Source organism: Nymphaea colorata, chromosome 1 (assembly GCF_008831285.2).
Source record: "Nymphaea colorata isolate Beijing-Zhang1983 chromosome 1, ASM883128v2, whole genome shotgun sequence".
In the NCBI taxonomy this organism is placed as follows: Eukaryota; Viridiplantae; Streptophyta; class Magnoliopsida; order Nymphaeales; family Nymphaeaceae; genus Nymphaea; species Nymphaea colorata.
The window spans coordinates 43,035,715-43,107,803 of record NC_045138.2 but is presented as its reverse complement, the minus strand read 5'-3'; the positions used below and the strand labels follow the sequence as shown (position 1 = coordinate 43,107,803).

Here is a 72,089-nt window from a genome sequence, read left to right as displayed (position 1 = left end):
AAAAAATGATCAATAGGTGATCTCACAAAGCCACACTGTGAGACTACCTCAAAGAACTTGTAAAACCAAGCACGAGGACTCTACTTGAGTCCATAAATAGTTTTCTTGAGTTTGCACACTTTTCCACACTCTCCCTGTCGTTCAAACCTTGGTGGTTGTTGCATATAGACAGTCTTATCGAGATCACCGTACAGAAAGACATTTTTGACATCAAGTTGATACATGTGTCAGTCATGGTGTACAACCACAAAGATGATAAGACGAATGGTTCCCAACCAAGCAGCAAGAGAGAAAGTCTCAAAGAAATCCACACTATGAGTTTGTATGTAGCCCTTAACAACCAACCAAACTTTGTATCGTTCCACAAAACCATCAGACTTATATTTCACTATGAATACCCACTTTGAGCCAACAATATCACAATTAGAGGAGGATCCGGGCACCTCGCTGAATTAATGCATCCATCTCATCTTGCATAGCTTGTCTCCACTGGGTATCTAATAAAGTCTATTGGTAGCATGCAGGAACTGCATGAGCAGTCAGAGCTTGAATAAATTACTGCATATTTTTACCAACACCATCAGTACAAACAAAATCAGATATAGGATGCAGGGTACATTGTCGCTTGCCTTTGCGAAGAGCAATAGGTAAGTTTTGACACATATCAGATGGAGTAGGTATACTTACTTCAAATGTACTTACCTCTTGAGAAGCGGTTGGAGAATCATGAGAAGGGTCCTGTCGACGTGTGTAGACTAGCGGAGGATCACAAAACTTGGACACTACAGCCGGAGAGTCTCTAGAAAGAGGCTCAAAAGGAAATGACTCCAAAGGAGTAGGAGGAATAGGTAGTGGACTAGGTGACGGTGGCATCTCAGTAGAGATAGGAGAAGAGCTATAATAAGGCAGAGACTCAAAGAATGTGACGTCTACACTAATATATTCTTTTTGGGTTAAGGGGTCAAAGCATTTGTAGCCTTTATGGTTTTTGGAGTAGCCAATAAAGATACACTTAATGGCTTGGGCACCCAATTTATCACGTGTATGTTCAAGTATGTGAATAAAGCATGTGCAACCGAATACTTTGGGAGCTACTGGAAACAAGGGTCATTATGGGTGCACAAGTTTAATGGGAACCTAGTTGGCGATGAGGATGAGGGTAAACGGTTGGTCAAGTAATAGGCAGTGAGGATGGCATCTCCCCAAAAGTATGTAAGTAAATTAGTATGAAGCATTAGGGAATGAGGAACATTTAAAAGTTGGCAATATTTTTATTCAGCAACTTCATTTTGTTGGGAGGTATGTGGACAAATAAACTGAGGAGAAATGCCATTATCAGAGTAAAACTTCATTAAGATAGATGTCTTAAACTCAAGAGCGTTATTAGTGTGAATGCTTTTGAGAGTACCTATGACTTCAAACCTTTCCTTCAAGAGCAAAACCCAAATGACTCAAGAAAAATCATCAACAATGACTAGGAAATAACAAAATCTTGACCTACTAGCAACTCTACTAGGACCTTACACATCAACATGAAGAAGATCAAATAGTCCACATCTAGAAGGACTAAGACTTGATGAACAACTACTATGGGTGTGCTTGCGAAGTTGACAGGCTTCACATTGGAATGACTCTGGTACTGAAAGATGAGGAAGAAGGTGACGGAGTTTGGAGACAGATAGGTGACCAAGTCTAAGATGCCACTGAAAGGAGGAGGACAATGAATGGTTGAGGAGGCTGCAATACCCACAGAATCCGACAGGAAGTAGATGCCCCTTTTTGTCATAGTCTCCACCAATCGTCTTTCCTGTTTGCAAGTCCTGAAATGAAACACAAACCAAAGTCAAATGTAACACGACAATGTAAATCATTAATCAATTGTCCAACCGATAAAAGATTAGTGGGAAACTTAGAAGCATATAACACATTAGGAATTGTCATAGATTAAGAAATCTTAATATCTTCATAGCCCATAATAGGAGACCATCTACCATCTGTAAGTCTCACATGACAAGTCTGAGGTAATTAGAGTAGCATGGTAAATCAATAATCCAAGTAATACTTATATCATGTAGGGCAGTATCAACGGACATAGCACTGTCTATCATAACTATAGAGGCTGACGGTTGGGTAGATCTGTGAGCTAAGAACTCCTCATACTATGATTTGTTGATATTCAGTCACAGTCTCAGGGTGAGAAGAAGATAAAGACTCCTCTTCTACTAATGAAGCTGCCTAGACAGATCCAATAAGAGAATGAAAAGAATTCTTGCCCTGCTTAGATGCAGCATTTCTTCCTATGGATGCAGTGGAAGGACGACCATGTTTATTCCAACATCGGTCTTCCAAATGCCCTATTTTCCCACAATATGTGCACTGAAATCTTTCCCAACCTCCTTCTAGCCCTCGACCTATGCCTCTCCCCTTGAAGAAACTGCGTTCATGACCTCTTGAAGCTGCCAAGGTAGAGGCATGAGTATCACAAGAAGGCAGAGAAAGGGTCACAGCAAGACAGCTAAGTCTATTGTAAACTTCATCTAGGTAAGGGATTTCCACTCCAGTCAACATTTGTGCCTTTGCTACTGTGTATTCAGGAAAGTGACCCTATAGAAACTTCGCAACCATAGATTGTTCACCATAAGTCTTATGGCATGTTGGACATGGGGGATGTAATGCTTTAAGTCATTCATAGATGGACTTAAGGGAAACGAAGTACTAAACAAGACTTTGGTCACAATGTTACAATTTAAGTAATTCCTCCTCTACCTATAATATCTTGCTAACATTCTTGTCATTTGAGTAAGTTTGTTTCCAAAAATCCCACATTTGTTTAGCAGACGTATAGTATGCAATAGTTGAAGTAATCTATGGTTGCACACTATTCATAATCCATGACGATATTCTTGTCTTCCTTCCATGAACCATATTTTCCATTCTTTTTTATGGGCTCATTTTCTTCTATAACATATTCCTTTCAATGTCCAAATCTCATAGTTAGATCTATCTAACTTTATAGTAGAGCCATAAGAGAATGGATTTCCTCCCATTTTAACCACATGAGAGGAATCAGGTTTGAGATTTTCAGCCATCGTAAATCTGTCCATAAGAGATCAGCCAACAACAACGAAGAATATATATATATATATATATATATATATATATATATATATATATATATATATATATATATATATATAATACCACACGACAGCGTTAGATGCGCACCACTTCTCCCAAACAAAAAATATAAACACCCAGACAATAGGAGTGAATAATAACATGAGGATGAAGCAGCACTTCCTTTAAAAAATTTTTGTCTACCTACTAACAACAACCTAATGACAAAAAAAAATCTGCTAACAGCAACCCAATGACAGAAAGAAAACTCTCCTAACAGCAACCCAACAACAGAATGATCTGCTAACAGCAACCCCATGACAACCCAACGATAGAAAAAATCTGCCACAGCAACCCAACAACAGAATGAACTTTTAACAGCAACCCCATGACAGCATCTAACGCTGTTGTATCAGCATATTATCTTCCACGACAAATCAAACATTCAACATAAACTGCCACAACATTCAAAGACAGCAGTCCTCCACTTGGCTGCTTTAATCATAGAACACGGCAGACCATAATATGTTATCCAACGCAGACTCCCACACAACTACAATAATATATATATATTTGTTGAAAACCACAGCTGGAGTCTATTCACACATGTCAGAGCACGAATAGACTCCTTCACATGGTTCCCTTGCTGAAAAACATCAACCAGAACAGAAGAAAGAGGAGAAGAAGGAGAAGACGATGGAAGAGATGTCGCCTGAGAAGAGAAGGAAGGTCGCTGGCAGTCTAATTCACATTGCCAAATTAATGGAAGTCGCCGATAGCCTACTTCAGGTCACCCATTTCATGTCACAGCTCTGATACCATGTTACAGCCATGAGACTTGGAGAGAGAAAGATTAATGCATTCATTAACCTAATCTCTTCTAATTCAACATATATATATATATATATATATATATATATATATATATATATATATATATATATATATATATATATATATATATATATATATATATATATATATATATATATTCTTTAATTTGAGAAAAGAAGTTGCATATAAAAAGTACGTAGAAATAAGAATAAGGTAGGAATCGTATGGAACAACAAAGGAGATGTTTGAATTTAAATGCATAAAATGTGTAGCAAAAAATGCATGTCTTTTTTCCCTAAATAAATATGTATTTTTTTTACATATAATTTTCAGAAATTTCTCATAGTACAAATTCAATATGTGTAGTAGTCAGGTACAAGCATATGCATACCTGTCTAAATCCAAATATAATAAACTCGATTCATTATACAGTTTCTTAACTTTTCTTATTCTCTCTCTTTTCTTTTGATTAAATCATTGGCAGTTGAATATGGATGGAGACTACACCAAAAGGACGTGAAGAATGTTTTTCTTCACGATAATTTGAGGGAGGAAGTATATATAAAACAACCTCTAGGATATACAAAAGGTGACTCTCATGCATGGGTTTGTAAACTAAGAAATATTTATGGACTCAAAGAGGTCTCATGCACATAGTTTGACAGTTTCTCATGCAAGATTCAATGATGTGGTTTTCAGAGATGTCCACTAGATCACTATCTTTTCATTTATTGAAAAGAAAACATATTTTCTTTACTTCTTATATATGTTGATGATATTGTTATCACATCTCACATTGACACAAAAAAAATACATGTTGGATCTACTGAAAAAGACAAGTATGTCAAATTGTAAGCTTGTTGGAACTTCCAATGTTCTAAATCAAAGAGTAAGTATTTAGGATGGGGAGTTATATGGAGATCCTATACAAATATCAAAGCATTGTCAGGACACTCCAATATCTTACGTTCATTAGACCAGATATTATATATGCTATAAATCAAGTATCTCAATTTATGCATGCACCTAGAGATAATCACATGGATGCTATCAAAAGAATATTAAGATATCTAAAAGAGACAGCAGGAGATGGCTTAGTTTATGGTAAGAATGGAAATATAATTGCTGGACATCAACTTATGACATTCATAGATGCATATTGGATTGGAGATCCTGATCAAAGAAAGTCTATTTCTGGTTTTTGTATTTTCAATGGACATAACCTTGTGTCTTGGAGATGCCAAAAGCAAAAGGTAGTGGCAAGATCTAGCACTTAAGCTGAATACAGATGTATGGCTGCAGGTACTACTAAAGTTGTATGGGTTAGACATTTGCTAGAGGACATTGGAGAAAAGATTAAAATATCAATGTTAATGTGTGATTATCAAAGCGCTATTAACATTGTTTTTAATCTCACACAACATGGTCGAACAAAGCACATTGAGACTCATCAATATTTTATTAAACAAAAGGTGGAAGACAAGGAGATTCAACCTATTTATGTTCGTATAGATGAACAAGTCGTAGACTTATTTACAAAAAAAGACTAACAAAGCAACGATTCTGATTTCTGAAAGACAAGTTGTACATGTTGCAAAACCATATACAACTTGAGGGATGATGATAAGATGTTGGATTTAATCTGATGTAGATCCAACACGTCTAACTATGTTTTATCACATTTATCTAGGTAGGGTCATGATTGTAAATTTTGTAATTATTTCATTCTAGACTATAGATTATTGTGTTTGCTTTACTCTAGATTCTAGATTATTGTGATTGCTTGATTCTAGATTCTTGTAAATTATGGAAAAATATCATTATATAAATGAGTTGCATGAGAATGTAAAACCTCACCCTCCCTTCCTCGTTTCTCTTTTCTTGTTCTCTTTCTTAACTTTTCTTGTACTGAGATACACACTATGGTTAGGTCACCCTACCATTTTTTGTCACAGGAATCAAAGGATAGACTGGATTTTGGAATGAGATTATGTAATGCAAATTTTGCCAAAAACCCATAACTACAATGTTCCATACAACCATGCCATAAATCTTGATTACTGACATCTGATTGGAGACAACTAGAGCTTGGAATTTGTGAAGGTGCATTGGAAGGAAAGTATGTTGATTGAGTTGGACTTGAAGAGGACTGCAAGAAATAAGGAAATAATATTCTTTTTTATATTTGGAGCAAAGGCAACATTTGACAAAGATAGTGGAAATGGTGATGTTGGAAGAGAAATTTGTGCATTCCCAACATGTGTGATAGGATGAAAACTTCCAGCACCTGTAACTATATTACTTTTCCTAAAATAAGGAAAAAAATCATGTAATTTACCAACATTTCCAGTTACATGAGTAGCAGCACCTGAATCCAAATACCACTCACCTTGATCATTTTGTTTCATTGTCACCTTGGAGAGAGCAGTAATTAATATCTATTGTTGTCTGCTGGTGGGAGTTTGATATTATGTTCAACTTCAGGTTTATTGCCTTATTTTGTGGGTTGAACGAGTAATTTGCTTTGACGTGAGCCTTTGTGCTACATTGAAAACACGTTGGCACTTTCTTTGTTGTATTGGTCTGAAATCTTCCTGTAACACTCGGTGTTGGCAGAATACCTCGGCCATTGTGCCCATGATTCATGCCTCCTTGATGAACCCCATTTCTTTTTCTATGACCTGCAGCAACTTCAATAACTAAAACATTGTGAGCATTATCTTTGTTTGTTCTTCCTATCAGTTGTTTCATGTTCATTTCATGTTGAGGCACCTTGCCCTGAAGTTCACTGGAGGTGGGGAAGATAGGCGAAACTTCAAGACCAGTAGTAGTGAAGGCAGAAAAATTTGGTCCAAGACCGCTAAGAGTCTGCTGGACTTTTTCTTTGTTAGAAACAAGGTATCTAGCAACTCCCAACTGATCAACTACCCCTTTAACACGTCCCAAATATTCCATAATCGACATTGACCCTTTGTTGAGATTTTGAAATTCCTTCTTCAAATATAGAATACGTCATTTTGAAATTTAAGAATAGGTTTCGGCAAGTTTGACTCATAATTATCCTGATGTACAGTCATTAGAAGAGAAATCAACACTTCTTCAAAGAGCATTGATGTGATATATGCAACAAGACTTTGATCTCGTTTAATCCACATTACAAATTCAGGATTACGAATTTCCTGAGTGGAAATTGTCTCCCCTCTCTCATTCTTAATGTCTTGTTGAATGAATTATGGTGAGATTGGAATGGAACCATCAAGATGCCCATACAGATCTTGACTCCTTATGAAAGGAGTGATCTGCCTTTTCCAAGTAAGGTAGTTGGAGTGGTTCAATTTTTTAGAAATAAGGTGTGGTAATAAGTTGGATGACATACTGGATTGAGAGAGAATATCCATGATAATTTATATATCTATCAATGTAGATGTATACTAAGTACTATCAGAAATATAAGAATGTTGGAATGGGTATAAGAGAAAACCAACCAGGAGATTTCAAGTATGTTCGGGCATTCTCTTTGGTAGAACCAGCCAAACCCTGCTTTGATACCATGATAGATTTTGGGTATTGAACTATAACCCACTATTAGTTTCATCAAAAGAAAAGAAAAGAGGGAGAACAAGAAAAGAGAAATGAGGAAGAGAGGGTGAGGTTTTACATTCTCACGCAACCCATTTATATAATGATCTTTCTACCCAATTTACAAGAATCTAGAATGAAGCAATCAGAATAATCAGTCTAGAGTGAAGCAAATTCAATAATCTAGAGTCTAGAATGAAACAATTACAAAAATTACAATCATGACCCTGTCAAGATAAATGTGATCAGACATAGTTAGATGTGTTGGATCTAGATAAGATTAGATCCAACATCTTAGAAATGCACACTATGATGACCTTGTTTTGGAAATTTTTCGTCTCATCCTTACCACAACAACTTTTCATCCTTGATACCCTAGTCCTTATTCATGACCTAGTTCTGGAAAAGCTTTTCAGCCTTGATGCTTTAGTAATTAATGATGACCTAATTCATACAACATAGATTTCGTTTGAATACTGTTGTAGCCAAATACCATTCCTTATTAGTGATATTAGGTAAAGCACGGAGTTTGACCTCATTTTGGAGTGGAGGTCTAAAGGCCGGTCCAAGTTACTTTAGTTTTAGGTGTAATGCTTCATTTTGAGTTCTAGGTCACTTGATTCATCCTTGCCCTCATATATTTGTAATCTTTTTCTTGCTTTTGATGACTTCGTATATATACTTATCAAAATAAGAACTTTCTTTTCCAGAAAATTGGTTCACAGTCCATTGAATTGAGACCCATGATAACAGCAGCAGATTTAAACCTGGATCTACAAATTAATAGGCAACTGGATCCAATTTATCTGAACCCAAATCGGATCTCAATTGAAAAATCAGCTTGAATCATATATACATTAAATATGAGCTTGGAATACATAATTGTAACAATTCAAATCCAAGAAATATCTAGATTTCAAAAATAGCCAATCGATTGGCAGCTCTGATCTGTTGGCCTATCCTATGCAGGTGGGAACATTAAATGCATCTCTCCTTGGAGAATAAACCCTCCATATAGAAATGCTCTCTCTCTCTCTCTCTCTCTCTCTCTCTCTCTCTCTATACCATCCTTGAAGGTAGGAAAAGGACAACTATTTTTTGTTGTAGCTTCTTCATGACAAATGTTGTAATCTCTCTCTCTCTCTCTTATGAGTGTGAAATGTTGGCAGTTAAAGGCATGCTAGTCTTGGTGCTACTTTATCTGTTGCATTTTTGTCGATGTTCCATGCAAAAAAGGCTGCCCTATGTACTTGCCTTAATATATGCAGTTATCTCCAACAACAAGCAAAGAAATATAAGTCATTTTCTCATGAGGTATGCAATATTTGATGTTGTAAACTTGCAATAATGTTTATGATGGCATGGCACATCTTGTGCCACTAAAGGTTCAACTTAAGCACCTCAAGAGTAAAAACTATTTTTACGATATCATTGCAAACAACATTTCACACTTTCATTGATTTTTGTGGCTCATTTCATATAGATAAAAAATGGTTGTTTTACATAATGAGTATCTGCATCATTTGATGTTTTTTGGTCCCTTTGCCCTTTCACTTTGATATTCTGAACTTCAATAAGCAAAACTTTTATTTTTCTTTTACCAGGTGGTTGCTATTTGGATCCTAGAGGCATTACTCTTTGCATGCGATCAGGGTCCTATCCCTGAAGTTCTACTGCCCTAGACTCAAACTGCGATCTGCATATTTTCGAGTTTTGGGTTTTCTCTACATTGCTGAAGGGGAAAATGTTTGAACTTTGGGTTTTCTCTACATTGCTGAAGGGAAACTGATTCTTAAATTCATGATATTCACAATACGCTTTCTTATTTGCCTCTTAATTTCTAAATTAATATGAGATAATCGACTGATGATCTCATTTCTTTCCAATTCAATAAAGTTTTTGAAAAAGGAAGCCAGTGACAAGAATCACTTTCCTTGTCTCTAGAAGGGTGCAGCACCCATAGTTGGAGGCAAGATGGCAGAGGATGTAAAGAATCACAAAAACCTGTTAATATTTTTTAATTCATGGAAGAGAATGTAAAAAACATTTTCTTTTCCTCTTGTAATACCTTATGGATATTTTTTTGTACATGCACCCTTTTGTTCATACCGAACTATGGACAGCTATTCTTTTCCATCTGGCCGTTCAAAAACTCTCATCACTAATATTGGCATTGACAAGCAAAAGCTGCTTTGCAGTAAGTAGTGGTGTCCATATCGCAGTGTGAAAGATAGGTTGTAGAAAGGCGGGGATGGGGAGTTGCGGTGGATCGCCAAATCCATAAAAAAAAAAGTAAAATAGGTCAAATAATCCAATGCAGCAATTTGTTAATGATAGTAGTTCCTTGTTCATCTTGAGGTTCTTTGACATTGATTATTTCTTATGAAATGCATGTAATGTAGACAATTTTGAAGATCTTAGGCTTTTCAACCAATGTTTTCAATCATCTATCATATGGTTTAGGTGCTTGCATTTTCATAGTTTGCATTGCTTCTCCAATTGATGAGGCAGGAACTGGCAATATTGATCTTTTAATTGATCAGGATAGCATGTAAAATTTATAAATAGAGCGTAATCTTGCTGCGTGTCAATCTCTTCTTAAAAAGTTGCTTTTGATGCTGTATAAGTTGACAGTATACTTGTATAGGTGAAATCACGAATGATTGGGGACTCGACCGAGAAAAGCACATTTGGTTGTTTTTGCTATTACCTTGAAAAATGATTACATGTATTTCACAGAGTTTTTTCCTTAGGTTCTTATTATAATATCATTCTTAGGTATTGAAGAAAAAAGGATTTCCATGTTGTTCCTAGGGGATATGCATCTCTTCTTTCATTTTTCTAGTTCAGCATGTTACAAATTTTGAGCCTGAAATTATTAGATGTAGGCTCACTCTCTCTCTATATATACTAAAAATTTCCAACTAAAAATTGAATAACAAGCTATATTATACTAAAACATCATGACTTTTGAGCATAAATGAGCATTGTTACTCCAATGCTCATTGTCCAATGGTTAGTTCAATATTGTCCTTCTTTTGAATGTTGTAGAAGTTAGCCTCGGAAATGTGCATTTGAACATGTATGTGATGTGTCGTAGTTCCGATTCAGTGAAGTAGCTGAGGGTGAGCAACTGACTGTTGGAGGGATTGCTCAAGCATGTGAAGGTACTTAAATTCCTCTTGACATAACTTTTTTCACTCAATATTCTTTTGCGAAGGTCCAAAAGAATTGAAATCGAGATCTCATATCAGTGTCACATTTTTCATCGTCCCAGATATTACCAAAAAAATTGAACACAAAATTAAATGAACTTGTTAATAAAGTTATCTGAAATTTGAAAGACCACAATTTCTACTACTGGCCAGATCTAACCTCTTTAGTTAAAGCTGTAATGCAAATAGGTTGTGACAGCTCTGGTCTAACCCTACACCAGATTTTTGACAATCTTTGCTTTTTTTTAACACATGTTTGTATGTGCAGGCACAATAACAATTTTTGCTATATGTATGTGTGTGTGTGTGTGTGTGTGTGTACAAGGTTTCCATGTAGTTGTATATACATCCACAGGTTAATTGCTCTTGTCCATGTATGCATGTAAGATTTCATACATATACAATTAGATTATGTATCTCTATTTTCTGCAGGAACTGAACACACGGTTACTGCTATAGTTACAACTTTTATATAAACAAAGAATGTGTTCCATTACTTCATAGATTCTTTTGTATTAAATACTCCAACCTCAACATCTTGACTTCTTTTAATGTGCTTGCTTTCCTTGAGGAATTTGCTTTTAATTTGTAGGTGGGAAGCCATGAAAGTGGAAGAAGATGGAGTTGGAACTAGCTAATTCATGATTCATCAAGATTTCTTTTTTTATATATTTAGTAATTGTAATGATTTTTTTTCAATAAATTTTCATATTTTTTGTTTACCAACTCTCTCATTCTATATGTATAAATGAATAAAAACTCCCTCCCTCTCTCTCTCTCTCTCTCTCTCTCTCTCTCTCTCTCTCTCTCTCGATATATATATATATATATAGGAATGCCAGGTTACTGTACCTAAAGTGATTATATAAATTATTAGGAACGGTCAGGAGCTACCATCGCTAATATATAAGTTTAATTGTAATTAGAACCTATACTTTTAGGAATGCTTTTTGGAGACTGTTCCTAAAAGTATTTCGGAACACCACATTTAGGAATGTCATAGGAGTAACCACCTAACCGTTCATAATTACTCTATACTTTTAGGACTGATTTTCCAGTTCCTTCCTAAAAGTGCCATTTCTTGTTGTGGTTACATCTGAAGTACTCAGCACTAAGATTAAAGTTTGCTATTCTTTCTCATGAATTTTGTACGTGTTCATGATTCTGTATTATATTGCACATTTGGATGTAACAATGTTTTATTTTTTTGACAATGATCGCCATATTTTCGAGAAAAATGGTCAATTTCTGTGTTTTTAACTTTTTATATAATAATAATTTGACTACTAGTAATGATCTCTAATGTATTTTGAACTTACAATGGAGGCGTTTAAAGGAATGTGTGTCACTGAAGGGCCTTCAGCTTGAAGTTGGCTATAAAATGTCAACATTGACATATGAAGTGTCACTCACAATTGACACTTAATGGCTATTTCTATTTGCCATAAAAAAAGTTTAATGATGCTTCGAGGAAGCCATATAAACGGTTTTTAGTGCCATAGCATACTATTCAGTGGCACTTGTTCCATCCCATGGTAGACTAGTAGTATCGTTTAAAGAATGCCACTAAAAGACTTTGATGAGTTATCAGCAATCCATAAGAATGTCTATTTTGGCATCGTCAAGGCATCACTAAAAAGCTTTTAGTGGCACTACCCCAATGCCATAGAATGTGCACATTTATGGTGTTCGAAAAATTTCCTATTGAAAACTTGTAGTGGCACATTATGGATGCCTCCAAGATGTCATTTATCTTGTGATGATGCATTGCCGAGAGGTATGACCTTAATTTTATTCCTGTGTACTAAACCCAATGATAGTTGTCTTGCAATCCACTATATTTTTTTGTTCCAATTCATGTTTTCTTAGTTATTTAACATCAGTGCATCACCATATCCACTGCCTTTTTGTTTTCAGTTTATCAAATTTTTCAGATGTGTTTCTGGTGCAGCTTAAAGATGCTTCAGAATTCGCCTTGAAAAAGTGCCACAGGCAAAGCAAAAGCGATGTTCAAGATCATCAACACTTTGCAATGACATTGCATCGCAGTAGTTCCACACGTCTGAGCGTTTTGCATGTTGAAAGAAATATCACAGCTAGCTGTGATATGGTTGATGCTTAAAAAAGTATTATTCGTTGATGATCATCATGATTTCGATTATTGTCCAGTTTAGATGGTTGCAGCTTTTCTGGTTATCATTTTAATATAAATGGTATACATTATATTTTATTAAAAAAATAAAAGAGAATTACTGGCACGATATGGGCACTAGAAATTTTCATTCAATAAAATTTCTGAAAAAAAAATGGTTCCTTGCGGATGCTGCATATTGCGTCAATGCTGATTCTCTCACTGATGTAACCGTTCGCGATAGGAGGGAGTACTTACTGCCGCAGGCTGTAGCGCTAGGTTGAAGTCAGTGGAAGTTTTCACTTTTCAGACACTAATAGAGCTCTTCTTATTTGTTCCCTATGGGCTGTCGGTAAAACAATCAACAGAAAAACCTGAAGCCCAAAATAAAAATGAGCTCCATGGCTGACATTGAATGCTCACCGTCATGCTCACCGTCCATTTAAATGAGGGTAGCCTTATAAGCAGCCTTTTCAGGAGCTCCATGGCTGTCATTGAAGGCTTTCCTGCGAAACCAACTGATGTTGGAAATGTAAGATTTCAAAAAGTTTAGCAGCTGTCAATAGTACCTTCAAATCGCCATCACCTACCTAATGTCCGCCATGTGAGAACCACTAAGGATGGACTGTGAAAGTGGTTCCTCTCCTCTACCCGCAGTTGTGCATGTCGTGAATGTGATCATTAATTAATCTGCATACGTGTATACAACAAAAACCAGACACGAGAATCGGCTAGCTCCTGCTGATTACTCTCTGCCCTCAGACAGGAGTCCACTTCAGCCAGTTGGGGCACCATTAAAAGCATACTTTTTCTTGTTGGGTAGAGTGGTTTTTCATTCACTTTTGTTGTGATAGAGAACATTTATACGGCGGGCCTCTTAGTGTGACCCTTCGCTTTAATTTGTTTGGCCTACCGAATACCGCCTTAGGCCAACTGCCTTTTCACAAGTTGAAGGTCCCTCGGCCATTTCCCCCGGACGTGCAGTGCCTATCCGAATCACTTCTGAAATTCTGCAATGCATGTTGCAAAGACGTTTCCGGTTTTGTTATATCTATTAAGTCCTATCCTGCGCGCCTGCGAAGATCGATCGAGTAGAACCACAACTTGCATGTCCTCGTGGCAGTGAATTTTGAATGCTGTCTCCAACTTGCAACTTGACTAAAAGAGATATCCATTTTAACAATATTAGAACTTGTTTTTCCTTTCAACTAACGAACTTAAATGATACGAATTAACTTGATGTTTTGCAGTGAATAAATAATTTAAAACCAGAAATTTTTCTTTTTTTTACGGTTTTGAAGGACCGCAGTTGTAATAATGAGCCTATATTTCAAATGCGATAGTCAGTACTATATATAACATGCTAGAGCCGGATTAACCATCTATGGTCAGGACTAGCTATGATCTGGACTAGCTAGGCCGAACCTGGTTATATATGTTATACTGGTGCATTAAATTTCGTGCACCAATATGGTTAATAACAAAAATGCCCCTATCTTGACAGAAAAAGTATCTTTTTGTAAAGATAAAACAGAAAATTGAAAAAAGTGAAAAAATTCAAAAGGACATTCTTTTTCAACAATTTCTAAAATAGCTTTTTTTTTCTTTTGGCATATGCTTGTTGCGTGCACCCAGCAGAGCACACAACTTTCTCTCTAGCTAGGCCGGCCGAGGCACTAGACTCTAGCACCCTGCCTTCCACTTCACAGAAGTAACCATGCATCCCTTTGTAAGTCATGCTTTCCCACCGACTAGTGCTACTGGCAAGCGAACTATCAATGTCTCATTAGCTGAAAAATTATATATATATATATATATACATTGGCGTTCTATTTGAAGGTTCTTAAGGACAAAAGTTAAATTTGGAACAATATATCAGGCCGTCCACACAATCTCTACATGGGGACATTTGGCCACATGAGCACTAATTCAATGTTTTATGAATTTATCTCAAAATCTGGGGCAGATTCATATAACATTAATTCCAATATTGCAGCATTCTATAAATCTGGCCCATATTCGGTCCAGATTCCTGGACCGCTGTAGTGGTGTTGTTCTTCTTACAAAATGCCCACTTCAGGGAGCATGTCCATAAACCCCTACCAGGGTTAGGGCCAGGATGACTCGAGGACAATTCATTTTTATGTGCAAAAGTTTAGACAAAAAGTACGGCAAGTTTGACCACTTGATCATAATACAAGAGTGCCCTCCGGTACTAGAACACAGCTAGTTAGGATGAAACTCCGTCATTTCGTTTAAATCATTCACCCTAGAGAACATGAAAGCTTGTTTCACATGCCCTTTGTTTCGACAGATTTACTTCTTCATTTTTTGACAAAAGGATAAAAGGGTACATGATGCATCAATAGTACCGGTAAGCTTGGCCTAACATCTGTTCGAACTGGACCTTTGAAAAATCGGCAGCAATTAAGATTATTTTACAAATGATGATTCAAACCTGATGTGGTTGAGACAGACCAGGTCTCCACACTTTCTTCAAAAAAAAATGAAGCACAAAACAACCTAGCTACGTTACAATTCTGTGTAACTAACAAAGGTGTAACACTTGTAGTTATAGACTGATATAGACAGCTAATTTAATTTGTTTAATTTTTGTCGACTAAAATTAATGGCAAATTCAATTACACGAAGAAAACTTTTTTTAGGGCATGAACCTTAAAATGTCATATCTTTCCAAAAAAAGTTTCAACTATTCGCTTCTACTTCATATTTTTGCATGTGTATGTTTGGTTGTACAAAATTCATGGATGCGGTATGCTGAGGAACAGGATTTTCTGGTGGTGCTTTACGTTGCATGCATGTATTTCTTCCCTTAACCCTTTTCGTTTATTTATTTGATTTCCGCTCCACGTTTTGCAGCCAATTCTTTTTCTGTTAAAAATTGTAAACATTAAGATGTTTTCGTTTTCTCACTACACTCTGACGGCCACGCTTTGGATGTTCAACCTCTCTCCAAGATGTATATATCACATGGCATATATACATTTTCGGCTTCCTTCTAAAAGGGTAATTAGCAAACCAAAAAAGTAACAGGATACCACCATTGTTTTGCAGCATCGCTCAAACATCCCAACATTAAAGATTAATACAAGAAGGAGCCGGGAAGGAAGAGATTCATGAACGTCATGAATAAAACCCGACACGCCTAGAGCTTAATGACGTCAGGGATGTCAACTGGATACCTGTGGATGCAGTCCGACCAGGGGCCCTCTAATGGCGTCTCGACAGTGCGGATGCATATCCAGGCCGCGCTATTGCACTTGAATCCGCTGCCAAAGGCGATCTGCCACAGTCTGTCCCCTTTCTTCATCCTCCCCTTGGCCTCGATGTAGGCCAGCTCGTACCAGAGCGACGACGATGACGTGTTGCCGAACCGGTGCAGCGTCATCCTCGACGCCTCCATGTCTTCCGGCCGCAGTTGTAGGTTCCTCTCCAGCTCGTCGATCACTGCCTTCCCCCCCGCGTGGATGCAGAAGTGCTCGAACGCCTGCTTGAAGTCCGGCACGTATGGCTTCCACCTGCGATTCAACACCTTGCTGCTGAGGAGCCCAATCAGGAACAGCAGCTGCTGCGACACCGGCAGCACAAGCGGCCCAATCGTTGTGATGTTCGACCTGAGTGCGTCGCCGGCGGTGGCCATCAGGTATTTGGAGAGCTTGATCCCCACCTTCCCTTCACCATCCTCCTGCTGGAACACACAGCCATATGCCGTGTCTTCGGCACCCATATGGGTGCGCACCACGTGAAGCAGGCGGTACTTGGCACGGGTGAGTTCGCACCGGCGGTTTGTCAGGAGAACGGCGGCGGCGCCCATTCGGAAGAGGCAGTTCGGCAGCAGCATGGAGCGAGTATTGCCGTCGTACCAGTTGGGTGTGATGACCTCGGTGCTGACAACGACAGCATACGAGTTGCGGTGCACCTGCAGAAGGTGGCGGACGAGGTTGATGGAGATCAGTCCCGCACTGCAGCCCATGCCGGAGAGGTTGAAACTCTTGATATTGCTCCGCATCTTATACTTGCTGATTACCATGGATGCCAGAGAAGGAGTCGGCGAGAATAGGCTACAGTTGACGACGAGGATGTCGATGTCCTTTGGCTTGACACCTGTTTTCCTAAAGAGCGCATCCACGGAGGAGAAGATGCTAAGCTCTGCTTCGGCCATGGCTGCCTCCATGTTGTTGTCGGGAGGGACGTAGTGCAAAGCTGGTGGCAGGCATGTCTCCTCCCCGAGGCCGGACCTCTCCAGGATCTTCATCATGAAGTTGACGCTGTTCTTCTGGAAGAACTGCGAGGGATTGACTCGCTCCGTCTCATCCGAGTGGTTGAGAGCGTGCTCCATGAATGCCGCAAACGGGATTCTGCATGTCTCCGGTGGCTTGAAGCAGGCGAAGTCCACCAAGAAGACGGATGGAGGGCGAGACTTGCAGTAGACGGTGGCGGCCGTAATGATAAGAAAGAATGAGGAGAGGACTGGGATGAGGTTGGAGTGCAGGGAGTGGCAGAAGACCAGGAACTCATCGCCATCGGGGTTATTGCGGGTTACCTCTACCATGACGGTCACCATGATGGAAAGGAGCACAAAGATAATGATGTGGGTGGTGAGGTATTGGTAGCCATGTTTCACGTACTTCAAGAGCTTCACAGAGGAGAAGAAAACCGGCAGGTGAGGAGCCATGCTTTCTAAAAGATGTAGGAGAACGTGGTTCTTATCGACAAGAAGGGCTGGAATCATGTTGGATGTTCAAGGGGCTGTTCCTTTTTGCAGAGCGAACAAGAAACGAAGGAGATTAACTACCGACTCCCTTCTCACTCCCTCTGACCCTCTCTTTTAAACTATTGACTTCCATTTGATGGGTCTTTCAAATTTTGGACATCTTCGAAGCTGGATATATGCTTTCGTATACGAATTGTCATGGTCATTTTAATAATGACAAAAAATGCCCACTATTAATACAAAGGAAACTTTTTGCAAGGACAACAAAGACAACCACAACAAAAAAAGATTTAGGCATTTGATAAAGGTAAAACTTATCAGTTTTATAGGCATGTCCTTATAACCAACATAAACATCTTTATTTTTTTTGTCCTACTTATAATGTTATCTTATAAATATTTTATTATCTTATAAACATTATATCATACTTAGGTTTACGTTATCTCATACATTCGTATGTTATTTCATTATCTCATAAATTTTTTGTTATCTCTTACACATTATCTTATATTTATATTTAGCATTATCTCATGCATGAGACATTATATCATACATCAGTCATTATTTCACACCTGTTTGTTATCTCGTATTATGTCATAAATATGCAAATTGATAGCAGAATCCACATCCAGCCATATGGTTATTATATACACAAGGGTGGGATTCACAACTCAGTCTCCAACAACTTTGCTCGACTGCCACCTTTGGATGACGAGCCTGCCCCTCTTGAAATGAAATAAGAAGCACAACTTTGTACCCATCCACCCCAATATACCAAAAAAAAAATTGTTCCTCACATTACTATGGCAAGCTGGTTACGTAGGTCATAATGGTATACAAATTTTTTGTGCGCCACTATGGTTAATGATGAAAATACCCACATTTAATGGAAAAAGAAAAGTTTTTGTGAGGAAAGTGAAAAGATTGAAAAGGATCTTGCTTTTTCAAAAATTATCAAAATGCCCTCCCTTTTCTTTTGGCGTGTATAGGTTGTGTGCACCTAACAGCACACATAACTCACTCCCTTACTTTGGACCCATAAAATCTCCCTTCCCATGTTACCCTTCAATAAAAAAATAAGAAGGATGGACCACTTTTTCTTGCTCTTTTACGTCAATGCGCTTCTTGTACTTGTAAGTTTGTGGTTTTCTTCTAGTATAATTGTAGTTGTCAATAATGACTGTCAAATTCAGTTGCATGCTACAACAACAAATTGTACTTTTAAGAACGACCGAAAATCAGTCCTAAAAAATGTAAGAGTTCATTCCTAAAAATAATATGATTGAGCGATCGTTCCTATAACTAGTGTTCCTAAAAGTTTCTATAACCAGCGTTATCTCATACATGTGCACGCCTGAAAATGGTTGCACACGGCAATCATCCACCGTACTAAATTCTTATTAGCTGCTGCTGCATTCATCCTCTTATTAGCAACGCCATATCCATTATGTATTCTCTCATGGAAAGTAATTTGTTTTGTAGTAAATCTTGTACATACTTTTTGTGCTGAGGGGACAAACCTGAAGTCATTTCAATTGTGCATTGGCAGGAGTTAATCTCAAGATCCATCCATGGTAAAAAAAAGGTAAAAATCTCACTCAAACAATCTCAGCCAACCATCAAAGTAAATCTAATTACCATGAATGTAAGATAAAACCAAGTTCAGTAAAAATTTTTTGTTAAAATCTTGTGGGTAGTTGTGCTCCTATTTTATAAGTTAAGGGATGATGTTGTATTTCTGTTCTTGAGATTGGTATCAATCTATTATGCGTATGTTTCTTAATAGTCATTTTCTTCAAAGTTACTATTGCAAACTAGTTATTATGCTGGCTTAGTTCTTATTTTTACTCAATACTTCTAAAAGTACATTATGAAAGAATGAGAAAATGAGGATGGAAGGAAAATGCTTATAAGATTCAGACTCAAAAAAATTTCTGAAGAATTTATGTTTACTTTTGCCTCATGTGGTCAGCGTGGTTCTGCTTTTTATATAGAAAAAGAAGCTCCACTGGCTCCTCAGTGGACATCTCAGTACTCCAGCAACACACGAGTTTTTGGACTTCCTATTATGTCTTTAAAAGACTTCACATGTTTGAATGTTCCTGAATAGTTTGCTCCATATTACTTATCTCCATGAATTTTCTTTTATATATTGTTACTCCTTAATTGTCTTTCTTGTCTCTGAGATAATGATGCTTTAAAAAGCATAGTAGTTTCTGCATGTTGGCCAACATTATTGAGCACTAAATTAATTCACTTACACACACACATACCATAATTTGTTTATTTACTTCACTATTGGAGTGAGAGTTTAGGTTTGAGTTATTGAGTAAGCAATTTTCAAAAAAGGCCTTTTTGGGGCGTTGAGATTTGAGAAACAAAAGGGACAACTGCACTAATAACCAAGCTTAGGCATTCGTGTGGTTTGGTACTGAAGTTTACATCTGCAGGAAAGCAATAGTTTTCTTCATTCCATAGGAAAGCAATATCCTAGACATCAAATGAGAGCACATTGTTTTGGATTTCCTTTGTTAGATAAGTTTTTGATTTGTTAGTTAATTAACGTTCTTTGATTCTTAGAAAAAGCTTTAGGGTTTTTCTATGTTTTATAGCATAAAATGTAGTTTATTTCTATAAGAAATTAGTATCTTATTGACAAGAAGTGCTAGATCAAGAACACTACTCTCTCTCTCTCTCTCTCTCTCTCTCCAGCTGAGAGACGCTCGCGGACTCCTCCAGGCTTTCCTTCTGCCCGCACGTTGTTGTTTTCTTCTTTTGCAGATGGGTGATTGTTCCTTGCAGCCGCGGGTCCCCAAGGTGGTCTCCGTTGGTAGGCCAGCCCCCTCACCTTGGTGTGTCCCCTCTTCTCGGCGTGCCTCCAGGCTTCGTCACCTTCTTCAGTTTGTCGCTTCTATCCGTGTTAGATGGGGCCAGTGGTGGTGTCAGAGGTGTGCTTCCTGAACGACCACCGGGTCGTCAGGTGTTCCCGATGCCGTTTTCCTGCTTGTCAGAATGATCGTCGCCTTTTTGCTCAGCGGCATGATTTTGCAGCGGTCACTTCTTCCTTCTGGGTTCAGGTTCCTCTGCCAGTTGTTCAGCGGTCACCCTCTTCGGATGAGAGTTATATGTTCTTTGGTTCTATCAGACTTCCTTGGCCTGGTACGTGGGGTCCGCCTTTTTCGGTACAGGTTTCGCAGATCTACAGTCCAGGTGATCCGCCGCACCAATGCTCTTCGGTGGTAGAGCTACCACCTTCACAGCTTCCGCCCTTGCTTCCCTCACTGCGGGCGCCAGCCTCTCCTCAGCATAGGAGTCTAGCCTGCTCTCTGCGGCGCTCCCCTGAGGTACCCTGCTTGCCCTTTCCTTCTCCTGCTTTGCGAGCTAGGGCTTCACGCAAGTCCACCTCGGGATGCCCCGACCCGATGATGTTTGCTGATCAGTCTGACCTTGGCGACGTATGGTCGTCCGCACCATCACTTTCGGCTGCCCGCCCGTCGGCAGGGGGTCGCCCCCGTGAGGTTGCTGTTGTTGCTCGCTCTTGTTCGACTACGGCCTGCGTTCTCTTGGTCTCTGGCGTCTCGGCACCCCCAGTCAGCCTTTCTCCCTCTGTTGCCTGTACGTTGCTCTTTACATTGGTTACTAGCCCCCCTATGCCCCCCCTTACACCCAGGACCTCCTCCTTTGCCTATCTGCTTTGGTTTTCGTCTATTTCTTTTGACAGTAGCTTTAGCTCTGACTTGCCTTCCCTGCATATTCTGCTCCCTAGACTCAGTCGCGGCTCTCCTCAAAACCCTGCCTACCTGCCCCTCCAACCTGTTAACCCTGCCCTCCCCCACATCCCTTGTGTTGGCTCTTTTTCCCCCGCCCTGCTGTCTGAGTTTGCATCCGCCTCTGCCCCCTTGTCCTCCCCTATTCAGTTGCCTGGTCCCACCACTAGACCAGTGGTTTGTCACTCCCTGCCCCTGCCCGATAGGTTGCCACCTGTTACCCCCTTGTTGGATGCTAAGTTAGGCATCTCCCTCCCGGATGGGCTTGACGCTCTTAAGGTCTCTCTTCCGCCGAAGCAACTTGATTTGTTGCGTTCCTCTTTTGTTGCCGCTGTGGCACCGGTCTCCTGCTCTAGCCTGGCCAGGTTGCGGCGAGAATTGCATAGGATTGGGGCTTCCGCAGCCTCCATCCTCCCTCCTGGTGCCACCAGGGCTGCCAGGCGTGCGTCGCTTCACGTGGTTTCCCCATGAGGGTTGCATGTTGGAATGTGCAGGGGCCTCAGTGTCTGTTATCAGCGTAGATATCTCTCTTCTTGGATCCGTCAGTATGGACCTTCGGTGCTAATCGTGGTTGAGACCAAGTTGCCTGTCATCTCTCACGCTTGTGTTTGTACTTTGTTGCGTCAATCGTCCTTTGGGTTCCTTTTTGCTTGTGGATCTGCTGGCAGCATCCTGCTGGCTTGGTCTCCACCCCTTACGGGGGCTATTGTGCATGCCAGTAGGTACTCTATCTCTACTTCTCTCAGCAGACTCTAGCCAAATGGTTCGATCTTGGTTACTGTGTTCTATGGCCCTTGCGTGAGGGCTTTGCGTGGACAGCTATGGGCTGAGCTGCATCAGGTTCGCCAGCTTGCAGCTTCACCTTGGCTGCTGGCAGAAGACTTCAACTGTTTGCTTAGCCCTGCTGACTCATCCTCCCCTGTCACTTCTAGCCCGTCTATGTCTGTTTTTCGATCGTTCGTTGATGAGTTCGGGCTTTTTGACGTGCCTTCGACTAATGGTACGTTTACTTGGTCCAACAATAAGAACCCTCCGATCCTCCGTAGGTTGGACTGTATCTTCCTCTCGCCTGAGTTGTTCTCTGCTTTTCCTTCGTCCTCCTTGGTTCTTGGTTCGAGGCACTTGTCTGATCACGCTCCGCTGCTCCTTTCCCTTCTTCGGGGTAGGGCCGGTATTGGGCACGCCAGGTTTCGTTTTGAGCTTTGGTGGTTCCGAGATGAATCCTCTGTGGCTACTGTCCCTAATTGGTGGGCTCGTAGGTGGGCTGCTTTTAGGCTCTCGCAGAAGTTGCACTTCATCAGAAGGGAGGCCCTTGCCTGGAAGCGCATTTTCTGGAGTGGCAAATTTTCAGATGTGGCCGATTGGGATGAGGAGATCCTGTCCCTTCAGGCCTCTGACAATATCTTTACGGATCAGTCTTCTCCTCTCCTTTGTCTGCAGTGTCTTGCCCAGGAGTGGCGGATTAGGGAGTCTATCCACTGGCAGCAGCGCTCTAGGCTGGGTTGGCTTGCGCACGGGGACTAAAACTCTAGATTCTTCCACTTGGTCGCCTCTCAAAGGCGCCATCAGACGTTGATCCAGTCCATGAATATCGAGGGCAGGGTTTTTCTTGGCGATGACATCCTCCTGGCTTTGAGTGCTCATTTTCGGGATTTCTACTCCAAACCTCTTCGCTTCCATGCCACGCTGCTGGATTTTCACCTCTCCCATCTCTCTGTCTCTTGTGCGATCTCTCTTGAGCGGCCCTTCCTGCATCAAGAGATCAAGAACGCAGTTTGGGCCCTTGGCTCTATTAGGGCGCCTGGCATTGATGGTTTCCCTATCGAATTTTTTCGTACATTCTGGGAGGTTTGTAGTGCGGATGTGTTTGCGTTTTGTGATGAGTTCACCTCCAATTCCGTTTTCCTGAAGGAATTCAATCAAGCTACCTGCGTCTTGGTGCTTTAGCGCCTTAACCCTACGGACGTCACCCAGTTTCACCTGATCTCCATCCTAGGCACACCTTACAAGATTATTGCTAAGTTGCTCTCTTTGCGGCTTGCGCCTGTCATGCCTTCTATCATTAACCCCTTCCAGGTTGCTTTCGTCAAGGGTCGGCGTCTGCAGGACGCGTTGTCCTATCCAATAAGGTTGTTCACTCCCTTTATTGTCTACGGCTTCCTTCATTCATCCTTAAGTTGGACATCTCTTACGCCTTTGACTCGGTTAGTTAGGAGTTCCTTTCTGACCTCCTCACCCGTCTTGCTTTTGGTCCTTTGTTTAGACAGTGGATCACGTCCTTTGTCACTGGGGCCCAGCTTGCGGTCTCCTTTAATGGGAAGTGTGGCAATTTCTTCTGTCTCGAGCATGGCCTCCGTCAAGGTTGCCCGTTATCGCCCTTGCTTTTCAACTTGGTTGCTGAGAGCTTTTCTGTGCTTTTCCATCACGCAACGGTTGTTGGCTTCCTCACACCTCATTCGCTCTCCCACTTACAGACTTTCTCCACCCTTCACTATGCTGACGATTTTCTCTTGTTCGGCAGTGCTTCTTGCCAACAGATTGTTAGAACGTGGCTCATCCTTCAGGTTTTTGAGCTCATCTCAGGTCTTTCTATCAATTCTGCCAAATGTCACCTTTCCCTCATTCACGCGGATCCGGCCACGGTACTTCTCGCGGAAGCTTGCTTTGGGTGTAAGGCTACTAGCCTGCCCTTGGACTACTTGGGGCTTCAGATTACGTTGTCGCCTCCTGCAAACTCCTTTTGGAATGGAGTGGAGCAGAAGCTTACTGATTGCCTTCAGTGTTGGTAGAAAAAGCTGCTTTCTCTCTCCCAGGTCGTATTACTCTAGCTAAGCATTGCCTTGCATCGCTCCCTCTTCATGCTTTGGCCGTCTTTCGGCCTCCTATGGCTGTTTTGCATAGGTTTGATAAGCTTATTCGTAAGTTTATTTGGAATGGTGATCGACCTTCAGATCGCCTTGTGCATTGGGATGTGGTTGTCTTTCCGCGTCTTCTTGGGGGTGCTGGGGTTACCAACCTTAGTCGGACTTGTAAGTCTTCTCTGTGTTCTTGGTGGTGGCGGTTAGCAACTGAACATTCTCCTATCACCTAATTCATTAGTTCCAAATTCGACCTGCCTTCACCTAGCGTCTGGAATAGTTCTATCTCTCACACCTCTCCCTCTCACTTTTGGTCTGACATGCTTTCTGTCCTTCCTCTTTTCCTCCACCTTGCTGACCTCTCATCGTCCACGTCCCCATTCTGGCCTCTTTCACCTACCCGTGAGTTCACCTTTTCTTCTTGCTACCTGGCCTCCTTTGGTCCTTCTGTCGCGTCGTTCTCACCCCAGTCCCTTTGGTCTCTTGGCCCATCTTCCCGTGTCATTGCTTTTGTCTGGCTTCTTCTTACTGGCCATATCAACACTTTTGACTACCTGCAATGCCTTGGCAATAGTTTGGCTAACCAGTGTCCCCTATGTCTTGTCACGACTGAGTCTCGGGTCCACCTTTTTATTTCTTGCCCTTTTTTCTCTAGTGTCATTGCTTCAGCCTGGCCTTTCCTTGTTAGTAGTCTTTCAAACTCACCATCCATTCGTCTTCTTTTCCTCTTTTGTCCTTCCCCCCACCTGACTGCTTTTTGGGGTCATGTCTGGAGGCTGTGACTCATTTCAGCTTGGTGGCGCATTTGGGAGGAGCACAACAATAGAGTCTTCAGGAACAACTTGTCTTCGCCAGATTCTGTGGCTCGTCTTGTGCAAGGGGATGTCTAGTTTGCCATTCGATTGAAGCGCCGCTGTCCGTCTGCGGCTGGGTGACTATGCCGCTCCGTCTTTCCTCTCTCTCTTATTTTTCTGTGCATTGTATTGTATATTTCTTCTTCCTGCTTCTGTTTTTGCAGTTTGTTTTTTCCGGATTGTTTTTGTACCTAGGGGACCTCTTGTCTCCAAATTTTGTTATATATTTCCATTTTATCGGCTCTCTCTCTCTCTCTCTCATTGCTTGTGTCTCCCTTAGTGGCATATGTCCATCGGTGAGATTTGTGAAGTGGGGAATCATTGACATTTTTCCCCACACCAACTTTGGAAATTTATCCTTTCATCTTTGTGTTATATTTTAATGGCATACTATTTATAGCGGACAAGTCTAGCTCTCTTTTTGACCTGTTTAGCTCCCAACCAACTATTTAAAACCAAACTCTCACTTTAGGTTCCTTGCACATTTACCTGTGGGCTTTTTAAACTAGTCCATAGCACCAAATTTTTGGCATGGCTTGTGACTAACTGCAACAATAAAAGCAACCAACAGGCTTAGACCAGCCTCCAAGAAAATTTCAACAGTACAATTATGAAAGAGAAAAATGTAAAGATTTGAAAGTTGAAGATCCCTTAAGATCAGGTGCCAAAACTTCCATTTTGCTACTTGAATTTTCCAAGGTGTTGTCTCTGTAAATCCTAGTGATACTGCTGTTGGTGGTTGTGTTATTTCTTTGAAAAAATGGTGAATGAAAAAATGAAGCCAAGGAGATGGTGATTCAATAATCATGTCCATCTTTATTTTCCAAATAAATTACCCCAAAGGTCCTTCTTTCCTCTTTCTTTCTGGATGTAAAGAGAAACCCAGTTTCACTTTTAGTTTAATGTGAATATAGCTCATGCTTTCTCTTTCTGTAGTGTTTTGTAATCTTGCTTATCAAGACAAGTTAAAAAATAATGCTTAGTTTCATCTTCCATAAATAAGTGTTGACATGCATCCACTTCTAGTACTATGGGATATCAAGTAGCTCAGAACTTTGCTTGTTCCTGCACCTTTTCTTGATGGAGCTTGCTTTCCAACTTGACTAAACATTTGAGAAGATTTTTGATATATAGTTTGGTTATCGTATGGCCTCTGGAAAAACCATTATATAAATGATTAAGCCCACAATGTATTCCCTCCTTTTGACTAGCTTCCTAAAGCTGGAAGCTTTCATTATGGTAGCCAAAGTTGTAGTTTTTCATTCTTTTGGGTGATTGCAAAACAATCTGTTTACCTCTACATTGTACTCATTTTTTGTTAAATTTGTGCTTATATAACATGAGTGTCAAATGTTGTCTACAAAGGTCAGCAAAATCCTAGGAGTTCAAAAGGCCGTGTTTATGTCATATTTTGTACTTTGTTATTTGTTCAATGTAACTAAATATATTAGTAAACCAATATGTCCAGTTTTTATCAGTTGAAGCGCCTATTAAAACAATGTAATTGTTAAAGATGGGAGAACAAATTTGGATACATAAGGACAGGTAGACTAATACTTTGTTTAATTGTACTTTATAACTTTTAATTGAATATATGATTTGTTATAAATACTTTCTTTTTTCCTTAACATGCACGTGAATGATGTTGTGGATGGCAAATAGTATAGTAGTTGATGGGAAAATTAGGTGCCCATGTAAAAAGTACAACTACTGCTTATTTTAATCGATAAGAGATGTTGTGGATCATGTGTTATGTATTGGTTTCATCCAAAATTACAACCTTGTCTTACCATTGTGAGTTATTATTACCAACTGAAAGTGGTCATGATCAAACTGCAAAAAATAACAAAGATAACATGGACAATTTGATAAAAGATACATTCAAAATACAATCAATAGATGACGATAACATTGGTATGGATGATAAAGGTATAGATGGTAACATGAAAGATCAATATGTATAAAATAAAGAATATGCAAAGTTACTAAACGATGCTAAAGAATCATATATCCTAGATGTGAAAAATTCTCAAATTTGTTTTTTGTTATTTAGTTATTTCACATAAAACGCACACATGGATGGAGTAGTAAATCATTTGATATGTTATTGGAGTTAATGCAAGTCACATTTCCTACAGGTGTATAAATACCAAAGTCATTTTATGAAACAAGAAAAATTATTAGAGCATTGGGTATGACTTGTAAAAAGATAGACATATGTCCTCAAAATTGTATGTTGTTTTGGAAATAATCTAGCGGCAAGGATCCATGTAATGTTTGTGGTGCTTCTAGATGGAGAGAAGATGTCGAACAACAAAATCAAAGTAGAGCTTGAAAAATTCCTGCGAAGGCTATACGTCACATTTCATTAATACCAAGGCTTTAGAGAATGTAGTTTTCTTAAAAAAAGAGATGGCATGATGAAGGGGACATTAAAGATGATATACTATGACACATTTTTTCTTCGTTAGCATAGAAAAAACTTTTGATGAATTGCATCCATTTTTGAATTACACAATCAAAATGTCAAACTTGGTTTAACAAGCAATGGTTTCAATCTCTTTTGCACTTTGAGTATATCATATAGTATCTGCCACCATGGATATGTATGAAACAACCATACATGAATTTGTGTTTGTTAAGTTCTAGGCTAAAATTCCCCAAGAGAAAAAATTGATGTTATTTGAAATCACTAATTGATGTTTTAAAAATATTATGGGAATTTTGTGTAGATACTTATGATGCAAACAAAAAACAATGTTTTTAGATGCATGCAGATTTGTGGACCAAAAATGACTTTTCAGCTTATGCAGACTTTCCAAAATGGAGTACAAAAGGAAAATTAGCATCCCCTATATGCCAAAAGAATTCATATTCTTATCATTTAAGAAATAGTTGTAATGAATGTTATATGAGTCATTGAACCTATAAATCATGCATTTAGATTGGACAAACATTAATTTGATGGGACTGAAACTAAAAAGTACTCAGACACGTCTTTCTAGAATTGATGCATTAGAAAAGGTGGAACATGAACCTTTGTCATGAAATTGGAAAAAGAAAAATATAGTTTTCACTTTGCGATATTGGAAGCATAATTTGTTCTGTCACAACTTACATGTAATGCATATAAAAAGAATGTTTGTGACAATATAATTGGTACATTGTTGAATTTGGATGGAAAGATAAAAGATCATTACAACCTTTGGACTTCATGGCTCCCTAATATGACCATATCTCTCTCATGAACTCGTTCAATCGACTTCACTCAACGAGGGAAAGTAGTTCAATTGATTCTATTTTGTTTTCTCACATAAATGTGGAAGAGCCAATATGTGGGAGTGATTTTCTTAAATTTAGCTTAAAGCTGGGAATGATGTCCAGCTAGGTAGTCACACATGATATGTACATGTTAAAAGCATACGTGCATGCACTCTTGCAAATTTTTCGCAATTATTTAAACCAAAACCCTGTTTTGAAAAACCAGAAAATATTATTTTTACAACCATCCCATCCCATAAACCAAAATCTGATTTTGAAAGGATCCCAATCCTTGTGAAACTACGTGAGAAAACCTTCAAATTTTGAGTGGAAGATTGGCTCATTTGTTTACATGTTACCTGGTCTTCTCTCCTGAAGTGCATAAAAAGAGAGGGATCAGTGATGAATGAATGATGCTCCCGCTTCACGAAAAGTTGGTGAATTGGACTCAAGGGCCCATCAAATCTAGTCCACCAAAGATTGGATTCACTCGAATCATGAGGGCAGTTCATCTTGCAATTGGAAAAAATGATCAAATTGAGTTTATTTTGAAACAAATTGTTTCTTGTTCATACATACACGTTTTTGAAATTTTCAAAACTTCCTATGGTTTCGAAAACCAGTTTACCAAGTCTAATCAAAATCCAATGCATAACCTAATTAAGCTTTGATTCTCACAGATCCAAAACATCAGGTTTTGAGAAAACAAACCAATCTTCCACAATGTCCATATTATAGCCAAAATTGGTTAAGACCATAGCAAACAAGATGATGTACAAAACCTATCAAATTTTCAAAATCAAAATTTGGAAATCTAACTAAGCTCATGAACCTTACTTTAAATGTCTTCTTGATGACAATAATTGATTCAGTGGTCTTCCAACAATTTCAACTTCCAAAGCGGGCCAATGTCCATATGAGATCCAATTATGCATAGATTGAAAGAAAGCAAAGCATGAATGATAATCATATAGTTTACTTCATAAATACATGTGTTCACTAACTTTACAAATACACCCACTCACCAGCGTCAAGATGTAAGTGAGTTCAGTTTGGATTGCTACTGTGACCAAGTCATATTGCGACAAAAAATTGTCCCTCACTTCAAAACGAAAACACAAAATTTCTAAAGTGATTCAAAGTCTTCAAAAATGGGATTTTTTTATCTCAAAACCAAATTCTCTAATGCATTCCAAAAATCAATATAATGTCAAAGTGGTTTATAATTTGAACCTCCTAAATTTCCAGTTCCATCCTGGGATCAAACCTGATCAAAGTCGTTCAATATGGTTCTCTCAAATTTATCCCGGACCAAGCAAATTTCATAACTTTGTCTGTTTTGAAAAACCAACATTTCAAAATCAAGAAATTTTTCCAAATCTGGATTCTGACTATTCAAATTCTCAATTAATCAAGGGAAAGTCAATTTTTCTAAAGATTGAGATTCAAGCCAATACCATTGACATTTCCATATTTCCCAAGATCAAGTCAATTCTTTTTTTTTTTGTTCAAAATGTCAATCATTCTTAGCCTAACTTCTCCAAAATTGATTTCCAAATTTTGATCTTAATATCTAATCAAAATTTTGGTTTTCAATTTAGTCAAATTTCTTATCCCAGGGATAATTCAATAGTCTTAATTTAAACAAATACTACATCTTCAGATTTTCTGATCAAGTCTTAAAACTCAACTGTTTGGATTAAGAAAATTTTCAAAATTGGCCAAATTTCAATTGTTCCTAGCCCAAATTCTTGATCTCCAAGTCCAATTTTCAATTCACCTCGAGAATCAAAGCAACTTTCAAAATAGCGAGATTTCAACTATCGAGTTCCCAATTTCAGCTAAACCTTACTTCAAACCTTAGGATTGATCATCTTTGTAGAAATATAGAAAACAATGAAGAGAAAAATAACACACAAATTTAATGTGGAAAACCCTTCTAAACAGAGGGAAAAAAACCATGGCTAAGGAAGAAGATTGGTGCCCACTAGCAGCCATCCACTCTCTCTCAACATTTTTATTAACCTCCAAATTAGGGTAAAACAACTACTTACGTATATGACAATCACCAACACTTAAGACATGGACAGAACGAGTATGGACACATGACCCATTTAGATACATGCTCGTCAACATTTCCCCGCAAGTTGGTAATACAGGTCAAACATGCCCAACTTGCTTACATTCTTTTCAAACTGAGTAAAAGATAAAACTTTTGTCAACACATCTGCAACTTAACCTTCTAACTTCATATATGACAATACAATCTCCTTGGAGTCAATTCTCTCAATATCAATCTCCACATGTGTGATCCTATCATGTAACATGAGAACATTTAAGGTTTATCGTAGAGTTATTATCATAGTATTTTTTCATAAGTCCAACAATTTTAATCATGATATCAGCCATCAATACTTTTAGCCACAATAATTCAAAAACTCCCATAGATACAACATGGTACTAAGCCTTGGCACTCGAGTGGGAAAAAACATCTTGCCTTTTACTTCTCTACACCACCAGGTTGCCTCCCAAATGGACATAATAACATGTGGTAGACCTCATCATATCAATGCATCTAGCCTAATCAGCATCAAAGTATCCCTCAATGTTAAGCTAATCTTGTCTCATGTATAATAGGCCCTTACCAGGATTCTTCTTTAGATAACACAAGATCCTCTCAGTAGCCTTCCAATGAGCATTAGTAGGAGCATGCACGAATTGACTTATCACATTAATGACAAAAGTGATGTCAGGTATAGTAAGTGAGATAAATCAACTTTCCAACTTGCTGATATTTCTCTTTAGTTTCATCACCAAGTAGCTTCCCATTACTGATACTTATCTTACTATTGGCATCCATTGGAGTAGGAGATGGTTGGAGTCAAGTTTTTCGGTCTCTTTTAGCAGGTTAAGAGTGTATTTTCTTTGATTTAGGACAACATTACTACTTGGCCTAGCCATTTTTATACCAAGGAAGTATCTTAACTTTTGAGGTCCTTTGAGGTCAAACTTTGAAGCTAACATCTTTTTCAGCCCTATAACATCTTCTTCATCGTCTTCTGTAACTATCATGTCATTCACATAAACTAAGAGAATGGCAACCTTGTCTTCCTTCTATTTCACAAAGAGTGTGTGATCTCCATTACCATGATGATATCCATGTTTCTTCATCACAAGTCTGTGGTATTCAAACCATGACCAATGAAACTGTTTAAGACCATACAAAGTCTTCTTTAATATGCAACGCTTTCATGTTCTCTCATAACTAGGGGCATACTCATGTAAACTTTCTTTTCTAAATCACCATTAAGGAAGACATTCTTCACATCAAGTTAATACATTTATCACTCGTTTAAAACTGCTGAAGCAAGAATCACCCGGACAGTCTTTGCAACTAAAGCAAACATCTTCAGGTGGTTTGTGCCGTACTTTTGACTGAAACCTTTTGTGTCCAGCCAAGCCTCGTATAAACCCACTTCAATCCCACAAGATGAGCACCCTCAGGAATATCTACAGCTTCCAATGTTCTATTCTTGTCAAGGGATTTTGTTTCCTTTTGCATAGAAAGAACCCATTTTAGATCCACCTGAGCCTCAACAACAATCCTATATAAAAGTGGAAAGAGAGGATATGACGCATTTGTAATCTCTACTAAGCTTGGAATAAGATACAAAGTTACCAATAGGGTGCATAGTATATGACCTGGTCCCTTTTCTTTGAGCAATAGGAAGCTCTTCAGCATTCATGTCACTTTTGATATCTTCATCATGTTCCTCACACATTGGACTTGGCTCATCCAGGGATATCTCAGAATTGGGATTGGTGTTTTCACTCTTTACAACTTCACTAGGGTGTCTCCTAGAGTAAACATGTCCAAATAAATGATCATGCTGCCCTGCAAACTGCCCTTCACGCTGCCCTGTAGTACTATGTGGTTCATTTTCACTCTTATATTGTTCAGCGACATCAGCTTCTCTGTACTATTCACTCTTATAGTCCAGGAAGTCAGCAAACTAAATTTCTTGCAACTGATAATACTCTTCCTCCTTTCTTCTCGAAATCTCCCCTAAAAAGGATTCAGTTGAAAGTAGGAAATATGCTTGAAGAATGTCACATCATTAGTCACATAACAGTGCCTTGTAGAGGGATTCAAGCACTTATACCCTTTATGTGTAGTAAAGTAACCCAAGAATGCACATTTAATGGCTCGAGGATCTAATTTCTTGACATCTAAACTGTGATTATGAATGAAACAAACATAGCTAAACACACAAGGGAGAAGAGTGAATGGTCATGGCCAGCCATTAACATAGAGTAAGGAGTCTGCCCATTCAACACATGACTAGGCATACGGTGGATAAGATAAAAACTGGTGCATACAACATCACCTCAATACTTCTTGGGCATATGTCGCTGAAATAACAGGGCTCAAGTGACATCAAGCAAGTGACGGTTCTTTCACTTAGTAATCCCATTTTGAGATGAGGTGTAACTACATGATGTCTCATGGACAATTCCCTTTTTTCGAATGAATATTTCAATAGAATGAGAGACATACTCACGAGCATTATTAGATTGAAAGATCTGAATAGAAGCATTATATTGTGTTTCTACAAGAGTAATAAAGGTTTCAACGACATGAACTACTTCACTATGATCTCTCAATAGATAAACAAAAGTGTTGCATGAGTAATCATTAATAAACGTAATGAAGTATTGAAAGCCATGACTAAAGGAAATGCTCAAGGGGTTCCACACATCAAAATGAATCAAGGCAAAAGCTTTGTTAGATCGACTTTCAGGAATGGGTACGAAGCCTGAACATGTTTAGCCAATTGGCAGACTTCACGGGATACTAAGTCCATGCTAATGCTGGAAAACAAATCAGGAAACAAACATCAAAGTAAAACAAAAAGAAGATCCCCGAGTCTCTCGTGCCAACTCCAAACAAGCTGAATCTAATCATTTTTATTCTTTTTCTCATTAATTGTTGTAATAAGAGCAGTTGCAACCTTCAATGGTAGATAATGCAGGCCATCATAAGCCAAACCAATCTCAAACTTTCTGGTCATCATCAAGTCCTACAAAACATATCGATCAATAGAAAATATTAAGTTACAGTTCACCTCCTTGATGGTCTGGCTAATAGACAAAACGTTCAAAGGAAGATGAGGAATGTGAAGGACATTATGAACTAAATATTTATTTAACAGTGTAAGACTCCCATTTTCAGCTACAAATATAGAAGAACCATCGGCTAAATCAACCCTCTCCTTCCTAGAAAAGAAATGGCATTCCTGAAATACCTTGGGATCTCTTGTCATGTGGTCAGTAGTGCCACTATCAATCATCCATTTAGCAAAGCACGAATTACCTTTATCACCACTCATGGCAAGGGCACGATAGATCTTCACATCATCAGAAGACTCATCTTTGAGAACATCAATGCAGCTTGAAATTCATGAATCTGGTCGGCTATAACCTCCTTTTTGTCACTAGTATAATAAGAAACTTCAAGATCAGCAGCCACCTTTTTTCATCCCAGGTTCTTGCTGCCATGATTATTCTTCCCTTTCGAATGGAGATCCCAACAAAAATCAAAGGTATGACCATTCTTTTTGCAATGTGAGCACCTCTGAATGTCTTTTTGGCTCAATCCCAGGCCACGACTAGCGAGGGCATACTGCATGACGGGCATGGTGACAGTGGAATCATTGCCAACCATAACAAGATGGCTTTGTTCATCAGCCTTGACTCCAACATGGAGTTCTTCAATGTTAGAAACTTCCCTAGAGTTAAGAATCTGACTTCAAATGCTCTCAAATTTATCATTTAAGCCTCCAAGGAACACAAATGTGATTTTTTAACTCCTTTTTCCAAAACAGCTTTGATCATATGCACACTCCCACTTATCTTCGGAGTAATAATCCAACTCTTCCCATTTCGACTTGAAGAAAGCATTAAATTCAGCTACAGTTTTTTATCTCCCTATCAAAGAGCATATATATCCTTTATCAATTGGTAGATACAAACATCTTTCTTTTTCTACCCATACATTGTTCAAGGACAACCCACATATCGTAGGCAATCCTTTTTCGAAGATTCAACGCCTGAATTTCAGTAGCAAAAAAGTTAACAATCCAGGTTTCGATCTGGTTGTCTTCAAGATACCATGTTTCTCATAAGGGCTCATTTTCAAAATGTTGTTTCTTCTTCCCATTATATAAGAAATTTGGCCATGACCTACAATTCCAATTTGATTACTACAAACCAGAGAAGGTAATTGTCTTTGGTCAAGCGAATCATCGTGACCTGGACTGGAAGATGATCTGATTTTTGTGCCACTCAATCCATCCTTTCATTCGAGCTTTCCCCCTTCTGCTCAATATCCATCTAGCATAACGTGAATCATGAAGCACAGAAACCACGCGGTGCAAGAGTACTTGCTTCAGTTTACGGCATTAAGACTATGCACAAGCAACAACACCACTTTAGGCGATGCAAGAAGACTTGCTCCAGTCTACGGCACCAAAACTGTGCACATGATGATCAATTTTAGCAATGATGCACTTAAACCTACTGCTCCAGCGACGGTGCACTCAAGCTATGGCTCCAGTAGTGGCTCCATTGACCATGCACTAAGGTAATGGCTTAATAGGAAAAATCTTCTTTGATCCAAAAATTTAGCTCTGATACCATGTAGAAAGATGGAAAACGAAGAAGAGAAGAACAATAACACACAAAATTTAACAAGGAAACCTCTCTAAAAAAACCACGACTGAGGAAGAAATCGGTGCCCACTCGTAGTCGTCCGCTCTCTCAATACTTTCATTAACCTCAAAATGGGGTTAAACAACTACTTAAGTGTATGACAATAACCAACACTTAAGACATGGATGGGCTGAGTCTGGACCCATGACTCGCCCACAAACATGCTCATCAATAGTGTCAATTCAAGAGACACTTCCAAAACTACTGACATCCAAAGAGAATTTCTAACCAAGACCAAATAAATTCAATCTTTCAGACCAAGTTCATAACAATTTCCAAACTTAAAAATTTAATTCTTCACAAGCATATAGGAGAAATAACTTGTCAAGTTTGAGAAATTCTAAACCTTAGACTGATTATTCCTACTAAAGGTGGCAGGAATGGTCAAACCTCGTATCGATGGGTAGATCCCTTTCTCCTAAAATCTGTTTCCAAACAAAATCTCAATTTTTTCTGTTTCATGTGATCCCCTATTTGCAGGAGGGGTGTGAATAGATGGCATGCCTAATGGGACCCATCATCATTTGTCTAGTTTCTCAAGCACAGGTCATTTTCTAAAGAACTGGACATCAATTGCATAAAACCTTCATGACCACACCCTCTGTCATCATGCATGTTCTATGTATCTAGGACCAATTGAGGAGACAAAGCATGTTTTTCCTAGTTCTGATCTCACCCTCCCTCAATCTAGGATTTGCATGAAACCAATGTTTGCTCTCCAAATTTTAAAACTCATCTCCTAGGAATGTATGCAACAAAGACATCTATTTCTATGTTCAAATTTTCAAAACCCCCTTATCTATCAAGTCTTAATCATCATGCTATCAGGTTATTTTTGGGACACTGTCTAAGATATAACCTGACAACTGGACCACCCACTTAGACTAAAAAGTCTCCCCAATAGTACCAAAATGGATCATAGTCTCTGATATATTGATTGGTGAACAAAAAGAAATGGAGAGCCTCAAACCATAGATAAACTTGAAAAGGGCCAAGACCTTGACCTTGGTGTAGCAACCATTTAGGCTTGTTATGGATGTAAGACTGTTTTCCAAAAACAATATAATTTTAGGACACAATTATCTATTTCCTTGTTTACACGAAATGAGTGAAGTTTTCTCATTCGCTCTTATCAATCCCATCAATTAGTGTCTAATAGAATTCACCTTCTTTTGTCCAGATGGACTCTTTTGATTTGAAGAATATTTTGCCCTATGACTACATTCTCTTTGGTGAATGCCAAGGTGGATTTAGGCATCATACCACACCAAATAGATTCTACCTAACACAATGGTACATGTCATAGTATCCCACCTTCTAATGTATGTTTCTAGACCACTTGGATAACTGTGGGCTTAATAAAGCCATCAACTAAATGGTTCAGCCTATCAATGGTAGTTTGGTCCATGCAATTGCTGATAGATGGAACCCTAGAACTAGTACATTTTGGTTCTCATGGAGTGAAATGACCATCACCCCGGATGAATTTTCCAACATCATGGCACTCCTTGAGCCGGAAGGTGATACTAGATGGCCAATTGAAGTCAATTCCTTAGAAATAAAGAAAAAGTCAAAATTTTAGAGGGGATGCACAAACTCATTGGAAAGAGGAGTTGGCTATGTTTGGAACAAGAAGGATACCAATTCATTCAACTAGAGTGTGTCAACAAAGAGCTTTTCTAATGTGTTGATCCAATCACTCAATCTAGCAGTGCTTTTGACAAGTACAAGAATTCAATGATGACATGCAATGTTGGACTTATTTTCTTCTACAATAAAAAAAAAATATGGATCTTACGGTCGCTCACCTCTTTAAAAAGTGGAGAAACATTAAAGTCTACCATTGGTCAATTGCCATGTTGGCTCTTGCCTTCCTATACAGAGGGCTTTCCAACTTTTCAATTGGAGATGTAGACCATGATGAAGGATGCATCTTTGCTCTATAATCCTAGTTCTACAAACATGTAGGGCGACAATCCAACTATTTTCGAATCTTGGCAAGAGATTGTTCAGCATGGAACAGTAGCAGGAAAAAATGTAACAAGTCGATGAAGAAGGCATCATATGAGATTTCTTTGACACACACATCATCAAGTTGAGATACACATACAATCCAAATACACTGTAACAATGTTATTCATTTGCTACTACTGCTGGTTGTGGCAATAGCCATTGTGAATAAGTCAACCGTGTGGCGCACAAATATGTTTCGTGTTTCAAGAATATTTGCGCGCCAATTTTTTTTTTGTTCAGAGAGAAACACCAAGACCAAGCTGATGGGAGAAAAAGAGAGGGATTTAGCTCGTATCAAAGTGAGGGTAATTTTGGGGGAGACAAAAGGGTAGGGCATGGGCCGTAAGCAGCTATCATTCAGATATGAGTGAAAGTGAGTTTGAGAGAGACAAATAAGGAGCATGGGTTGAGAAGGTCAAGATAGAGAGGGAAGAGAAGGATCTTCTAAAGGTGTTCAATCTCTGGTACACCTTCAATCTCTCTCTCCTTCTCTCTCTCTCTCTCTCTCTCTCTCTCTCTCTCTCTCTCTCTCTCTCTCTTGTGCGGTCAAAGAACTTTGATCCATTCCTGGGTTCTCCCAAAGTTTCCTGCATTTTTTCTCTTAAAGCATTTGATTTGAGGTTGCAGACTGGCATTCGCAATGATCAGTTGGAGAGGCGATTGATAAAGTACGTTTACCTGGAAGGCTAACATGAAACGTTTGATTCCATTTTTGAAGGGATCTATTGATGGACCTATGTGTATCTGGGAGGTTGAAACTAGTAGATGCCTGAGAGACTGGAGATTTGATGAACCAATGCTACACATTGCATAGGATCCTATTTTTGAATTCCTATCTTGGTAGTTGTTGTGCAGTAAAATTTTTTCTTTACCTTAACGTTTATTTGCAATGAGCAGCCTATTTCTAAACCTTTTTTTTTTGTCTAGGAGACAAGTAGTGCTTGTTTTGAATGCAAATCTTGAAAACACTGTGGATGAAAAAAAAAATTAAAGTTGAAAAGGAAGTTGCATGTGGGTCTCTCTCTCTCTCTCATATATATATATATATATATATATATATATATATATATATATATATATATATATATATATAAGCTCTCTTGTGAAATCCCATAGCTGTGCAGATTAGAGAATGAGAGTGTCTGAGAAATAGAGCTAGGCTTTATAATCCCTTTGTTTCGAGAACAGAGGTTATTTCTCGCACATCATGTCATTTGTTCTAATTTGCAAATTGAGTTAGAATGTAATTAATGTGACATACAAATCCTATCGCTTGAAAAAGGATATGTTTACCTGCTTGCTGAAAACTTTAAATGCAGCAATTGTTACATAATATCGATAGTTTTTGGTAATGGAATTGTGGTGTTTCATACCATTATTGCCAAGAGGATGCATGGGGTAATGCTTGAAGTTTATTTCATTTTTGGTGTAGAGATTTAGAAGTGCTTGTCTGTGTTGTGCTGTGGAGGTCAACACACATGATGTGCTAGTTTCAATATTGTAAATTCATTATTGAGCAGTACTTTTCCTTTTTAGAGCATCTTGATTGCAATTGCACATTCATTTTCTGAAAATCCTTATGTAGGCCATTGCTTTTTTGAATTTCTATATGCCTAACATGAACACCAATAATGCACAAAGATGAACATACAAATGCTGGAAAAGCATCATAACATTTAATAATTTGATTTTTATTTTACACCTAGAGAAGCATGGTGTCTATCATGAAGAGGTCCAAACAAAGTTTATGTTTTACTTATAGTTTTTAAATATGTGTCTTAAAGTCTATGATTGATGTTCTTAGCCTGATGTCAGTCTTGTAGAAACTACTCGCTACTTCCCACTTCCTTGGACTTATAGTTTCGTGAAATTAATGATGTTTTAACTAGTATCAAAAAGAGATGTTGACCTTCTGTGCTTTGGTCATATTTAAAATATGTTTTTCCTAAGACATTGGCATTGGTGTTTCTATAAGATATCTCAAAAGAGCATAGAGTGATTATCAGATATGTGCATCTTTGAGTTAATACGGTCTTGATGTGAAAGATTTCTTTTTCCAGTAAGGATAACTGCTTCTTGGGCTTCGGCAAACATATGTGATGCATTACATTGTAAAGCTTGCAATGTAGAAATTGATCACTATTTGGTTAGTGCTTTATTGGCTTAACATGTAAAAAACCAAAATTTATTTTGTACTTGAGAACATTTTGTGGAATTAACGTATAGTAACTTCAACAATGGAAGGTCCTACTTCTAGTTTGCTGGTCCTTTTAGCTGACTGTTCTGTACAACTGGCTCATGACAATGACAAGATAATAGTATCTTGAAAATATCCGATGCATTTTTCTTATAGGCTTTCATGGTGCATTAGTTGTTTATTGTTCTTCCTGTCCATAAGTTTCTTTTTCATAAGTGTACTTTTAATTTGGTTTATGTAATGAGTGAAAGATTGATCACAAGACACTCATCTCTCCCCTGACCAAAGTTAGATTCTCTGCCTTAAGTGCCAACAAGTGCATGATTATGAAGAGAGAGAACTGGATTGCTCTATGTTGTCAAGTGCCTAGGCAGTGCCTAGGCAAAAAAAGGTGACAATTTTTTTAGCCATGATTACCTTTCTTTCTTTATTTTTTGTACATTTCAGGTCTGATTTGCATGTACTTTCTTCTTCCATGAGATATAATGAACACTAATAGCTATATTGGGCCGACCATGGATTCATTTGGCCAATGTAGTCCCATCATCCCTATACCAGTGTGTCTGATGGGCCAAAGGAATGTAGGTAACCACAACATATGCAGAATGTCATCAAGAATGACACTGTTAATCAATGCTGCCTATACCTATGTATGCTATACAAATAACCAGTATACAAGTTCGTGAAGAATATGAACTAGTATAAAATTTCATCAAGTTGTCTTTGCAAAGAAGCAAATGTAGGTGATCAATGGAAGCAAGCCTACTCATTCTGAATCAACCTACAAAGTTCACCCTTTATTTAACCAATTTTTCCAAAATGAAAAGATATTCAAGCTCCTTCTGCGCCAAGGATATCAACCATTTACTAGCCTAAAAAAAAACACTGATGGCATTCTAGAACTAGTAACAATCCCAGGCCGAAGAGGCAATCGTGCTTTGGGATGTCATAGTAATGAAGAGGTGGTGGAAGGAGAATAACTAAAGCCAGTACAATTTGTCAAGGGATCCATCACGAGCAGATATTCACCGTGAGCCAAAAACTTGCCACTCAAAACCATACCGCTTTCTTTGTTTTCTTTTTCCAAGAAAACCATTGTACTCCTTTGATGACCAAGCGTCACATTTGATAATATCATTGATGTACAATGATAAAAATTCCAATGAATCTGATTTGTTTTGGTCTTGCTCAATCTCACAACTTTAGTTTTATGTTCCAGATGACATCTGGAGGAAAACCACCTGCATTACTAGCAAAAATGAGTTCATAACTCTTAGATATAGAAGAAAATTAACATAAGTGCAATAGATAGTCCAAAAATACTATAAATTAGAACTAATCTCTTTATAGAGGAAAGACAGAATTGATAGGTTCCCATGGGCCTATGAAAACATGTTGGGCCTTGACATTAAAGTGGTCTAACACTAGTCGTGTTTGAAACCAGAATGTAAAGGGATTAAACAAAAATTAAGAAAATTGGATCTTCAACTTGAAGGACAACTCAAGGAAGGGCTTGAAGACCTATTGAAAGCCATATTTATATGGGCAATTGACTACCCTGAATGGTTAGCAAATATCGTGGTACTTTGCAACAAAAATAGCAAAATTTGTCACTGTTTTGATTTTAGAGATTTGAATAAAGCCACTCCTAAAGATGGCTATCCATTATCAAACATTCACTTTCTAGTGGACACTATAGCAGGGCATGCACTGTTCTGCATCATGGATGGATATTCTAGATATAACCAAATTAAACTGGCAACTTACAGCCAACTTAAAACATCCCTTGCAACCTAATGGGGAACCTTCTGTTATACAGGGATGCCTTTCAAATTAAAAAATGTTGAGGTAACATATCAGTTGACATGGCTGCCATATTTCATGATCAAATGCATAAGATCATGGATGCTTATGCTGATAATATGCTAATCAAATCAAAAACAAGAAAAAATCATATCAATATTCTCTATTAAGTATTTGAATAAATCCTGCAGTATAAACTCATGTTAAATCTGCAAAAAATGTATGCTTGGAGTGAAATCCGGTAAATAACTATGGTTGATGGTCAGTAAAAAGGGAATTGAATGGACTCAACTAAAGCAAATGGAATCACAGAAATGCTTCCACCAACCAATTTAAAAGAGTAGCACAGTTTGCAAGGTCGAATTTAGTCAATTAGGAGATTTATCTCTAACTTGGCTTTGAGATGCATACCATTCAATCAACTCTTGAGAAAAGGAGCTAAGTTTGAATGTGGATCCGAATGTCAAAAGTCAGTTGAAGATCAAGAAATATCTCCTTGATCCTTTAATATTAAAACCTTCAGCTTTGGGAAAACTACTATTGTTTTACATCACAATTAATCACTTAGCTTATGTTGGTTTCCTAGCACAATATGAAGATGGATGTAAGATAGAACATTTCATCTATTGTTAGTAAAGCATTTGTTCAATTCAAAAAATATTATTGTCATATGAAAAAGTATTGCTTGGCATTGGTTTGGATGTGTCAAAAATTGAGACACCACTATCTTGTGAAGTCAAAATTTTATACAAACTCAATCCACTCAAATATACCTTTGAACAACCATTCCTGAATTGGAGGATAGCAATATGGCAAATCATATTGATGCAATACGATTTAGAGTATGTGTCATAAAAATCAATTAAGGAGTAGGCCATTGTAGGCCCGCTTGTAGACATTCCCCTATTATAAGAAATCAAAACAAATGATGACTTTATAAATGAATAAATCGTAATGATACAATAAGATCCCCTATGGAGTATGTATTTTGATGGCTCTAAAAGCGTTATAGGAGCCAGCATCGGAATACTCCTCCTCACACACCAGAAAATGAAATGATTTCATATTCTCTCAAATTAAACTTCTCCTGCACACATAACATGGCCAAATACGAAGCCTTGATCCAAAAGTTCAAAATGCTTCTTAAGTTAATGTTACAGAGAGTTCATGTCTTTGGAAATTCACTCCTAATTGTGAGTCAAGTCAATGATGACTGACAAGTTAAAGATCAAATACTGATTCCCTAACAAAAATTGGTGATTTCTCTTGTGGAACTATTCGATGAATGTCAACTATCACACATCAAATAGGAACAAAACCCAGTTGCAGATGGTTTACCTAATTTAGGCTCTACCATCACCTTTAAACCCAAATAATCAATTAGATCTTTTGAGGTTGGCAGACTAGAACAACCAGCGTATGTTTACCAGAGTTAGTACTTCAAACAGAAAGTGAGGAAGCACCTTGGTATCAAAATATCAAAAACTGTTTGCAAAATGGAGTATTTGTGTCAGAAATGTCCCACAAAGAACAAAAAGCCCTGCGATGCATGTCTATGAGATACTTTGTCCTTGCAGTATTCTCTATAGAAGATGATTCAATGCAACGTATGATCGATGTCTCGACAAAAGAGAAGCATTGAAAATTATCCAAGAAACACACAAAAGAATTTGTGGGGGACATGTAGGAGTATCAAACCCTTGTCAAATAGATAGTCAGATCATGGTAGTATTTGCCCACCATGCAGAAGGATTGTCATCAATTTGTCAAAAGGTGCACCAAATTCCAGTTGCACTCACTATCAACCCATGCTCTAGTGGCTTACCTTCATATTTAGTCAGCTCATTTTGGCCATTCTCAATGTAGGCCTTCGACGTATTCAGCCTAATCAACTCACTTGCTTCAAATGGTGATAAGTATTTTCTTTCAGTCATTGATTATTTCACCAAATGGGTAGAAACAATCACTTTAAAAATGGTTGAAGGAGGACATGTGGTGTCCTTTATCCATAAAAACCTCGTATGAAATTTGGCATTTCTCAAGACATTGTCTTAGACAATGGCACCTATTTCACATAATGTGTAGCCTCCGCCAAAGATGTCAAATACAACATCACTTCTTTGCACTATATTACCCCCAAGATAATAGTCAAGTAGAAGCAACAAATAAAATTCTAATATGAATTTTGGAAAGAACCGTTCAGATAGGCTGAGATTGATATGAGAAATTTTTTGATCCACTTCGGGCATACCAAACCACTATTCAGATACTCATGGATGCCACACTGACCGAATTAGTATATGGTACAGAGATCATCCTTTCTTTAAACATTCAAAAACTGCAATGAAGTTTGCTACCTTAATCGAGGTCCCTATGAACTATAAATGAAATGATTGACATTACTCGAGCTCTTTGATGAAAAAAGGTCATAAGTAGCCGAACATGCTGAGGCGTATCGCAAAAGGGTAACTCAGCACTATCAGAATTTTCCACCTAAAGAAAGTTTCAAGTAAATATATTAGTCCTCCGGTCCATAGCTCATCTTAGGGGCAGACCCAAAGGCAAATGGGTGCCAAATTGGAAGGGACCTCCACCATTAAGGAGGCCTTACCTTGGGGGGGTGTGGGAGGTGCAAACAGATACTAGTTTAAGATGCTTGTAGTATTGAGAGGAAGACACACTTTAACTAGAAAAGGGGTCTCCAACAAAAAATATTTTCCATAAAGAAAGCAATGCTTCATTTCTCAAGTTCAAGCATAACCACTCACTATGTACACAATTTTAGTTCAAGAGATGAATTGTTCTATTCAAAATGTTACACTCAAGAAAGTTGTGGTAATTGTCTTTGATTTGTTTGACGGTAGAATAGTGGTTATCTTGCTTAACTCCATTTACTATCTCTAATAGCTAAAAGGTTGAGCAGGTTTGCCTCAAGAGTGGATTCAAAATTTCTAGGAAACATACTTTATCCATGTCAATGGGGACTACAGAAAAAGAATATGGGACTAGCTGCTATTTTTTGTGCATCCTTGCCACTCAAAGACAAACTTGGGAATGTGGGATAATCCTTGTGATATGGACATAAATTTGTATAACATGTATAAGATGAAAATGTTTCAACCATTGGAATTCACACCAATTGGAAACATATAATAGAAATGTGCCATTTGCAACATTGTTATGTATATCAAAACCATTTTATGCAACTCAGGTAAGCAATTCATTCAAGCAACCAAATTAGCAAGTAAAAAGGATTTCATTTGTACACTTCAATAGTACATAACTTTAACTAACTGTTACATATTTTCTTTAAACATCAAAATTCATAAGAATGAATATGATTATTTTATATGGCAGTAATGATGCATCATAATACTATGGATAATGCATCCAGTTACTAAAAAGGTCACTTTCTTATTTTGACCCAGCTAGGCATTGGCAATGATTTCAAGAACATTTTTATGGTAATGAACACATGTTTCTCTACTAGTGCCTTAACAGGTGTGAAAGTGATAAAAAATCCTATATGGGAAGGTGTATTTGCCACGGAAGATGCAAAGGGCTCCTAAATGACATCATTATGTAGATCATGACATAATATACAAATGAGGTAGCTATGATGGCGTACAGAGCAAATAGTGAAGGTGATTTAACCAAAAGAACTATGGTTGCCAAGAAAGTTAGCATCATGAACAATATTGAAGCATAGAGGCATCTAATGCCCATGATGAGATAGGATAGTATTGGCTGGTGGAAGCTACTTTTCCTATACCTCCAACTAAGGACAAACAGAAAGTACAGCAAGGCCCTCAATGAAAAGCCTATGGTTAATGCATTTGCAACCAGAAATACATGGAAGGCTGGGTTGATTCGTAATATAGGCTTGCCATGAATTTGGTCTGGACCTCCAGGATAGGTGTAGAGTGCTGCGAATGCTGTTGATGCCATGAGTGTGACAACCACTGAAAAGGCACTGGCAGTTTCTTTCAAGCACTTCTCATCATCCTTCTTAAATTTTTCATGGCTATCGATAAACAATTCCCTGGCTGTCTTGCCACTTATGTTAAGATGCTCTATAAGATCCTTAGATGTGATCTTCTTCACGCTCTGCAAAAATGCTTATAATTAGATACATAAAATTCCGATGAAATGCAAACAACCCAAGATACCACAATATGGTATATGCTGCTTTCATGTGGCATAGCTACTACAAATTTGTTCTAAAGTACACGCTAGATTAGAATAATTTGCCTTACCATCTTTGCACTTATAATTTGATAAACTAATCAGCAACCTATAAGGGCAGAAATGATATTCTATAAGTAATAAGCAAGTCATGCTAAACCTGGTCCAAAGATTTTTATTTCATCAACAGATTAACTTTATTGATTAAGACATACCAGTTCAACTTGTGATGGCATGTTGCTGCAGTACGAACGTGGGATGCAGTGTGTGTGTGAGAGAGAGAGAGAAAGAGAGAGAAAGAGATAAAACCTTCAAGTAAGGAATTATATAATCTTTAAGATGTCGTTTAGTTAGGTCATAGTGATACTACAGATGCATTTATTGTGGTTGAAGAGAAGACATTTATAAAAAAAATAGTCCATTGATTTTTAAATTTCTAGAGTAAAAGATCATTTTTAGCCACGTAAAGCCATTCAACTGTTAGAGTGTCATAAAAAGGATAGAATGCATTTATTCCTTTCACAATGACCCTTTTGGTAGTGTAGGAACCTCACATCTACCATGAATTTGAAGGTCAAATCGTATGACACCTTGTAATTGCTATTTGCTTTCATGGATACTTTCCAATACTCCCTTGAACTCACTTTTTTGAGCCTTAACTCACGAGCATTTTCAAATGCTAAAAACTTTATACCTAAATCCCTTTATGAACTATTCGTCACTTGCCCTACAAAATGACAATGTTCTAACTCAGTTCCTTTCTTTTCTACATGCTCAAATACAATTGAATAGTACAAAATGTTTGTGTCTTGCCTTTTTCCACTAAACACTAGATTTTTTTCCCAACACAATTATTCATTTGTTGACTCTATAATTTTAGTAGTACAATATTGTGAAATTTGAAAATTTTTAAAAATATATTGTCTAAATTGTCTGGCAAACTCATGAGAAATGATCACATATTCAACTTCATGAATAAATAAAATGGCAATCAGTTTCGTCTTCAAAAACCAAGTTGATATATGTTAAACCAATGCAAATTATATTAATTAATTGTACATTCTTCTGTATTAGTGTTCCTCTCTTGGTAAAATAATTTATAATTAAGTAAACATTTTTTTATGGATTTACTATTCAAAAAATAATATATAAAATGTTTGTGTGATATCGCACATTTCCAATGATATTTTCATAATAAGTTAAAACAACATGAGAATTGTTTCATTTATTTTCCACTTCTTCATTTTAAAATGAAATAGCAACAATTTGAGAACTGAATATGTTATCTTGAATGGTAGAAAATGACTTATCCAACGATTAAGCATTTCACGAAGTTTTTGTCGTGATGAAATTATTTATGATGAAAGTGCTTAATCTCACTTAACTTTTTGGCAAAATACATAATTGGATTGCGCTTTTGAAAATGTGTTATAAGAATATTTCTTGTTATAAGAATATTTCTTGTTCGATCATTCTAAGCTTTATGCAATTTTTTTAAACCATAAAGGGTTTTGCATAAATTTATCATCTTTTTCATGTATTTCCATACCATAATCAGTCAAGTGGTCAACATATGCCTCTTTGTTAAGATAATTATTTTAAAATTCCAACTTCACATCCATTTAGGAAAGGGTTCACTTTCTTTGCAGTTATAATGATAATGAATACAATGTTCAGTCCAATAATGATAGTGAATATACATAAACACTAGTTCTCAAAATTTTATGGCCTTTAAAAATATTTATAAGCTCTAAGTCATTTTTTATTGTTGACTTAAATTTTTAATCTATTGTCTTCCTTTTTCTAGTATGAAGAAAAATGTCATCAAAATATAAATGTTCACAATTAAATAAATAAAAGAAATTATTTCATTTCCAGCAATGTCAAATGTAGGAGACTTTATTCCAAAGCTTCTCAACTTTGGAGCTTTTTCAGCATCATGAGAAGATTTTGAAAGAATGTTTATAGCTTGAAGTGAAGATGATGGATTGTTAGCTTCTAGCTCATTTTTTCTACCTTTTTTTCAATTAATGCAACTATAACTTTATCGATTTTCATTATTTTTTCAGTTTCATAAACCATTACCAACAAATCTCACTTTTCTTTTTATGATCAACTTCATCATCAACCTTCCCCATTGTCTTTATTTCTCAATTGGAGGGACTTGACCAAGTTGGTTTGAAAATAGTTACGAAATCTGACAAAGAAGAGATTTAGATTATATTTGAAGAGATCAAGTTTCACTGGTTGATTGCACCCTTATTCCGACAATGACACATATACATATTTATTTGTGTGTGTGTGTGTGTTGGAGTAAGAAAACATGATGAAAATCTACCTATACTTAAAAAGGAAGATCATATGTCATTTGAAAATTGCAGATCTAAAAGAGAACCAGATCAGTCCAATGTTTTTACCCAAAATAGGTTGTCAAGCAGCACTTTTTGATTAAAACACACTCTCTCTCTCTCTCTCTCTCTCTCTATATATATATATATATATATATATATATATATATATATGTATGTATATATATATATATGTATGTATATATCTCCCTGATTGATTCGTGCTCTTTGATTAACATTATGTTTTCTAGCAAGAAGGATTGCTATTACAGAAAGAATGTTCTTTGCTAATAGATACGTACGAGAGCCCCCTCCATTTTCCCAGATGATTCGATTTAATGCAATACTAAAGAAGCCAACACAAACTCCTTCTCTCTGGCTAGGATATTGAATCTAATGCCTCCCAACTGAATGTGGAGTCCATTCTCCATGGCATAATCTGACAGTGGTGTGCTTAATCCCAAATTCGCTATAAAAGATTTTGCCATGCAAGGCTCCTGCATGATACACAAGTTGGTGGTTGGGAATTTGGCAACCTCAAAAAGGATGAGCAGGTTGTAGTCGGGCCTCAACAAGAGAGTGTCTGTTTGGATGAAACCCATGGTGTGTGTTTGAGGGTTAAGTTGTTAGGTTATTACTGACTCTCTTAGAGTATTCTAGATAATTCAAGAAAAGCATCAGTTACCTTTTGGTTAACCTATTGATTATGCTGGGTCCTACTAAAAATATAAAATATAATTGAAAGGAATGTATGTAAGGAATGTGGTGGAAACGTATATCGTCAACCTTCGTAGTATAAAAAGGGGATCTAGTCCTTAATATTGGTGTAACCAAGTGGAGCATGTGTTGACTTGCGGGGCTTGCGTGTGAAGTTGCTTATAGGAGCTACGAAGATTTAAGTGAGGATCTGTCTTCTATGTGTTCACACTTCATATTTTTTAAGTAGTATCGTGAGTTTGTTTACTGTAAGAAATTTATTTTCAAATCTATTTGCCTTTTCAGTTAATGGGGTGTGATTGTTATAGTCAATTTCTTTGTGGATTGTTTATGAAATAAGATATGTCCACAAGTTTGCTTTTAAAAATTATTTTAGACATTGGAAGGATGTTGGATTTTCTTCTCCGGAGTTGTTAATAATTGGATGTGGATAATATTTGGAATTAGATGGTGTTTTCATATTGTATTGGATCAAATAGGTAACATTATCAATGACATTAAATAATATTGAAACACTTAAATATGGTAGCTATGGATACTAAAATTAATGGATCGAGGTTTGTAAAGGCATGAAAAAGTGGTTAATGATTACGGATGTGCATGCAAAAAAAACTGCGTAGTGTAGACAAGAAAAACTAATTTGTTATCAAAAGATCAATTGATAAGTAGTTGTTAAGAGTATATTTGTGATGCTAATACTCCAAAAGAGCTAAAGGATGCTTTTGTTACACTATTTTCTAGAGCTAATTGCACCCTTTTACAATTATTAGAAAAGGAGAATGGTATGATAACTCAAGCTAATATGTCTATATCTTAGTATTTTTTAAAGTTAATCACATTTCTAATGAAAATTCTCAAGTAGCCGCTGAGTCAACAAATAGTGAAGATTGTGTATAGAGGATTCTTATTCATGGACTTCATCCAAAATTTTTCAGTTTTATTGTCTATTGTTTAATATACTGTCTAGTGCAACCACCTCTGATGGAACTAGAGAATCTCTTAGTTAACCAAGAGACATTAGCAAAGCAAATGTCAGCCCTTTAATTTGCTTAAAGGTGCTAATTGTGAAATCCCTATTTAGTTATTATCAACGACCAAGAAGGCAGGGGAAGTGAACCACAAAGCCCTAAGAAAGAAGTGTTCAAGAAAATAGAAAACAAACTGCGCAAGGTCCAGAAAAGGAAGGCATGCAGCTATGGCAACCAAATAAGAAGGGTTTCTGGTGTGGAAAACTGGGCCATTATACGAGAGACTATCGAGTAAAGCCAAATGAAAGAAATGCAGCCATAACGAGCAAATCATAGCACAGGGAAGCTCGTCAAACTGTCTTGAAAAATTTGTTTGCTTTTCTTTTATTTTATTTATTTTTTTACTCGAGGGAGACCAAAGGGATGGCCAAGTAGGACCTGCTAGCAGAAGGACGCAATTTCTGCTCATATAAAACCGATGAAGAAAGAACATCCGCTGCCCTCTATCAAAAAGGAGGTTGGAAAAAAGAAAAATAGTTAGCCGATCACCTTACTTTAAAGATAATTGCAAATAGAAGGTCACATTTTTTATTTTTTTAGATGGTTCTCTTTTTAAAAAATTACTAAATAATGTCATATATTCGTTGTTGCACCATAGGGTGAGCAATAAAGTGTCCCTGCTCTCTACAGCTTCCCAAAAATAGTAAAACTAAAATATCAACTAACTTGAAAGAACTTGACTTATTTTAAAAAGTCAAAATCACTCCTCAACCTAAAAAAACAACAGTACAAAGCACAAAAATGTCAGTGTTATCCAACACTACGACATCATTGAACTTGGAGCTCCTTTTTAGCAGTTGTAAGCATAGCCACAAAAATGTGTTTTTTTCGAAAAAAATACAACAAATTAAATTGCCGGAAGCTTTAAAAAACACGTTCTTTCAAAAGAAAGTTAAAAACAAAAAAAAAAGTGTTTCCAATGCATTTTTTAGTGTTTTTTTCATTTTTTTCATTTTTTAATGTCAAACAGTTCTTTTTCATTTTCTATTTTTTATTTGTTGCAAATCTACTTTTGTATTGTTAGTTTCTCACTTATTTTATCTTTTCTTTATTTTTAGTTTTTTAAAATTTTTAAAAAACTTACCGTACTTTTTCTTTTTTCAACTTTATCTTATTGTATCGAGAAAACCCTCATCAAAACCTTATTTGTAACTATGGTTGTAAGTAAAATTGTAGCCCCCAGAAGATAACACAAAATGTGATGCATGGCATGCAGCATCTAAGCTGACGACCGCGTACATTAATTGCGAAAAATATAGAATTGAAAGGAATAGGCTCGGAGTTGACATTTAATTAATTCGTTTTACCTTGAACCACTCGTATTCCCAATGCATGGGAAAGTAAGTTCCTGGCTTGTCCCAGTTTTGTTGTTCGTTGAACTCGCCAGCATGGTGTAAGACAGTGTTCCCGCTGTTGTCCAACCTCCGAGCCAGCCTTTGCAGGACTATGGGACTGCCGCGGTTGAAGAGATTGAAGATGCCCTCCTGTCGATACTTTATCGCTAGATGCAGCAGGTTCTCACCCAAATCGTTCACATGGTCAACTTCACGAGGATATTTGAACAGTATCCTCTCTACCACCGAAGTCATGCCATGCCTGGTCGCCATTGACAACGGTGTTTCCATTTGCTCTAGTGCTCTTCCACCTGTGGCAGTGTTCGTGCTGCTATCTGGAGCGTCTTTCTTAAGCTCTTTATACATCTCATAGTTCTCAATCAAAAGGTCCACCAGATGTTCTAGCGACCATTGAAGACCTTGGCCTGTGAGCCTCCCACAAAATCCTGTTTTTGATAAAATTAATCAATTCCAAAATTTTTAGAGTAATATTTCATGCACCTTGATGGCAACCATAAATTCAACATAAATAATCATAAACAGGTGCTAATTGGAAAACAAATTTAGTCGCAGAATACTATTTAAGTGTCTGTCGGTTGTGTCGCCAAATATGTGCATGACATAACAACTTGCAATTGTAGTTTATTTCTTTTCTATATCCCAGAACTCTCACCTGGCATTAGGAATGGAGAACATGACAATGAATATGACTTAAGGTTAAATCATTTATTGAAGAAGTCAAGTTAATTGGAGACAATGGTTAACCTCGACCAATTGAATGAGTCGAGCTGGACTTGTATGCACCTCCTCAGCTCGCGTAAGGTCCACAACACATCGATACCAAAATAAGATTCTGATTTCATAACTTAGTATATATGTTTTCCTTAGAAATGTGTACTTTAAAAGCAATGAAGATTTTATGTTCAGCTCAAACTCTGCTCATCTCTTCTTTACTTCAGCCCAGTTCAAACTTTGTTGAGTTTACATAAGCCGATCTGATCAATAAGTCAGCTATACTATACGTGAGTTGAGCCATCAAGTTCGAGATGGCCTATCTGGACGTGAACTTGTATGCAGAGTGTAGTAGAGGTGATCATAGCTAGCTTTCCATATTTCAGAATCTTCCCAAAATCTTGTTGCAAATTGATCTTCACTAAAGCATTTTGTAGTTTAATTTGATAAATATATTGTAACACATAAAGCTAATCGGTTGTTGAAAAACCTCATTAACATGACCCCAAATGTGTATGTACTTGGTGTGCTTAGATGTGTACATTACAATATTAACATTTTAATCAATTAAATTTCTGATATGAGAATTAAATATTTAAAGTCAATATGTTGAGGCACATGAACATATTGATGCAAAATTAGGCATTACCTACACATCTTTCTTAGCAGTTACAAAAACTATCCTAACTCTATCATTTCTTAAAATATTTAACAAATAGTAATAATCAACTTAATGAAATGATCAGTTTGTCCTTTTGGCTGATATTTTGTGAACTCAAAAAAAGTAACTGAAAATCAAAGATAATGTAATTTAATCTTAAAAGCAAGACCAAAAAAAAAAACTTGTATGCAAAAACAATTGATTCTACAAAAAAACCACTTACTGATGGTAGAAAAACAAATCGTCAGTAAAAGTTTGATTTTACAGACAGCCTGTGGACTTTGTCAGTAAATCAAAGTTTTTATCGATCAAGAATGTCCTTGTTGGAAATATTTAATTTTTACTGGTGGCACTAAACAATCGGTCGAACAAAAGTTATATATTACTAATGGGTTTATTACATTGTCAGTGTTCCTGAAGGATATATGGACGGTTCCTATGTCTATCAGTATTTATTCAATATTACTAGCTGAAGTTTTTATCGGTACTCGAAGCAGAACTAATTCAAACTACTTTAACCCCGAGTCCAACAAAGTTATAGTAAGTTGCTGTATTCAATTGTTTTTCATGTGGATATATTATTGTGTACTAATCTTATATGTACGTAAGTGCATTGGGAAAAGCTAGAGGAAAAGATAGCTACTTTGCTCGAGGAAGCATCCGATTCACTTGGTAGTGGTGATGTCCTATCCCAGGTGATGGGAGATGATAGCCATGGTAGGATATGCCCAATGGGAATATTAGGTGTGAAACTTTCACCATTTTCTATTAAAAGCACATACAAGTATCAACTTGAAGCACAACATGCAGTATTAAAAGAACAAGTCAGTACATTACAAAGAAAGCTTGTTGTGTTAGAGGAGAAATGTAAAAGATATGATGAGCTTAAAGAAACATGTCTTAGAGTATCTGAGCTCAAGGCAACCAGTGCTAGGTTGCTTGAGCTAGAGGCTAAATGTGCAAGGGTGGATATGCTGGAAGTTCGTATCAATCAAATCATGGCTACGTTTACGGGATCATTCAGTTAAGTCTTGTATATATTATATATTCAACTGTCTTCTTCATTTTTTTATAACAAATTTTACTTCTATGTAGGTTTGACCACGCCTCTTCATCTCCCCTATTGATGTGTGCAAAGCTGAAGTTTTCTATAAAACGTGATGTCATGTACTTGTACTTGTACTATCTTAAATTCTTAATATATAGGATGGATGGCAATTAAGATTGAATGTAATAAAACTTTTCTTTCTAGATTGTTACTGTCTTTTATACTGGTATCATATGATTTATTTTTGTATTCCCATTATTTGGGTTCAATGGAATATAATGTAATATTAAAAAAATAATACAAATTTTAGTGACGGGACAAAAAGAACCGTCAGTGATGAGTATCATTATTGACGGGAGACACTTGTCGGTATAAAGCTAATTACCGACGGCATTGTCAGTAATTATCTAAACATTTACTAATGGTTTCTTATGTGGACAATAAATGTCACCTTGTTACTGATGGTATTTTCTATCAATAATAATGACGTTTTACTGACAGAGAATGCCATCAATACTGATCAAATTTTACAGCAATGTTGTGTATACTGTGGTTCTTACAGCTGGCAGTAAAACTATTGCTGATGGCTTTCTAACTTTTACCGGTGTTTTCTTGCTGTCAGTGAACATAAAGTTTTTTGTAGTGTGAACCACAGATTATTCTCCTCCAATAATCTCCTTTGAATATATGATTATATTGAATGTAAGCACTTTTGTATAGGTACAGGTCTGGTGATAGCTGCATATATCTGTTTTTTGTGTGTTAGAAATAGCAAAAAAAGTTGTTTTTTTGGAGCTTAGAATAGAATGGTAGCTAATTTTAGCATTAGCTGGCTAGAATATACATCTATTCTGGTTTTCTATTACTCGAATTAGGGCTTCACTTACTTTTCGTTGGCTAGGTTAGTGGCCAGAAGTAGGGTTGTGTATTGGCCAGAAATCAGTTGATCATAGGGTGCTAGCTGGCCACAGAGTACCACCGAGCATCCTTAGTAACTTATTTTTTTCTATTTTTTCTCTGAGATAGATTATGGCTAATTAAAGTAGGGTTGTTTTGATTTATACTACAATTTTTTTTTATTTTAGTGCTCGATGGTGCTTTTATTGATTGAGCGAAGATAAGGTTACCATTGACAAATAGCATGTTTCTAGATTGTGGTTTTAGTCTTTGTGTGAAGTAGGTGTTGTCATCCAAAAGGCCAGATTGTGGCCAGCGACCAGAGACCATGATTTGGCCTTACTTAAGATTAATGGTGAGTTGTTTGAGTTAGGCGTTAGGACAATTCTGGTTGTTAGGTTAGTATGAAATGCAAAATTCCTTAGTTTAGAAGAATAGCACTAGAGGGAGGTACATTGTGCTGTGGCTAGTAGAATTCCTAAGCCCTTGTTTGGTGACTTAGGTTGCTGTTTGTTACTTTCCATTCTCAGTTTGGTTTACTTAGTGTGGTCAGTACCAGATTTAGTAATTAATTAGCTAGTTAGGATGGGTGAGATTAGGCATGTTAGAGCTGGAAAACTCTAGCAAACTAGCAACAGGCAGGTTTCTTTTCTTGAAGTCTCCCCTCTTGTCTTTTAGCTAGATTCTATGACCTGTTGTCTTAAGTAAGTTTTTGAGTAGGTTACATAAATTTATGATGGTCGAAGTAGTAGCTTTTGGGCCAAGGAATTAAAAATAGAAGGTCCCCCACATTAGGTTAGGTCTCACTTTTGGTAAGAGGTCAAAGGCTGCTAACCCTGGTTGCCATATATATTAAAAACTGATCAATCCTACAAGTTTCTAGTTGGCAAACTACAAAATTAGAAAGTCACACCTTCTAAGTCAACCTAGACCAGTGAGGACGAAGCTTAGGGTGTCCAAACCCAGTAGAATCAGTTCAAATACTATAGGTATGAACCTAGGTTAGTTCAAAGCAAAACTTGTCTGGATGGGATCTCAACAGTATGACCAACAACTTGCATTAGAACTTGAGCTCAATCAAATTCACATTTTGAGGGTCATTTGTTAAATTCCAAAATCTAGCATCTAGTGTTCAAAATTCTTCTATAGAGATGCAGAAATGGATCATCTTGCCATTGAATTTCATATCTAAGATGAAACAGCTATTTATTAAGTTGTTAATGTTTTTTCATAGTCTTGGAAGCCTAGAATCTTAGAATAATTTTTATTTGAATTTAGAGAATTGTTTTCACAATGTTTGGAATTTTGAAATTGATTAGCTTCTTGCATGTTTTTTCTACCTATTTCTATAGAACTTGCTCTTCTACTAAATTAGGTGAGACATCTTCTAGATAGAGTTAACTTTTTACCTCATACTTGTTGGAAATCTTAGGAAATCTAGTTTTAGAACGGCATAAAGAATTACTTTGTGCTGTACTTAAAATCATTGTGAGATCATCTTTGCAGAATATTTCAAGGCATTATAAAACATAAGAATTTTTATTCTTCCATGAATTTTTCCAGGTCAGGGGATTTCCATACCCTTTTTTATGAGAAATCTTTTATGTAGTTTCCTTAGTTTAAATTTAGTATAATTCTTTAGAATGTCTATATTGACACTTTTATCCCTTTACCATTCAAAGCTAAATATTTCTTGTGGTTGTACAACAATTTTTTAAAAGACAGTTTTAATAAATTTTGATGTGAAATTGTTCATGCAGTTTTCTTAGTTTAAATTTAATTGCTTTCAAAATTTCAGTATTTTTATATCGATACTTTAGCTCTTTACTATTGAAATTTGAATACTTTTTTTTATTTTATAGAAGATGGTTTTTATAAGGCTTAATGTATATCAGAATTCTTTTTTTATACCTTTTAGAGATCTTTTCAGTTTCAATATTTATGTACTTTGTTGGTGTGGCAGAAGATTAGATTACATTTATATAAAATTTTTGAGGTTATTTGGTTTAGAGGTCATTTGGTTTGTCATCCACAAGATGAAATAAGGAATGCTTCTCGCAGTTGTATCATTTCATATTTAAATCTTAACTTAGTTTTAGTTGATTTATGCACTAGTTTCTTCTTGTATTTTGGTGTCATGAGTTAGATAGGTTTCACTTTTGGTAATCTTGATTTCCATTAGATAATGTATTGTTATTATGGTCATGGTTAGGAATGTTTAATGAGCGACCTGAGCCTGAGGTCAGCCAGCTCAAGCTTGGCTCGACTCAAATATTGCTCAGCTCAATTCAGTAGACCGAGTGCAGGCTCGAGCTCGGCTCAATAAACCGATTGCAATCTCAAGTTCGACTTGTTTAAGCTCATTGGCAAGGAGTGATCCTCGCCTTCTTGTTCTGATAGGCTGCACTGCAGGTGAGCTCCAACATGTCTACTATAACTTCAGAACAAGAGCAAGGTAAATGGGTGCTCCAATGCCGACCCTCTCTGTATACTTGCTGGCTTTCAAGAACTGGGTTATCCTGCCAATAGGAAATTGTAGTGCAGTCTTACTGCTCCTCAAAATCAACTTCTAAAACCCTCAACCGAGGGTTTGAGATTCAAAAACCCTTAATCCTAGACCAGGTTGAGGGATGAGGAAATCCTCTACGAGGGAGACAAAGGTACCTCCAACCTTACTGTTGCAGCCCAAGAGATAGATGAGGTGAGGAGAGGGGGAGGAGGAGGAGGAAGAAGAAAAAGAATGGAGAGAAAGGTACATCCATCCTTGCTGTTGCAACTCGAGAGAGAGAGCGAGAGAGGGGAGGTGAGAAGGAGGAGGAAGAAGAAGAAGAAGAAAGAGAGAGAGATCATGATTCCTCCTTGTGGTTGCAGTCCAAGAGAAAGAGAAGGCGAGGAGGAAGAAAAAGGAGTTGAAAGAGAGAGAGAGAGAGAGAGAGAGAGAGAAATGAAAAAGAAAAACGGCAAAGGGAGAGAGACCAAGCGGGAGAAATGAAAATGGAAAATGAAAGCAGCAACATGGTGTTAAACTTTGCCAACATACCTTGAAGATTCACAAACAAGAAATATATAAGTTGAGCTGAGTATGAGTTTAAACGAGTCCAGCTCTTGTAACTCGGATTTGATTCATTTATAACTCAAGTTTTCACTCAAGCTCAAGTTGGCTCGACTCGTTGTACATCCCTACTCATGGCCACCATAAAAGAATAGCCAAGTCATATGAGTTGACCTAGTAAGGTGAGATTGTGGGGACTTGGTTGGCTGTTTTGGTTTTCTCTTGGGTGGGGGTGTATTAAATGTTCTCAAGATCTTCAGACATATGCTGTGGTTTGAGCAGCAAATGGGGTACTCCTCCTTGTGCCCTTGAATCCAAAGGTAACCATGAAAGACCAATAAATCAAGCAGCTAGACTAGTGAATCTCATTTCTATAGCTCTTAAAAATGAAGACCTTGTATTCTGAGCTCTCATTTAATATTTAGAATAAGGTATTAAGCCAAACTATTTTGTTTCTTAGTTGTAACTAAGTTTGATTAAGCTCAAGAATTTGTAATAGGATGTATGTGTGTTTATTACATTTTAATTTTTATTCTTGAAGTAATAAAAAAACGTAATTTGTTAGAATACTTAACCCTTGTAATGTTATCTATGTTTTAATAGACATCGACTATTGTGAGAGCCAACCAAGTAGATTTGCATAGTTTTCATTGAATTTTTATCAAAAAACATTACCTAAAAATATTGCCAAAAAATTGAGCGTCATGGTATTTTTAATTTTAAAAAGTGATACATTTAGCTAGATATGTGCCCTAAAGCAATATAAGTTATAAAAATGATGTTGAACAGGTCTTCTTTTGGTGAGCTGGCCATGGATGACCATGATGAGGAAGATTGGATATCCAAAAAACATCACCGCTTCAACTCTAAGCTTCATGGTTAGGGATGTCAATAATTCGGATTTTGATCTGATATCTAACCGAACTGCTTTAAAAGAATCAAATATTGGAAAAGAATATCAGATACTAGATTAAGAAGTCATATTGGATTCATAATTTAGAAAGGTGATCTGATTGAATTCGATTTAAGTATCAAATTGCATTTGGTTTCAGACTAGGATCAGAGATAGATTTAAATGAATATCATATGTCCAATGCCCATAGTGTGGTATGGATTCAGTTCAAAAGTCGGGTTTGAATTCAAATGTTAAAAAATCAGATTTTGACCAGACTCAGAATCTGAATTCAATTTTAGATTTGTATATGGTATAGATTTTTCTTCATTCATATTTGAATCCAGATTTCAATGCAAATATGTCAATATTTGAGAAAATTGAATGTGATGAAGAGTAAATCCAATTCGATTATGTTCTACTTACATCCCTAATCATGATGGAGTAATGCATATGGTTGGTTTCATAAATGCAAATTAATGTACTGTTGATGACTTAAAAGTCATCATTTTGTAACTATTCTTGGTAAAGTAAGGCAATATATCGTAGTATAGCAAGTGGATATAGTAACTTAGGCAATCACAGATGCTAAATTGCCACTAGACTAATGACAGCATGGGAAGGTGTTTAGATATATTGCCATCAAAAGTTTGAAGATACTGTCAACTTGGCTCCACGTATAGCAGCCTACTATGACAACTTTAGCAAAACACTCAAGTTTCATAAGAAACCCAAACTTTGAAATAGAAATATGCTTATTTGAAAAACGTTACAATAAGAAGAAAAGTCTTGCTTAACCTACAAAGCCGATCACGAAATATTATCTAAAACCTTTCAAAGCACATGATTGCATAAATTTGAGCTTCCAATGTTAACTTCTTTAAAAGACAATATCATATTTGATAACTTATGTTATGCTTAATTAGGTTAAGATTATTTTGTTATGTAAGTTGACTGGTCACATGCTATATGAAGCTAGTTGGAATAAGGTGCACAACTTTTAGTCATGCTTATGATATGGCAAGACATGCTTTGAGATATCAAAGCAACACAAATAGGGTGCAATGACTTAAAATATCAATGATAAAACATCTTTTGATATATTAACGATGGTCATGGTCAACTAATAAATGACATAGAACACCACATTAGAATTATGAAATAGTGATCATCGGTTTAAAGTTTTTTCAAAAGGGGTTGCACTCTTTATGATTTTCATGACAAATAAAATAGTGATTTAGTGTCTCATGCTTTCACAATTAAGAAACATGTTTGCACTTTCATTATGTGAACCCTTAGATATAGAAAAACATTGGACCCTAATTTAGTGAACTTTGTGGCCCTTGAATATATGTTTAGAAGGTAGAAGATGTTTGCTATCTATTTTGTTTTGTAAAGTCACAAACTATTCAACTATACAAACATATTTAAGTAATTAAATAATTAGTATTGATTCAATCAACATGACTAGAAAAGCAAAATCACTTGTTTCTTCATAAATTTTCAAATTTATTGTCTATATGTTCAATTACTTTAAAGAAATCTTAATAAAATAAATAGTATTGCACACATGAATGAAGGTATGGTTTGATATGTTTAGTACTAAAAATGAGAATTTAAGTATGTCTTAGACTATGAAACAAATTTGATCATGTGGAGTGTATGAAGCAAGGGACAAGGCAAGTTTGCAAAACTCTAGGAGATCCTCACCTATCAATAAAGATCAATAGAAGGAATCTCATTGGAGAAGGAAATCAAACACATATCCTAAAACAAAGGACCCTATATAATCAAAATACTATATACCATGAAATCTCATCATTAAGATGATATTTGAGTAAAGTGAAAGAGGATGCATACAATCTTGTCAAACGCCTTTTATTCTTGTGTGTGTCTTTTTAAGTAATCTCTTTTCATGTCTAATTTCCATGTTTAACATAGTATCAAAATTATTACCCTAATGTTCTCATTTTGATCATTTCATCTTGGCTATCTTTGTTCTATTTTTGCCTTGTTGGTAGCCACACTGGTAATATGACATTTGTCAATAGCATTGTTTTCTTCAATCAGTCTTGTTATGTCATTAGCAAGTCCCACTATTCAAAAGGAATCGTCACCAGTCTGGTGTCGGTTAAGATTAGCTAGACCAGATATATGCTATGGTGGTCTCATGTATAATCGATACTGTTCTCCAAGGATCTTTTTAAGTTTGTTCATGATTTTCTTCTTGCACTAGCTAAACCATTGACAAGAGTGGCAAGAAAGTTGCTAATTCTGAGTTTTTGATGCGAAAATGTACTGATTTATTGGCCCTCACTTGGATAAAGGCCACTACAAGTGAAGATATGCTAAATTGTATGGTTCATATGCTTCTTGTTTCAAAAGCATGGTTAGCTTTATAACTATCTTTAACTTCTAAAAAAAATGCACATTCTTCAAATTAAAAATGATCTTTAGAATATTAAAAAGGGCTCTTGACCAATGATTGATTACTTAAGTCTTTTTGGATAATTTGCTTAGTGTGATTAATAGGAGATTAAATATCATGATATTATAATTCATAACTTTAATAAACTTCATGTTGCATATGAAAATTTGGTTATTATGGTGACTACTTTCAAATCTATACCTTTATTCTCTGAATATATGACATATTACTCAATTAAGAAAACACACAAACCATATTAAGGAGATGAATGAAAGGGTGACTAGTGAAAGAAAATGCCACAACTGCTGTAGCCCACATGATCATGGTTGGTGGCCCTCAAATTGAAACCATAACAGTCATGGCTTATATGAGAATAATTCTACACCAAATCAATCCTCAACCAAACGAAAATCAAGCATTGGATGTTAGTTCTATGGTCACCAAAAGTATACCACAAGGAATGCATTGGCATGCCCAAAGCATTTGCTGCCTGGGTGAACATCAATAAGGAAGATTCAGCATGGTACTTACATGCCGGTGCTTCACACCATATGACTGAGGATGATGATATTCTAAATGAGTTTACAAATTATAACTGACCACAAAAGGTGAATGTTGGAAATAGGACAAATTTTCCTATTCATTGGATAGATAAAGTTATCCTTCATTCCATTACTCACTCCTTTTTTTCTTAAGAATGTGATGCATGTTCTTAAATAAATGAAAATTCACTCTCAGCTTTGGTACTGACAATGGGTGTTATCTTAAGTACTGTCCTAAGTTTCTGCTTAAGAATGTGCAAACCAGAAGAATGTTGTTTGAGGATGAAACAAAGAAGGTTTTTATCAATGAGATGTTCCCAAGAATGCAGATTCAAGTATGCTGTCTTCAGCTATTATGGTGTTTGGTACAAATGAGGATGATGTTAAGACATGGAATAGGCATCTTGGACTGGCATTTTAAGGAGAAATAAACTCATTTATTTGCACTCTAGTACTGTTTTATTTTGTTCTAGTTATGTTGTTTGCACGATGCATCAATTGCCACATGATAAAGTGCATACATCAACTCCTCTAAAAATTATTCATATGGATCTACAAGACCTGCATGGCACGTCTCTAGAGAGGTGTGCCATTGCTTTTTTTTTTTAATGATTTCTCAAGATGTTGATGGTAGTTTCCTATAAAATTAAAATCAGATTTTTGTTTACTAATTTCAAGAAAATGATGGAAAAGTAAGTTTACTTCCTATCAAAATTTTTCATTGTGGATATTTTTCATATCATGGCTAAAAATGGTATTGAACAATGTTTTTAGTGTATTCACACTCTAAAATAAAATGTAGTTGTTCAGCAAAGGCATCAACATGTGGTAGAAACTGGTATGACATTGTTTATTCAATTTAGTTTGCAGATCAGTTGTTGGATTGATGCATTAAGATGGGTTGTTCTTCTTATCAATAGAATGCCAAGTAGGAATTTAAGAGGGAAATATCCTTATGAGATGTTACTGAAACATGCTCCTTCATATGATTATTTAAAACCTTTGGTTCAGCTTGTTATCCTCGCTTGGTTGTGTATAGGAAAAAGAAAATGAGTTTTAAATCCAAAGGGTGTGTTCTCTTAGTTATGGAGTCTGGCACTTAGGTTTTATTTGCAATGAACCTATTTAAAAGACAGTTCATCTCTAAGAGTGTCATCTTCAATGGGGAACAATTTCATGTTTTAGTAACAACCATTCCCTTCATTAAGCAAAATATGACGTGTTGGCTTGGCTAACTGACAAAAGCTCTCATTAATAATGCCCCATCAATAGATAAAGAAGCATCCCCAAATGTTCTGCTAAAAAATTACTTGTCTAGGCCATGCAAAACATATTAGTTCACTATCACTACGCCAACGGGCAACAACATGCATAAGAGAGTACTCCTAACGTCAATCATGGTGATTATGCTCAATGTTCAAATCCTGATTATGTTGAACCCAACGATCGGCTTTTTCATGGCTTTTACTAACCTACAACGGGTAAAGGCAACGGTAAAAGAGAGCTTCCCTTCATAAAACCGTATGTCGACTCTTGCTCTACCAAGTAATTTCCATAATATTGTGGGTTGCAAATAGGTTTACGCGATAAAAAAAAAATCATAATGGGATGGAGGCATGATAGGAAGCAAGACTTATTGGTAAAAAATACAGCTAGCAGGAGGAACAAATTATATTGAGACCTTCAATCCAATCATCAAGCATACAACAGCAAGAAATGTCACTACTATGGTCATCTCTAAGGGTAATTGGACTATGGACATCAATAATGGTTCTTGTATGTCGTTTAACACAAGAATATTGGTGCTTTGTTTAAATGAATATTTAGATATTTTAAAGGAACAACTCGGTACAGTACATATTTTGATAAAGGTTCTAACTTTAAACTGTCTTTTCTTATGCTGACTAGGCTGGACGACAGGCATTCAGTTGCACATTATGTTATTTATCATGGGAAAAATATTATACCTTCGCCTCTTCTAAACAAAGAACAGTTGCTTGATCATCACGAAAGGTGGAATATCAGGTTCGTGTAGGAGCAGTAGCTATTATGGGTTAAGCATTTGCTTGCCAAGATAGGAGTTGAAGCAACGAAAAAGCCTACTCTGTTGTGTGATCATTTGGGTGCAACATTTGTCATCCTACGCTATTTTCCATGGAAACAAACTATCATTTCATAAGAGAAAGGATTGAAGTGAAGCATGTCTATCCAGATGTTCAAGTTACAAAATTTGGGCAGTTCAGATCAGGCTAAATCTAGTGGAGAATAGTTTGAAGGGAAATGTCAAGCAAGAGATGAGGCAAGTTGACAAAAAATCAAGGTGAACCTCACTCTCGATAAATGTTGTTGGAAAGAATCTCACTGGAGAAGGAAATAATATCATCGGTTGGAATAGAAATTCTTGTACGATAAACTTGACAAATGTGTAACAAAAACAGATCCTGAAAAAGGATCCTAGGATCTTAAAACAATAAATATCAATGAAATCTTCTCAATGAGATGAAAGTTCAGTGAGTGAGGAGAAAGAGGATATAGGCGACCTTGCTGCTCTATAACTCCTGTGCGGTGTCCCTTTAATCTTCCCTTTGCACATCTGACTTCCATGTTTAACGGAATGCAGCAAACGTGATGTGCGAAGTGAAAAAAACTACTTAGTTTTATTTCATGTAATATTGTGTTGTAATAATTAACCTTTAGTTTTTACTCCTTTCTGTGTGCAGGTGACATTACTCATTCATTAGAACAAGATACAAAGAAGTGACACGTCATGTGGACGCAGTCAAGTTTTTAATTATCATGTGTAAGCTCACAAGTTATTGTTGGACACTGGATTGGGTCTACCGCACCATAGCTTGGACGAACCAGCTCAAGCAACGTGACAGGCGTACCTAGCTCTAGCAGGGATTGGACGATGCAGTAATGTCCTTCCTCACCTTCCAAATTGATAAAAACGGAGAGTGGTTATAAAAGTAAGGAAACAAAATGAAAATAAAGAAGAAAGAGAGTTTCTTTTATGTTTTCAGTGTGCGACCAAAATCTAATTGGAAATGGATATGGACGTAGTCGATGAAATCCTAGCAAAGAGTAGCCAGGTAGGCCTCATTTGGAGGCGTAATATAAAGAATGGGGATGCTCGTCACATGACACGAAATGGTGTCAAGCGCAAGAGATTTTCATAAGAAAGGTTATATACTTATAAGCGGATCAGCTCATGTTTCTAATTTTATTATTTAAAAATTGGTATATTTCTTAAATAATTGAATATTTTTTCTTAATGAAATTAATTTATTTGTTTTAAATACTTTAGGAAAGCCAACTGTATTTTCATCTCCAGCGAACTAGAAGTTCATGTACAATCGTGCTGGCATATAGCTGCATTCTCAATCTTTATATTATAATGCTTGAAATGTTAATTAGACCTGGAGGTGCTGGGTGTCTGGGGGCCATCAGACGATTGAGCGTTCAACACATTCAACACAAAACAGAGGGCCACACGTTTTTTCCCCTTTCCTTGTTTCCTTGTTTTCATTTTTTAAATTTTTATTCAGTTTTTATTTACTTATTTTTTTGATTTTTATGTTATTAGTTCTCATTTATTTTATTTTTCCCTTATTTTTAATGTTTTTAAATTTTTAAAAAATTTATAATATTTTTCTTTTTTTTTTCAAGCTCGGCATATTATACACCCCAAACTTTTTTCGTAACTATGGATACACAAGGGCATCATTTGAATCCATGAACTTATTCAAAAGGAAGAAAAACAGGCTGTTGTATTCAGGATATCACCTGTCTTCTTTGCACTTTGAAGTCGACTAGTTTACAAGACAGCTATTAATTAAAGGTACAAGGGCTACGTAATTATCTGATCCTTGATCGATATGAGTAACTGTTTCGGATAAATATGGAAAGAAAGAGGAACATGAAAAAAATATCTGTTCCGTTAAAAATGCTTACCACTGTATCCACTTGTAAATCGAAAGATACTACTGCTTCGGCTGCTTGGCCACAAGCCACTTTCCGCATCCCCTTTGTTGCTGTACTCTTGCTTCAGTGCTTTCATCAGTCGAGGGCTACGATCAAAACCTAACATAAGCAACCAGCACAGTGACAGCAAGCAACAATTAGATAAACGACTTCTTCTAAACCAAAGGGCATTTTGGGAACGAAGGAAGCAGGAAATTTAATAAGCAAAAATTGAAAAGAGAAGAAAAGAGAAATTTCTAATATGTAGCGGACATTGGTCGTCAAGACCAAACACATCCAACGGAGGATACCATCTTACTTTCTTGATCAATCTAAGAGTCGGAAAGGTCACCGCTGAATGTACCATAGTCAATACAAACATGGAATGACATGCATAGTGTTTATTTACCCTTGTACTCAGGTTTGGGGACTAGGGAGCGCTTGTCAACCTTTGACGGTAAGCTGGCAATCAGATGCAGTGCAGTCATTCCCTTTTGGTCTTGATGATGGATAATATGTGGATACAATTGAGCCACCTTCACTGCAGTACCTGCACAATCAAAGGTTCTTATCAACTCATGGTTAACACCCCGTCGGATCAGAGAAGCCAATATCCCCATTTCCTTGGAGCAATTCCGCTACTACTCTGACCACATAAAACACTCCTAAAAGTAGGCTGTGGTTTTCAAGCCTCCGGGTATTCCGGCTACTTGGCCGGAATACTGGAATTCTCTCACTATGAGCTGGAATTTCGTCCAGGCTAAAATAGCAGTACTATCTTTAGTGATCAAGTATCCAGATGCGGGGCTTGTCCAATGTTTCAGTTCTTGATCCAGTCAGGCACACAGCACAGGAACTAACTAGCTATATTAAGGTTTGAGATAACGGTAATTGTAAGGGAAACGAAGCAAAAGGAAACTGATGTTGCAGACCAAAGAAGAGGCCATGGACGGATGCATGGAGGATTGTGGTGCCGTCATTTCGTCGGATGAGCGTGCTGCTGCAGGAAGCCTGGACATAGGGATGCAGAAGTTCGATTATATCTGTATTCCCCACTGCTGCTGCCGTATACAGGGGTGTCTCCCCCAGCTGGTTGCGCTGCTCGATGAGGCTGCGCTTCTTTTGAAGGATCATTCTAACCATTTGCTTGTTGCCGCCATGGACGGCCTCGTGAAGGATGGTATTGTCGACCTCACTGGTGCCCATTTCCAATATGGCAGCAGCGGGAGGAGTGAGGGCAAGCATCTTGGACAGCAGATCCTCCTTGTTACTCCACACTGCTAAATGAAGCAGGGAGCCGCCCAGTAGAGAAGGTGGCCCCCCAACTGCCCCTCCTGATATGTAATCCTCATACATTCTCTTGATTTGTGACCATTCACGTTTCATCATGGCTTCCAGTGCCGCATCATTGCTGAGATATGTCCGACCCATGGTGAAATTAATGCCAAGTCAAACCAAGAGCGGGGAACTAATCAACCCAAATTTACGACCCATCCTTTTAAATGTCATCCAAATGGGAATCTCTCGTGATGGAAGGTACCCACTTGCAGATTGCTTCTCTTTTGCTTGGACTGATGGGAAGCATCGACCTGCATGCCGTTCATGCCTTTTCTAATGGAAGAATCTTCCTTTGGTACTGTATTAAGTACGGCGGCACTGTGGGAGCTTACGTGAGTCTGAAATCAAAGTTTGGATGCTGTACTCGCAGGTCGATTAGAGTTTAGGAAGATGTTAACTTTTGCCAAAGGAACATATTAAAAACCCAAAAGAGATTGGACCCTTCATCCCAAGAACCCACTCTGGAGAGACTGAGTTCTGTGCGCCACCCCCTCGATCCAGACTTTGCGCCGATGCTTCTGAGTCACCTGGTCATGACATGATTAACCCATGTGCACAAAATTTTTGTGCTCGGTGGCTGATATAACCAGCTTCTGACGACACAGGTTAAGATAGTGGGTCTTGCACATGGGAACCACTAACCAGCCGAGGCGGCTATAGATGATCCTGCCCTCTCCCAAAAAGACCACTGATGATACTCTCTCTTCTCTCTCTAGCACTACATGATATTTTTCTTTTAAATTAAACAAACATTTTTTGGAACATGTCCAACATATAGGATTTAAAAAATACCATGAAAATAAGATCATAAAACATTGTTTACAAGTTTATAAGATTATAAAAATTACCTATGTAAGGCCTTGCTTGCTTGCAAATCAAATTTAGAAATCCAACAATGACAAATATTTTTTATTACTACCATTAATGCAATTTATATAACACAATTCTACAATTATATATATATATATATGCTTCTCCATCATTGAATGTCCAACCGTAGAGTAGTTGATTTTGCGAGATTTAAACAAGCGACAATATCTAACTGTTGCCTAGGCATCGAGTTGGCACAGCCCGATATCTCCGTCATTGAATGTCCAACCGTAGAGTAGTTGATTTTGCGAGATTTAAACAAGCGACATATCTAACTGTTGCTTGGGCATCGAGTTGGCACAGCCAGATAAGGGTCGGGCTCAAGCTGACCCGACACCCGGAAACTCAGGCTTGGCCCAACTAGCTTGATTAAAATATATATATATATATATATATATATATATATATATATATTTAAATGTAAAATAATTTTTTAATATAAAACATATTTTTAATAATAAAATATATATCATTATTAAAATAAAATAATATTAAATAATATCCCGAACAGAATGGGATCCCATCGAACCGTTTTTGTCGAGCGTAAACGTGTAGAAGAGGGGCCTATGCCCGGCTTTAGTTGAAACGTACTTAATGCTTAACTTGTTTTAAATAACAAAAAGTTTTTTTTATATAATCGAATTGTAAGGCTAAAGAATTGAAAAACAGCTTGTGGCACTAAATGTTGCTTAAATGGTTTCATTTCCCGAAGAGGAGAATCTCGGCAGCCAAAGCAACAGGACAGCACTTGAATAGTGCCAGTAATTTTCCTTTTTCTTAAAGTAACGTGTTCGCTTACCTCTTTTCCACACAAGAAGCACACCTTTTCATCGGTTGGTTTTGATGCATAATTTTCTTTATGGTTATGAACATCTCAAACCAAGCTGGAGATTTTTTTTACGAGTAAAAACTTGTCCCATGTGGACAATAGTTTATCAGTTACACCGTATATAAACATGCTTAAAGGCTCCGCAATGTTGCCTTTTAAAAGGTCATTCATTCCCAACCCTCTGGATGGATGGAAACTTTATGTGGTTAGCCGTGGATGCTAAACTGTCTTTTTGGATAAAAATGTACCGGCCAGCTGGAAGGTGATACGGACAATATGTGTTTTAACTCCTTTTGTAGGCAAGGCATTTAGCATTATCACCTACCTCGAATAACCCTCCCATTAAGTAATCAATCTGAATGTGGAGAACTCGTGCTAGATTCACGTTAAGTGACTTTTGTGGTCGAGTTAAAGGCCATAACCATTAGTTTACCCAGTTTTTTAAGCATCACTTGACGTCCGATGTAATGGAGAGGAGCGAGGGGAAGGAGAAAAGCTGGTTATATGCGCCCAAGTATGATTTTTTGTATGCCATTTTAATACCGACACAAAATGCCTAGGGTTAATACAAAAAAAAAATTGTAGGGACAACAAAGGAAACTAAAAAAAAAAGATTTTGGGATTCGATAAAAGTATGTGCATGTCATTATTACCAATATACACCCTTGAGAGGCAAAAAAATGTTTTCGTTTTTTGTCTCGCTCATAACGTTATCTCATGCATCTGTTGTATTTCATATGCATTATCATATATTTCTATCATTATCTCATACATCAGTCATTATCATGCTTATTATTTTATTCTTCTGTCATTGTCTTATACTTGTTTGCTTATATTTTTATCATCTAGTACTCATCATTATCATATACTTAATACTACGTCCTGTCATTATATGCTACGAGTATGACATAACGACAAACGACATGTGTATAAGATAATGGTTATGTTTGGGCATTAAAGTAAACATACATATCTACATTCGGCATATGCCCGTTATGTACATGAAGCGGCATACAGAATTTGATCTTGGGAGAAGGGGATTTCGGCTTCCTACTCAAGCGGTGGGGTCCTCTCCTGGTGATTTCTGCCAAGGGACCTGCTTGGAGCTGTTGCCACTATTTTTAAGCATGATGCTTTCATTAATAAAAATTGAATGTCTGAACGTGTGATTTAAAGCCATGTCCTTGCAACTTTGTACATGCAGTCGACCTTTTATCAGCTGTTCGTAAATTCTTGGGGATGGCATGGCACGTCTTAAGCGTCATTATTCCTGCTGCTCTATCTTTAGCAAAAATAAAAGTTGAACAATCTATGAAACCGCACTAATCCCCCAGTCTCACATATGACCGGGGTCTTGCCATCATAGCGTCACATGCTCATGCCATAAGAAATCGGTGTCCTCATGAAATATGTGATTTTTTTTGCAAATTATGGCTAGAAAACGCAGTTTGGTCCTTCAAAACTACTAGCAACATGAAATTGGGTGATTGTAGAAGAATTCAAAGGTATTTCTTGGTGAAAATTAAAGTGGAACTGAAGAAAATAGGTGACTTATTGTAGAGTAGGATCTTAGGAAAAATAACACATCTATTATTCATGAAATGTATAAAGTTAGCGCCCAAATGAATATGTCCAGGTTCATTGTATCTAGACCTTGGATTGTAGATTGAAAGTGATCACCGAGGATCTTCAGAATAACCTAGGTCTGGAGAAAGTTCTACAAAGTAAATCATGAATTTGATAGGAAGTTTGGATCAATGGTCCAAATTAACAGCTTAAAGTGAGATATTTGGATCCAGAAAAATACAAATATTACATATGAATGTGACATGAATATTTAAAGTTGAAGTTTGAAGATCCACAATGGAGCATTCCCTGGCTATGCTCACAGTGGGCTAAGTGGGTTCATGCTTACTAAGTTTTGTTGGCTGACGAACTAGGTGCACTTTAGGTCTGGAATAGGTTGAGCCTGGGTTCAAGCTGAGACCAACTAGTTTTCAGCAGTTCAGTTTAGCAGTTTCAAGGTAGGATTAGGTTGGTTCTAGGCCCATCGTAAGTTCAACTTTTGGGGATATAGAAGGAAACAGGTTCTGTTTAGGTTGACAATAGGTCAGGCTTATGGAAGTGTGGGTGCCACAAAGCTCAATTAGGTTCCCACGGACCTAGATGAATAACATTTGGACCTAGGTAAGCCTTGAACTTAGGCATGTGATTCGCAGGACCTAGGTTTATATCAGGAAAATGTATATAATGCTTGTATTGAAAATTGACCACATCGTTCTTCTTGTAAATTGACCATCTTTTGTCGAACAAACCACACCACATCACGTGATATTATTAAATCTAGCTATGTTTAAAATTTCAAATCAAAATTTCATGTATTTCGTCTAGAAATCACATGTTTCTAAAATTGCATTACCAATAGCTCAGCTCAAGTGAGCTCACTTAAACCTAGTTTGTTCCATTTTTACTTCACCATAACATTCTCAGGCCAAGTCAGGCTCAAGAGAGGCTCACCTCGGTGGGAATTAACATAGACACAACTTACTTTGAATTACAAGAGTCAGATTTCAGTTCTAGACTGTAGCCAGCACATTTGAAATACTTGAGGATGCGAAATAGGGATGGAAAATACAGACTTACTTTTGAAGTCGGTTCGTGCGGTGATTTCCTTGAGTTGTAATATGTAACATGTTGGAACTTTTTCCTATGCCTGAGCATGTCTACATCTAGAACCACACCTAATCTTCTTTTTAGTCTGCCGACATTTGATTGGACAAGAATGAAACTGCTAGTAGTGCATCAGTTTGTTTGGTTCGTATAACTTATTATGAAACAAGCTTTCTTTTCTTTAAGGGTTTGTCTCTAAGTTGGTCTATGTTCTGAAACATTAGTTGTGATTCTCTTATTTATCTGATCAGCAGTTGTTTGCCCTTATTTTCACAGTATCTTCAACAATCCCATGTGCATGTTTTCTACTTTTGCATGTCAAAAACTTTGATGCTATTAGTATTCAACTTGAATTTAAACAACATCCTGTAATGGCAAATTTATATTGTTCAGAGTACACTTGGTCTTCACTTTTGGTTGGAAAGACTGCATTTTGTCTTGTCACAATTATTCTGCGCTTGAACCAAATAACCATCCAGCTATATGTATAATTTTAAATCACCTTATCCAAAAGAGCCAAATCCATGTCAATAATTGACTTTTGTGATTACATTGAAGCAATTCATCAGCTTTCTCTATAAAAAAAGAAGTGTTCTATTAAATAACATTAATATCCTGTAAACTTGGGGATTGCCATCTGATAAGATGTTCTCTAGGATGCTTCACAATGTAGATTTTCTTCATGTACTTTTCTTCACATTGTGCTATATTTTTAAATAAAAAGATACGAAAGAGCAATATTCATGAGCAAATTTGAAGCTAAGGATGGTTGCAGGAGTTGCCTTGAAGAATAAATTCCTGTGTTCCTTGGTCATTGGCTTAATTTGCCTCCATTTCTTGGAGAATGTACTGGCTCAGTTGTTGTACATAACTGAATATTTTCTTTTCCTACTGTCTACTTTTACCCTCAGCCTCTCTGACTCGGCCACTTCAAAAGGTTTTTGTGGTTGCAGCCCAGCCCACTATAGCAACACTGCGAACTCATATTATGATTGAAACAATGTTTTCTTCCAACTTATACTCCCTCTTGGTGTGAGGTGATTGTAGTTGTCAATATCTTGTACTTCCGGACAAGTGATGGTGCATGAAATGCATTTCACTTTACACTTCATATGTATGCATTTATACATAGTTGAGTATTTGAACTCATGCTGTTATTGTGTCAAATTTTAATAAACACTTGACCAAGCTTGACCATAATTCGGGCTTAGACGATGAAGTTATTGGTGATTTTATGCCCTAGAGCGACACCTAGCTTGATCCATACCAAGTGATGCATCATAGGACGAGGGAAGATCCAACCCCAAAGCAAAGCCAAGACCTCAATCCCATTGTCGAACTTTGGAAAATACGAAACATCTCTACAAGTGTAACATTTGGTTTGCTGGAACCATAAGGGTGTTTTGAGTGTCATCAAGAG

General features: G+C 37.1%; 3 protein-coding genes across 4 annotated transcripts; all 3 read right to left on the bottom strand.

The window, feature by feature from the left end:
- Positions 1-15,924: 15,924 nt before the first annotated feature.
- On the bottom strand, positions 15,925-17,759 carry LOC116246380 (3-ketoacyl-CoA synthase 6-like). Its single transcript, XM_031618238.2, has one exon. The coding sequence runs from the start codon at positions 17,627-17,629 to the stop codon at positions 16,043-16,045; it is 1,587 nt and encodes a 528-aa protein (XP_031474098.1). The 5' UTR covers positions 17,630-17,759; the 3' UTR covers positions 15,925-16,042.
- A 14,001-nt stretch (positions 17,760-31,760) lies between these two features.
- Positions 31,761-33,741, bottom strand: LOC116246959 (uncharacterized). The gene is made up of 4 exons (XM_031618885.1): positions 33,478-33,741; positions 33,364-33,432; positions 32,054-32,331; positions 31,761-31,956 (listed from the first exon to the last, which is right to left on the bottom strand). The coding sequence occupies exons 1-4, from the start codon at positions 33,739-33,741 to the stop codon at positions 31,761-31,763; spliced, it is 807 nt and encodes a 268-aa protein (XP_031474745.1).
- Positions 33,742-40,133: 6,392 nt separating this feature from the next.
- LOC116268371 (uncharacterized) lies at positions 40,134-66,464 on the bottom strand. Of its 2 annotated transcripts, XM_031650047.2 has the most exons (6): positions 65,895-66,464; positions 65,372-65,512; positions 64,954-65,082; positions 50,721-51,193; positions 44,908-45,242; positions 40,134-40,573 (listed from the first exon to the last, which is right to left on the bottom strand). In XM_031650047.2, exons 1-6 carry the CDS (start codon positions 66,391-66,393, stop codon positions 40,279-40,281), a joined length of 1,872 nt encoding a protein of 623 aa, XP_031505907.1. In that variant the 5' UTR covers positions 66,394-66,464; the 3' UTR covers positions 40,134-40,278. The 2 variants fall into 2 exon arrangements, with proteins under 2 accessions (XP_031505907.1, XP_031505909.1); XM_031650049.2 differs by lacking the exon at positions 44,908-45,242 and having other exon boundaries at positions 40,432-40,573.
- Between the last annotated feature and the right edge of the window lie 5,625 nt (positions 66,465-72,089).

What these genes read in the sequence shown, in the direction of transcription:
- LOC116246380 (XM_031618238.2), bottom strand. Translation starts at nt 17,629, where the DNA reads ATGATTCCAGCCCTTCTTGTCGATAAGAACCACGTTCTCCTACATCTT.
- LOC116246959 (XM_031618885.1), bottom strand. Translation starts at nt 33,741, where the DNA reads ATGAGTGGTGATAAAGGTAATTCGTGCTTTGCTAAATGGATGATTGAT. An exon ending in TTAGCCAGACCATCAAGGAG is followed by an intron (nt 33,433 to 33,477) that starts GTGAACTGTAAC and finishes TATGTTTTGTAG; the next exon opens with GACTTGATGATGACCAGAAA. An exon ending in GCTCAAAGAAAAGGGACCAG is followed by an intron (nt 31,957 to 32,053) that starts GTCATATACTAT and finishes ACTTTTATATAG; the next exon opens with GATTGTTGTTGAGGCTCAGG.
- LOC116268371 (XM_031650047.2), bottom strand. Translation starts at nt 66,393, where the DNA reads ATGGGTCGGACATATCTCAGCAATGATGCGGCACTGGAAGCCATGATG. An exon ending in ATTTACAAGTGGATACAGTG is followed by an intron (nt 51,194 to 64,953) that starts GTAAGCATTTTT and finishes TATCAAAAACAG; the next exon opens with GATTTTGTGGGAGGCTCACA. An exon ending in CTGTTTGTCCTTAGTTGGAG is followed by an intron (nt 40,574 to 44,907) that starts GTATAGGAAAAG and finishes CTAGTAATGCAG; the next exon opens with GTGGTTTTCCTCCAGATGTC.